This window comes from Labeo rohita, chromosome 8 (assembly GCF_022985175.1).
Source record: "Labeo rohita strain BAU-BD-2019 chromosome 8, IGBB_LRoh.1.0, whole genome shotgun sequence".
NCBI lineage: Eukaryota > Metazoa > Chordata > Actinopteri > Cypriniformes > Cyprinidae > Labeo > Labeo rohita.
Genome location: NC_066876.1, coordinates 13654479 through 13722593, shown reverse-complemented (window position 1 = coordinate 13722593; position 68115 = coordinate 13654479). Strand labels below are relative to the sequence as shown.

The 68115-nt window shown below is 36.1% G+C and overlaps 5 protein-coding genes and 2 pseudogenes across 7 annotated transcripts; all 7 read left to right on the top strand.

The window, feature by feature from the left end:
- Positions 1 to 9348: 9348 nt before the first annotated feature.
- LOC127169153 (gastrula zinc finger protein XlCGF26.1-like) lies at positions 9349 to 18034 on the top strand. 2 transcript variants are annotated; one of them, XR_007828212.1, is made up of 4 exons: positions 10011 to 10147; positions 10636 to 10702; positions 10807 to 10868; positions 11109 to 11500. XR_007828212.1 is itself a non-coding variant. In XM_051116319.1 (3 exons), the coding sequence occupies exons 2-3, from the start codon at positions 10063 to 10065 to the stop codon at positions 15326 to 15328; spliced, it is 1824 nt and encodes a 607-aa protein (XP_050972276.1). In that variant the 5' UTR covers positions 9349 to 9577; positions 10013 to 10062; the 3' UTR covers positions 15329 to 18034. The 2 variants fall into 2 exon arrangements, 1 of the variants encoding a protein (XP_050972276.1); XM_051116319.1 differs by lacking the exons at positions 10636 to 10702; positions 10807 to 10868; positions 11109 to 11500 and adding exons at positions 9349 to 9577; positions 13590 to 18034 and having other exon boundaries at positions 10013 to 10147.
- A 124-nt stretch (positions 18035 to 18158) lies between these two features.
- LOC127169158 (major histocompatibility complex class I-related gene protein-like) lies at positions 18159 to 20507 on the top strand (annotated as a pseudogene).
- A 698-nt stretch (positions 20508 to 21205) lies between these two features.
- On the top strand, positions 21206 to 30113 carry LOC127169154 (major histocompatibility complex class I-related gene protein-like). The gene is made up of 7 exons (XM_051116321.1): positions 21206 to 21518; positions 22203 to 22460; positions 22655 to 22933; positions 23135 to 23425; positions 24545 to 24667; positions 24786 to 24835; positions 29279 to 30113. Exons 1-6 carry the CDS (start codon positions 21260 to 21262, stop codon positions 24830 to 24832), a joined length of 1257 nt encoding a protein of 418 aa, XP_050972278.1. The 5' UTR covers positions 21206 to 21259; the 3' UTR covers positions 24833 to 24835; positions 29279 to 30113.
- Positions 30114 to 31642: 1529 nt separating this feature from the next.
- Positions 31643 to 33167, top strand: LOC127169162 (major histocompatibility complex class I-related gene protein-like). The gene is made up of 4 exons (XM_051116329.1): positions 31643 to 31925; positions 32270 to 32527; positions 32636 to 32911; positions 33001 to 33167. Exons 1-4 carry the CDS (start codon positions 31877 to 31879, stop codon positions 33081 to 33083), a joined length of 666 nt encoding a protein of 221 aa, XP_050972286.1. The 5' UTR covers positions 31643 to 31876; the 3' UTR covers positions 33084 to 33167.
- Positions 33168 to 35305: 2138 nt separating this feature from the next.
- On the top strand, positions 35306 to 41988 carry LOC127169156 (DLA class I histocompatibility antigen, A9/A9 alpha chain-like; annotated as a pseudogene).
- Positions 41989 to 49894: 7906 nt separating this feature from the next.
- On the top strand, positions 49895 to 58163 carry LOC127169161 (HLA class II histocompatibility antigen, DP alpha 1 chain-like). Its single transcript, XM_051116328.1, has 4 exons — positions 49895 to 49994; positions 51724 to 51975; positions 56147 to 56437; positions 56553 to 58163. Exons 1-4 carry the CDS (start codon positions 49910 to 49912, stop codon positions 56672 to 56674), a joined length of 750 nt encoding a protein of 249 aa, XP_050972285.1. The 5' UTR covers positions 49895 to 49909; the 3' UTR covers positions 56675 to 58163.
- Positions 58164 to 58781: 618 nt separating this feature from the next.
- LOC127169159 (rano class II histocompatibility antigen, A beta chain-like) lies at positions 58782 to 66012 on the top strand. 2 transcript variants are annotated; one of them, XM_051116327.1, is made up of 6 exons: positions 58782 to 58851; positions 59158 to 59424; positions 59791 to 60072; positions 60156 to 60269; positions 60374 to 60401; positions 65999 to 66012. In XM_051116327.1, the coding sequence occupies exons 1-5, from the start codon at positions 58782 to 58784 to the stop codon at positions 60394 to 60396; spliced, it is 756 nt and encodes a 251-aa protein (XP_050972284.1). In that variant the 3' UTR covers positions 60397 to 60401; positions 65999 to 66012. The 2 variants fall into 2 exon arrangements, with proteins under 2 accessions (XP_050972284.1, XP_050972283.1); XM_051116326.1 differs by lacking the exon at positions 65999 to 66012 and having other exon boundaries at positions 60374 to 60472.
- The last annotated feature ends 2103 nt before the right edge of the window (positions 66013 to 68115 follow it).

Below are 68115 nucleotides of genomic sequence, written 5' to 3'. Positions count from 1 at the left end.
TTACCCTAGACCAGGGTATGTTCCTAAGGTCCCCACCCACCCACCACAGCCGGTTGTGCTCCAGGCCTTTTGTCCTCCTCCCTTTCGGGAGCCTGACCAGCAGAAGCTTAATTGTATGTGCCCGGTACGTGCCCTAGATGCATATGTCCACAGAGCTGCCCTGTGGCGAAAATCAGAACAGTTGTTCGTCTGCTATGGCCCCCCTAAGAAGGGGTCTCCTGCCTCTAAAGAGACTTTAAGTAGATGGATTGTAGATGCTATATCTACGGCTTACGAGTCCTCTGACCTCCCCTCACCTTTGGGGGTCAAGGCTCATTCTACGCGCGCTTTGGGCGCCTCTAAGGCCTTCTCTGCAGGTGTCCCAATACAGGACATCTGTAATGCTGCGGGATGGTCCACGCCCCTCACCTTTGTAAGGTTCTACAGCCTTGATGTCCGAGCCACTCCTGGCTCTTCTGTCCTCCTGCCCTAGCTCTTTCACTGGCAGGGTTTTGGAAGTCTGGTGGCGTGGGCATCTCGTTCCCAAAGCGTTCTCTGGACGCAGCTCGAGTTCCTGAAGGGGAACGTCCCGGTTACGTATGTAACCTTGGTTCCCCGAGGGAACGAGACGCTGCGTCTCGGTCCATCCTTCCGGCATCCCTGCTGAGCGCTCGCTTCATTCACGAAGCTGACGCCGGCCGGCTTCGCACGTGCTTTTATGCTTCCTGGTTGATGACGTCACCCGCCTGTGACGTCCCGCTTTCTCATTGGTTCGGTTACACATTCTTTCAGAGCGTCGTCCGCCAAGGGCGTTCCCAAAGCGTTCTCTGGACGCAGCGTCTCGTTCCCTCGGGGAACCAAGGTTACATACGTAACCGGGACGTTATGCAGTATTGGTTTATAGTGCTGATAAACTGAATTATGTTGGCTTTGAATGTCTTGCTGTATTCTTTCAAGATTCTTACGTGAACAGAACATTTTCAGTCTTGATCTAGTCTCTTTTGCGGTCTCCTTCCAGGAGTTATAAACCTTATAGAATGCTTTCTCTTGCTTCTTGGCTTCCTGTTCACGCATCTCTAGACCCTTTTCTGTCCAGCTTCTCTCACGTGAGCTTGATCTGATCTGCTGCACAGGTGGGTTGCTTACTTCTACTGCTGGGAGTGACATCTCATTTACTTGTTCGACTATTTGCACAACAGTATCTTCCACAGCCTTCTCTGCATTCACAGATTCCATAATCAAGGAGGAACTTCAGCAGCAATTGATACCACTCTCATCAGACCTCTAGTATGTAAGCACCCAAGAGATATTAGCAAGCAGGATCAATGCAAATACAAACAGCAGTAAATGTATATAACATTCAAAGATTAGCTTGCAATAGAAATCACCAGAAAATGTCAGTTTTCACGACAGTGTAGTTAACATCAACACTGAATGTAACCCTTTGAATGCTCAATGGATTCAAGTTTCTTAAAGAAATGCTCAAATTTTACTCAAAAGAATGTATTTCAGTTTTTAAACTATGCAATAGATCTGTTGCATAGCATGAATTATTTTCTTCAACTTCAAGTCCTTTGCAACTTTGAACCTTCAAATGTCCATGAAATATTATTTTTTTCCTTTTGAGCATTGCATTGTTCAGGATAACTGGATGGGCTTACATAGAAATACGATCTCCTTAAACTCTCTTGCTACTCAAAGTCTCACTCTGCATCTGCAACGTATAACGACAGTACACCACCGCCTTCCGTCCTTGCTCTTTAAGCCTCTACGATGACGTCACGACCCCCAGCCGCTTGCTCGCGAAGAAATGGCCGTGCTGTAGCGTTGTGTTCTCACCAAGACGACGGCATCGATGTAGTAAATGCATGGTTCCTTTAAGCGGCGAGTTTCACTGTAGCTGCCCTTTGGTATCCATAAAAGAGACACATAGAGTTTCTGATGGGTGCTTCTTTCTTTATTTGTCTCGTGAAGAGCGCCATTGAGCTTTAGTTTGCGTAGCACCGTAAAACTCAACATCACATACCTCGCTCCGCTTTATTAAAGGGTACTAAGATGAAATTAAGCAGAATCGAGGCACTGTTCCCTGGAAAACTGTATATCTTCATGGACTGAGGAGGAACTTTTCGTTACTCCCCCTACTGCATAAAGCACGTAACATGCTCAGAACAAATTTAAAGTGACACAACCATATTGCATATTGCCATATACTTGACTATAAAAAAGGATTTGTTCCAGATTAAAATATTTAAATTGTTCCACAATATTTCCTACTGGTGAGAAAAGACATAATTGACATAACACAGGCATGAAAAATCCCTCACCTTTCGGCGAAATTCGCCGTTTTGATGCCAAAACAGGTGACCCACGTGAATCGTGTAGATCCGATGAGAAATTCTTTTTGAGGGGGTGGGGGGGAGGGGTCTTGGATGGTATTTATTGATTAATTAAAACTTAATATAAAGTGGATTTGAGCCATTTCAAATCGTGAAAGCTGACCGTCCCGCTTTCGTAGACCGTGCGCGCCATCCACTGACATCCAGGGCGCCATTTCTTCCTGCGGGACAATTCGCGTGGGAGAAGACGACAGGGGAGAGATCCACAATTTAATTTCGTGGTGTGTATGTGTCACCAAAGGCTTAGTCGCCGTTCACATGCAGCGCGTTTTGCGCGCGCAAGCTATTTATTTTCAATGGAGCCGCGCAGTTTAAAATCCAAAGCAGAAATGTTTTTGTAACTGACAGCGCCTTCATGGTTGCCTAGTAACAGCAGACGCTACAGAAGCGCGAGCGCCCAAGCGCTCTGAAATTGGTGGAGGAAGCGACGCGCCTCGCGTTTTCCACGCGTTTTTAGACGCTTCATGTGAACGTACCCTTAAGAGAGTAAGTTACATTTAATGCTAAAGTATCGTTAACACTAATACAAACATTATTTTTGCAGTATGAGTGTGTTAGGGCAGAACGATGCAGCTCTATTTCATATGTCTTTAGACAAATGTCAAAACTGTATTTTTTTTCAGAACCTGTGCTTGGCTTATTATTCCATTCAACTTATTTGGCTACTGTAAAATTGGCAAAGGGAAACTTTTATCAAACATGTTTTTTTCTGGCATGCTCTGTCTGCAGTAGCAAATAGCATTTGTGGTTGATGGTATGTTTTTCGATAATGGTAGAAAACACTTATTAAGTTGACTTCTTTGCCCAAAAAAACAAACAAACAAAAAACTTGGCTGTCAATCATGATGGAAGAATAAATAAGTTAAGTTACAGCATGTCCCCTAATGAGGCCGTAATATTTATTCTGTGGGAGTCCCCCCCACCTCCCGGCCTCATCAGAGGCCACATCACCCCTCGAGCACCCTTCTCACCTTTTTCACCCCTGACCCATTTTCATGCCTGATAACAACATAATACAATGTTGCAGCCTGGAATTAAACTGCTGGTTTCATCTGGCCAGAGGAGAACTGGCCCCCTTTCTCCCAAGGCTTTTTTTTTCTTCTACACTTCTGTCACTGATGGAGTTTTGGTACCTTTGGGACTTCAAGCCCATAAATGAGCATAGAACACACTCAGAGCAGACATCTACATGTGAAAGTAAAAACAACCAAGCCACCCTGTTGAAAAAACAGCATATGCTGGTTTTGATGCTGGGATGCTGGTTAGGCAGGTTTTGATGCTGGTTTAAGCTGCTCTTTTGCTGGTTTATGCTGATCTTTAGCTGGTTTATGCTGGTCCTTTGCTGCTTTATGCTGGTCCTTGACCAGCAACATGACCAGCTAAGGACCATCTTAAACCAGCAACAAAACATACCTACCAGCATATGTTGTTTTTTTTCCACCAGGGCAGAGCTAAAGAGTGAGCTAAACAATTCACTTCACTGTCTTCCCCATTGAGAATGTGCCAAATGAACTTTGAATGGCTGCTAAATAACAAGTAACAATAACGAACAGAAGTAGCTGTAACACAACCTGTTTTTCTGAAGACTGCAGGATTACTAATTATTTGGAGAATGTTTATGCTTGTGTATGTGCTGTCATGCTGGACAGTGGTCAGTGCAGGTAAACTTAAAAGATAATACATTGCGTAATGCGAGAAACTGTTTTTTTTTTACAGAAAATGTCACAAACTATTTGCAGACAGGAAGGGAAAAAGTAAGAACAGAAATTTGTGAAGATTAAGTTTTTGTGTGTAAAAAATATTAGTATGTTCTTTTACATTTTGAAAATTTTCTGTTGAAAAACATAATTGATGTTGTACGAAATTGTATTATCTAAGCACAAACTATAAAAAATGTGTCCCAATTTACCTGAAAAATCTGAAAAATAAAAAGGGACACTTAACATTTTTGAATCTCTGTATGTTTTATTATTTTATTTTATTTTATTAAAAAAAACAAAAAACAAACAAACAAAAAAAAAAAAAAAACATAAACACAGAGATACATGCGACTTGTGAGTAGTGTTGGTTGAATAGCTTTATTTGTATTTAATACATAAAGTGTCTCACTTTTGCTGACTTTACCCTAGATTTTATGTACATTTTGACAGTCTGTTTTCTCTGATATATCCATGTTATTTGGATTTAAAAATAGTTTATTATTCTTTTCTGAAAATAGACACAAAAGCAACAAAGTCCCTTAAATGTGAAGAGGAGAAAAGTCAAACTTTCCCTATATTGAACAGATAAGATAAGAGTAAATGGAGTCCGCGAGAGTCTCATTTGATTGGCTACAGAAACGTGGTGGACCCGCCCTCCCCCTCATGCTTGCAAAACTCAGTGAGTGAGAGAATCGTGCCAAAAGTGTAAGCGCGGATAAAAGAAAGACGGAGCTGTACGTATCGGATTATTTCGACAACTTTGTGCCCTACATACACAACAAGTCATTTAGACATTTGCAACAGTTTGTTTTTTACACATACAGATTGGTCCTACGCAGTCGATCTGTTTTGCAGTACTTTAAACTGTTGTTTTCGTGTGCAAATCACTGTTCACAGACTTGCAGTGCTTTTGACCGTATTTTGGCGAAAAGAACGTGCCAAAAGTGTAAGCGCGGAGAAATGGAAGTCGGAAGAATAAATTGTATTTACTTTGGGAAAGCATGAAGCTGCAGTTTCACATTACGTGAATTACACTTACGAGTAACAGTAAAATGCTGCAAATCTTTGTTTCTTACGCTTGAAACGCGATTTACACTTTTTTACACTTCTCTTGCGCATGCAAATTTAATTTACGCTTACAGTCTTATGTGCACTTGCACAACACATACTCTTCACATTCAAATCTTTATGGCATTATTTTATCTCCATAAGCGCCACTCTCTGTCGCGTCGACGCGCAGCGCGGGACAAGACTTGATGGGTGACTACAGGTGCGGGGCTGATTGCGGGACTCCCGCAAAGTAGAAATATCTAAACATGCACAAAATTGCACAAAAGCATCAAGAACAACTCATGTAAAACAAAAATGATTAACACGCGTAAGCATAGGCAGAGTTTCTATTTATAACATGTGTTTGCAGCGTAAAACAATTTCTGCAATGCAATGGAAAATCAGAGAATCCACTCACCGCTGGAAATGCCGTGCATTTTGCAACCACGCATGCAGCAGCCTGTTGCTTTTAGTAAAATAACAGTGGTTTGTGAATGTTGATGCTTTAATAAATATTTTATCGGGAGCGTTTATGCTGGATGTTAGGCAACACACAAACTAACTATTTCACGCAAATTTCGTGGATGTACATAAAAAAGTAATGTAACTAGTAATGTAACTAATTACTTTTGAAATAAAGTAATCGGAACAGTAATTTGTTTACTTTTAAAAGGAGTAATCAGTCATCAGTAATTTAATTACTTTTTTAGAGTAACTTGCCCAACACTGTTATACATACACACACACACACATATATATATATATATATATATATATATATATATATTGAACCAAGGGACAGGACTTTTATTTTGGCCGTACGTTAAGACGTCATAAGGCTGCGCCTTTCATCTGGCTCAACAGAGGTTTGTGTTTTTGAACGTTTATGTATTAAAGGTGTTTAAATCACCTTTTACAAGTAATATGAAATGAATCAATTCATTGTTTTGTTAAGTGCTTGTCCGTGTGCTGCTTCACAGTTAAGTTTTCAGACCATGTCAATACAAAGGCAAAAATGAAACCAAACTTTTTTTTTTAATTGCGATTTTCGTTTAGACTAAAAAATGAAATTATGTCGTCATTTACTCACAGTCGCGTCGTTACAAACATGTATGGCATTCTTTATTCTGTGAAACGTAACAGATGTTTTTGCATTTGTATTGATACAGTCTGAAAATTATACTATAAGTGTTACATGAACCCTGATGGTTTATCTCTTAAGATTCATGCGTGTTATTTGTATGCAATTGAATTGTTTGGATTTATATTCCTTTCTGTTAGTTGTTTTCCTCATACTAAACATGACACAATGTCCAAACATACAGAGAAAAAGCTGCCATCTGTCGTTAAGATGGCGTTTATTAAAGAAGAGAGTGAAGACAAGAGCATTTCAGAGCCATTTGGAGTGAAACTTGAAGATACTGACGAACAAACAAGTTGGCTCTCAAATGTGAATTTTCTTAAAATTTAAACAAATACGTTGTTCCAAAATGACAGTTTACAAGATTGTGTTGTCACAACACCAAATTTAAGTTGTTGCCAATACCAGTAAAACTGTTCTCATTAACAGTTTCAGTTCATAACAATAACTATTGGAATTCTTACACTGTATTTTTTAATATTATTAATAAATATAAAATGTAAATATTAATAAACATATTTATAATATAAATAAAAAATAGATATATTAATAATATTCATTATTTTAATAAAAATATTTTAATAAATAAAAGTAGTATTTTTAATGCTAATTTAAATGAATAAATAATACATTAAAACATTAGCATGTAGCCTTCAATTAAATAAGCATGAATGTCAAGTGAAAAGTCAATGATAACAATAGAACAAAAAACAAAAAACAAACAAACAAACAAAAAAAAACAGAATAATAGAACAGTTACTGTAATAGAACAAGTGCGCTCTAAAAAAAAATGCAGGGCTAAAAACAAGCATTTCTGGGTTATTGTAAATATTGGACAGAGCACATGCTGGGTTATTTTGAGCTTGTTTGGTTTTAAACCTTATTTGCTTTTTTTTTGGACATAGTGCTGGATCAGCCATTCTGACATTATAAATAATGAGAGAGTATATGAAAAAAAAACTATATATATATTGATATTGATATAAATTATATAAAAATAAGAGAGTTTAGTTCGGTTCGGTGGCGTTGTTTACATTTAGTGCTGCGAGTATGGCTGACTGATGCCATAAAAAAAACACTCTATTGTAGTCTGTGGAGCGGATGGAAACTTTGCTACATATAACAACAATGTGCCGTCATGTTTCAGCCCTGGGTGTGCATTCGTTTGGCGGAGGTGAAACTACCATGGTGTAAAGAGTTCCACACGAAGCAAGACCTTAATGGATCACATGAGGATTCACATTGGTGAAAGGGCATTCAATTGTGATCAGTGTGTAAGAGTTTCATACGTAAAGACGCCCTTAATTTACACGAGTATTCACTCAAGAGAAAACCATTTTATATGTCATCAATGTGGAAAAAGTTTCACGTCTTTAGACGACCTTAATAAGCATGTGATAATTTACTCCAAAGACAAGTCCTTCAAGTGTCACCAATGTGGAAAGGGGTTCCAGATAAATAAGCACCTCATGAGACACATGATAACTCATACTGAGAAGAAGCTTTTTAGGTGCCAGAAATGTGGAAAGTGTTTAAAATGTTTAGTATCCCTTAATTACCACATGAGTCTTCACACTGGAAAAAGCCTTTCACTTGCCCCCAGCATGGAAACGATTTCATACATAAAGGACACCTTAACGATCATGTGAAAATTCACATAAGAGAGAACAATCTGAAATGCTGTCAATGTGAAATCACAGACAAGAAACAACTTAAAATGCATGAAAATACTCACACCAAAGAGAGGCCTTTCACTTGCCCTCATTGTGGAAAAAGTTGCACACTGAAAAGAAACCTTAAGACTCACAGGAGATCTCACACTGGAGAGAAGCCGTTCACCTGTTCATACATAAAGGACACCTTAATAGTTCCATGAAAATTCACAAAAGAGACAATGATTTCAAATACCAACTGTGTGGAAACATTTTCACAGACAAGCAACTTCTAAATATAAATATTCACAAAGGAAAGAAGCCTTTCATGTACCATCACTGTGGAAGGATTTGTATATGCAAAGCAAACCTTAAGGTTCACATGCGACTTCACACTGGAGAAAAGCTGTTTCTTGCCCTTATTGTGAAAAAACATTGCACACTTAAAGGAAATCTTAAGACTCGTGTAAGAGTTCACACTGGAGATAGGCCTTCACTGTGAGAAGAGTTTCATGTATCCAGAACAGCTGAAAAATCATTTGCAAACTCATTCTGGAGAAAAACTGCAGTGTGGCAAGAAGTTTACAAAAAAGAGCAATTTTAAAAACCATTGCACATTCATTCTGGATTAAGGCTGTTTAATTGTGATCAATCTAATAAGACGTTTCTTTTTTGCCATCTCACTTAAAGATACACCAGAAAAGTCACACAGACAAGAGACAAGAGTGTTCTTTGTGTAGAAAGAAATTTAAATGGCTCTGCAATTTAAGATCGCACAAGAGATTTCATATCCTAGGAAACCTTTGACCAGATCAAGTTACTTGAAACAAAAGCTACAAATCCATACTGGAGAAAAACCTGCAAGGTTTCAACATGATGAAAAGTGACTTTTGTGAATGTCATGTGATGATTGTGTTAAACAAAGCTGCTGCTCTTTGTCTCTTGTCCCAAGTCACTGTGATAAATATTAAACTAAACTATTTTTCCAGGAAACTCTGTGCTTAAATTATTTGCTTTATTATTTACAGAAGAATATTTGGCTGCTATATTGTGTATGTGTGTGAGGCTGCTATTCATAATCTACATTTTTCAATGCGCTGCCTTTTCTTTGTCACGTTTCTTTGAGAGAGCTTACCAAAATAATGAAAACTGCATGTATGTGAACTTATCTGGCCAGTCAGAAACAGACCATAACTTTAAAATAAACAAGACTTAGAATTTATGTCCATGGGATAATAGTTAGGGGAAACTGCAATCACGGCACAATGTGACATAAAAATGTATTCTTTTCCCTTTAAGTTCCAAGTTCCAGACCAATCCTGAATCACAGCATGAAGAGAATTCATTGATAAAGTGTGTTTATATGGTTACTGAACCTAAATATCAATATTTTGCTTTTAGACAGAATCTTGAATTTCAGATATGGTACTCACTCTTTTACTGGTACTTTTTGTATTTTCAGCGCATTAGTGGATAACATGTTTCAAAATATGTATTTTACCAAGCACTTGCTAAAATACACACTTTGTATTTTTCTCTCTAAATTACTTTGACATATTTAATTTGTATTTTTTTTAATGCATGTATGTGAACGGGACTTTTATTTTGATCTGTCTGTGACATCACATGGCTGGACCGCTCTCCTCTGGCTCAACAAAGGTTTGAGTTTTATCACGCTTAAGTATTTGAGGTGTTGAAATCGATACGAATCGATCAGTCGATCTGTTGTCTTTACAAGTAATATGAAAGGAAGAGATTATGTGAGGTGTCCTGTAACGCTTTACAGTTACGTTTTCAGTTAATAGGCAAATGCCGTTTTCTCTCCTGCCATTCAATTATAATTTTCTAAATCTTGACATTATTTGATTACATTACATCCTTTTCATTTTTGTATTTTTGTGTCTGGAAACTGAACTATAAGGCGTTACACGATCCCTCATGGTTTGTCTCGTAAATGGCCCAACATTTATGAATGTTATTTGTTTAAATAAAGCGCATTCATTCATATGTAAATAACAGATTAGATTCGGATTTGTATTCTTTCTGTTAATTGTTTTCGAAATATTAAACAAGACAAAATGTCCAAACATACAGGAACAAGAAACTGAGAACATCTGAGATCCATGTGACATACTATTATCAAGATGGCATTTATTAAAGAGGAGAGTGAAGACGTGAGCATTTCAGAGTCATGCACAGTGAAAATTGAAGATGCTGAGGATGATACAGGTTGGTTTATTAGTCATTGGTTTATTTGTCATTAGTTTTTTAAAAAGCTGACCTATAAACAAATGAATAATAAATGTGAAAAATGTTGCAGTTTTTAAATAATAGTACAGTTTGATGGTACTTCAGCTTCATTTGTGTAGTGGCGTGACAAACCACTAAATAAGTTACTGATGTTACAGTTGTGTCTACTCTACACTGCTAACTCAACATTTGTTAGGCCAGTTTCTAACATAGGTGACAGGAAAATGAAAAAACTAGACAAACTTTTATTCCTATATCAATAGCATGTCATTAGCATATAATGTTTTATATTAATACTCCTAAAAAGATGGTTCTTTAAAGGTTGCTAACAATTAATAATAGTTCTATTATAAACAGTCTTGAAGAACCAATTTATGCTTGAAATGGTTCATTGTGTTTAGCGTTCTTTTTCCTCTCCTTAAATAATAATAATAATAATAATAATAATAAAAACTTTGAACTGTCAGAAAATTCTTTCAAAGTCACCCTCTTTTCGAGTTTCTGGAGTTGAGGCATCTAACTAGTCCAACACAGGTACTTTATATCCTTTTCAAAATTTCTTTAAATGTTAATTTTGAAATTGCAACTTATTTCATCATACTGTTCTTTTTTTCTTTCCTTTTTTCCTTTTTTAACAGCACATGTAAATGTAACAAGCTGTTCAGTTGATGACACTTGTCTCCTCTTTTTCTTTAAGCAAGTAAGTGACATACAGAATTGATGATCTATATTGTTTGTGAGTTTTCAGTTGTTACTTGGGTTTATAATTAAAAATGCTCAATTACAAAAACATTAAAGCTATCTAATGACTTTTAATAATTTTTCACATTTTTAAAGGACTCACAAACCGTCCATTCACATTGGCTTCATAAACATAATTTCTTTTACTTAAACAGCAGAGTGTGATTCTAAACTCAGTTGTGTATTTCTACCCGGACAGATGCTGTCACACCCCACAGCCTCATCATCTAACAGGACCAACTGCCACACCTTTTTACAAAAAAAACACATAATGATGGACGTAAAGACATCACACAAGATGTTTCAATGGAGCTTCGTCTTCTATTACATCAGTTCTATTACATCAATTTCATTTCTGTTTGTATTTCTATTTGTTCTATTATTTATTTCATTTATTTATGTATTTGTTTATTTTCCAATGTCAAGTGTCGTTTTTTATGCATTCAGCTAATGACTGTTGTCAGAGCACTTTCATTTTTGCTACAATTTCACGTCAATAAAAAAAAAAAAAATTGACAAAACTTGTTGTCTTTTGTTTTAACATAAGAGGTTGCAATTTATAAAACCAGGCAGGTAGAGGAGTAAAACAAATGAACAAACAAACAAAAAAAACAAATACACATAATATAAATAAATAAAAACTAGACCAGGCAGACTGAGGAGTAAAAAAACACAATCTTATATCAAGTGTTCTGATATGTTTTTGCAAGATGCAGAGCATTAATTTACCATTATTCTTAAGAATGCATAGCTTAGGTAATGTGTTGTCATACTGCACACATTGTGCAGATTTAACTATTATGCCTTGCAAGTTAAACTGGTTTGTCATCAACTAATTACAGCATTGAAGTTTTAATATTATTAACAGGAATAAGGAGGATTGTATCAGTCAACATATATATTGTGCAATATGGGGTTGCATACATGATGTTAAAGAGATATGTAAATTTATATGCTGTAAACCACTTTATAATAAAACATTTATTTAATTAGGTTATTACAGCATATTATACATACATGTAATATCAATTTATGTATAGTCCAAAAATCCTGTCATTGGTGATCTAAACGTACTGAAAAATAAATATGTTAAAATGTACTTAAAATACATTTATTTCATGCTGAGTATACTACAAATATGTTTATATATTATGTACTAAATAAAAATACCCTGCAATTGTACTTTTAGTATACTAAACTGCTATATTTAAAGTGTGCTAAATTGGAAAAAATAATTTTGTACTTAATGCATTTTAATTGTGTGGAAGTAGTGCTGAAGTCCTACTAAAGATATACTTAAGTATATTTTATTGTGCTAAAGTGGAACTATTTCAAGTATACTTTAGGTACACTTTAAATATTTTGCATTTAAAGACCGATATTATCGATAAGATCATACAGTACTCATCAATAGGGACATTAAAACGTACTTTAGGCTTAAAGGAGAAGTCCATTTCCAGAACAAAAATGTTCCAGATAATGTACTCACCCCCATGTCATCCAAGATGTTCATGTCTTTCTTTCTTCAGTTGTAAAGAAATGATGTTTTTAGAGGAAAACATTTGAGAATTTTTTTCCATATAATGGACTGATATGGTGTCACGAGTTTGAACTTGCAAAATGCAGTTTAAATGCGATCCCAAATGCGATCCCCTTCAAACGATCCCAAATGCAGTGGTAAACAATCCCAGCTGAGGAAGAAGGGTCTTATCTAGCGAAACTTGCTCTGCCTGAACTCTGTGTATTCTAGTTCAAGACAGTTAAGGAATGTTGAAAAGCTCCAATCATATTTTCTCCCTCAACTTCAAAAATCATTTTAAAATCATCCTACATTGCTGCAGAAGTACCGACCCAGTCTTTGCAAAGTAAACATGCAAACAAGATCAAACACACTTAACAAAAAAGGTAAAACAGCAATATAGGACGATTTTGAAGTTGAGGGAGAACATGAGATGGGAGTTTTTCGACATACCCTAACTGTCATGAACTGGAACAAAAAAACAGAGTTAAGGCAGAGTAAGACAAAACGAGCATTTGACATTAAAAAGTATAGAAATTCTATTATTTTTATGAAAATAACCAATCATTTCGCTAGATAAGACCCTTCTTCCTCGGCCGGGATCATTTACAACCGCATTTGCGATCATTTGAAGCCGCATTTAAACTGCATTTTGGAAGTTCAAACTCGGGGCAACATAGATGTCCACTATATGCAGAAAAATGCAGAAATGTTTTCCTCAGATAAACATAATTTATTTACGACTGAAGAAAGAAAGACATGAACATCTTGAATGACAAGGGGGTGAGTACATTATCTGTAAATTTTTGTTCTGGAAGTGGACTTCTCCTTTAATATTAAGAAATGTGCACTGTGCACAAGTAATACAACAAATACAGTTTATTTAGAATATTAAGTCTTAAGCAATATTTCAGTATGTAAATAACCTTGACCTATACTTAGTATAAAATAAATGCATTTTAAATCTATTACTTTTTTTACTAGGGAAATTATTATAAAATAGCTGTTGCATGTATTTAGACTTGCTTATTTGCTATTATTAAGATTATTATTGAGAATAATTATCCTTTGAGTACACTGAATAAAAATAGCAGTTTGATGTTGGTTACTTTGTGCCATTAAACTGGGTTAACTTGTATTTTTGCATTTTTTTAACCATAGACCTGGTGGTGATGAAAGTCGAGAGTCAAGAATTGTATGAATCAGAGGAGAAAGATCCATATGAGAAACGTCATGGAGAAAATCTTTGTGTGCAGACTGAAAAGGAGTCCTCTCAAAAAAGAGCTCGAAAGAAAAGTTTCAAAAACTGTTACGCCTGCCCTCAATGTGGCAGGAATTTCACTTACGAAAAAAGCCTTAAAAAACATGAGTTAATGCACAATGTACAGTGCCCTTTCACCTGCCAGCAGTGTGGGAACATTTTCACTACGAAAGGAAGCCTTAAAAACCACATGAGAATTCACACCGGAGAGAAGCCTTTCACGTGTGATCAATGCGGAAAGAGTTACACGCGAAGCAAGACCTTAAAAGATCACATGAGAATTCACACTGGAGAAAGACCTTTTAAGTGTGATCAGTGTGGAAAGAGTTACATACGAAGCAAGACCTTAAAGGATCACATGAGGATTCACACTGGAGAAAGACCTTTCAAATGTGACCAATGCGGAAAGAGTTTCATGCATAAAGTAACCCTTAATTTACACAAGAGAATTCACTTGCGAGAGAGCCATTTTATTTGTCATCAGTGTGGAAAAAGCTTCAAAGACATTGAACGCCTTAACAGGCATGTGATAATTCACTCCGGAGAGAAGCCCTTCAAGTGCCACCAGTGTGGAAAGGGGTTCCAAATAAAAAACAACCTAAAGGCACATATGAAATGTCACATTGAGGAAAAGCCATTCAAGTGCAATCAATGTGGAAAGTGTCTAAAACACGAAACATCCCTTAATTACCACATGAGACTTCACACTGGAGAAAGGCCTTTTACCTGCCTTCAATGTGGAAAAAGTTTCATTCTTGAAGGACAACTTAGTCGTCACATAAGATACATTCACACAGAGGAGAAGCCTTTCGTGTGCAATTACTGTGGAAGGATTTGTGAAAGCAAATCAAACCTTAAGATCCACATACAAGTTCACACAGGAGAAAAGCCTTTCTCCTGCCCTCAGTGTGGAAAGCGTTTCATACATAAAGGACTCCTGAATTATCACATGAGGCTTCACACTGGAGAAAAGCCCTTTAGTTGCCATCAGTGTGGCATGAGTTTCAGATACAAAGGTCTTCTTAATGGTCACATGAGAAGTGTTCACACCAACGAGAAGCCTTTTACGTGCCATCACTGTGGAAGGATTTGCGAAAGCAAATCTAAACTTCAGATTCACATGCGAATTCACACTGGAGAAAAGCCCTTCTCCTGTCCTTGTGGTAAAAGTTTCGCACTTAAAGGAAATCTTACAGCTCACATGAGGCTTCACACTGGAGACAGGCCTTACATGTGTGTTCAGTGTGAGAAGAGTTTCGCCTATCTACGACAGCTGAAAAGTCATTTACAAACTCATTTCGGAGAGAAATCGCAGTGTTCTGAATGTGGCAAGAAGTTCGCAAAGACAAGCAATTTTGAAAATCATCTGCGCATTCATTCTGGACTGAGGCCATTTAATTGCGATCGATGTAATAAAAAGTTTCATTTGCCATCACACTTAAAGATACACCTGAAAAGTCATGCAGACAAGACACCTTATATGTGTTCTTTGTGCAGAAAGAGATTTAAATGGCTCTGCAATTTAAGATCGCACAAGAGATTTCATAGCCGTGTGAAACCTATTTCCAAAACAAAACCTAGAGAAAAACCTGACACTGTAAAAAGTGACTTTAGTAGCGGTCACATGATGGCACCTTAGCTGTGTTATAGTTGCAGATCTTGATCATTTAGTGTCTTGTTTTGGAGCTACAAAGTGTCATAGACATTTCTGATACTGTATTGGGGTTATAACTGGGGTTGGAGGAGATACTGTATCACTGCTTTTTTATTTTAAAGTTTTACTCGTCTGTAGGGGCTGTTGGGGGAGCGCCCCACCAAAATATTAATCCACTTGATAACATAGACTTTTTATATAAACATTCAATTCTACATTTAACTCGTAAATTTCTTTCAGTAGCATTCTACAACCAATATATTTTGTACTTTCTAGACTATAGTCACATATAGGATATATGTGACCCTGGACCACAAAACCAGTCTTAAGGGTCATTTTTCTTTTTTTTTAAATTGAGGATAGGACGATATTTGGCTGTGATACAACTATTAGAAAATCTGGAATCTGAGGGTGCAAAAAAATTCAAAATATAAATCCCCTTTAAAGTTAAAGTTCCCGGCAATGCATATTACTAATCAAAAATCTAGTTTTAATATATTTAAGGTAGGAAATTAACAAAATATCTTAATGGAACATGATTTTTACTTAGTATCCTAATGATTTTTGGCATAAAAGAAAAATCGATAATTTTGACCCATACAATGTATTGTTCAAATGCAAAAGCCTTACGTACGTCTGACGTTTTTCTTTAAAATTAGCATTTCTTTTTGGCTACTATGTATAGGTTTCTTTGTATGTACTTCCACTTCTGAATGAGTTCAGTCTGGGATTTAGCACATTTGATATGAAAGTACTTGATGAACATATACCATGTGTGGAGAGCATTCACTCAGTATCGTTATCTCATTTTTGACCAAGATGGCTTTTAGAGGCTTTTGCATTGGAACTCTTCAAATATAACTGTGCTACTTACGTTTTTTTTGGTCCAGGGTCGCATATTAAAATCTCACATATGATTTAGTTTAGTTTGCATTAGTTTAGCAACTAGTAAGTCAGGTTGTGAACATGTCTGTTGCTCTTTAAAAGTGGGCAGGAGAATGTGCAGAGTAGCGTACCAAATTAATGACTAAATCCTTTTGTTTAAAATTCCTTGGGTGAATAGCCTGGACCCTGCTGAAAAAAATAATACATAGAGACCATCACAGGTTTCCACTACAAATACCATTACAGACCATCAACTATTAACCATAAAAACCATTATAAATGCTTTCCTGTAGTGTGTTTAAGGACATATTCTATTAGGACTTAGTAGTTTTAACAAGCCACCAATAGAAGGTGCCAAATTACCAGTAGAGACCCACAAGGCCTTTTACAGTTTCCATTAAAACCAACACAATTCCCCATTATAAACAGTAAAACCATTACAAATTCTGTGATTGTTTCTATTGTTTCTTTTTTCTTTTTTTTTTTTTTCAGCAGAGTAAACCATTCTGTTGTGTTTGTTTTGTATTTGTTGAGCCAACATGGCTTTATTTTCCTCTCCTGAATTTCTACAATTCAACATTCAAACACATATGCACATATGAACTTGGACAACAAAACCAGTCATAAAGGACAATCTGAGGGTGCAAAAAAAATCTAAATATTGAGATTACCTGCAAAGTTGACCAGATGAAGTTCTTAGCAATGCATATTACTTATCAAAAATTAAGTTTTGATATATTTACGGTAGGACATTTACAAAATATCTAAATGGAACATGATCTTTACTTAATATCTTAATGATTTTTTGGCATAAAAGAAAATTCAATAATTTTGACCCATATGTATTGTTGGCTATACATTGTTGGCTACTTAAGACTGGTGTTGTGTTCCAGGGTCACATATGACACTTTATGCATGGGTATATAGCTTGTCAAACAACATGACAGTGCCACCTTCAGGCTGAATTACATAAGGACACTTGACCTCTTCCAAAATTGTGTCTGTGAGTTCAGCGATTACAAAGTAAAAAGTGCAAGTGGTTAATCACAATTATCTATTAAACCTGTAGTATATGCTTTGCTACAACCCAGAATCTGCCCCACCTTGATTTATAGCTGCTATTGGTACTCATGAGTGAACTTCAAATACAGACGCTTAAAATGTGCATTTTTTTGTTTTGTTTTGTTAAAATGAAGAAAATTGAGCAAGTACATAAAAATAAATGTCCAAACTCATCTTCATGCCTTATCCCAACTCACTGTGGTGGTGAGCATATAATATTAATTCAAGTTGCACTGTCGAGTCAGATTTTGTGGAATATTCCTTTCCCACATTATTTTGGCATATTCTTGTCATCTTTGTAAACATTTGTCCTGTTATTATGTGTGTGATGCATGGTGCTACAACAAATAGTATTGAACTGAACTAGTCAGGTAACTCTATATGTGAATGATGAAAAAAAAAAAACTTTTTCATGCTTTTTCATTCAGTCTAAATGTTTTTCTACCATCAGAATTTTTCATGTACTGTTGTATTTTTTACTATTTATGCATATGTATACTATTCATATTGTACCTTTTTCAGTGTGCTGCCTTTTCTACCTTTCTTTCTGATATTTGATCAGAATAATCAAATCTGTATGTATGGACTCATCTGGCAAATCTGAAAATGTCAAGTTTAAAATAAAAAAGACTTGGAATTTCAGTCATAAACTTGCAAGACTTTAGAAACAATGGTTAAAAAATTAATAGACTATATAGGCTGTTGATTGGAATTGCAAACATGACACAAGTGAAAACAATAAAAACTGCCGTTAAAATTTAAATGAGGTTTGGCAATTGCAGTTTGCACTGAGTGTTAAATATTGTGAAACAAAAACATTGAGACCAATCCTAAATCTCAGCATGTGTAGAATTGCTGAGATCAGTACAACATGCCCTCAGTGGTCAAGAGGGAAAGTCCAGTCGGGCGTTACTGAAAAGTTTAGAAAAGGGGGTTTTGACGGTTCGAAGAGGCTCGAGAAAATATTACTGTACACAGACAATAATGCTCATTTATGTAAATCTACTGTTATATTTGTCAGCAGTCAGAGCAGGTAAGTCAAATTACAGATGTTCTTTGTGCTTTTACAGATGTCCTTTTAACCATTCGCAGTATGTGATGCAGAAAACACACCGTAGCTAATTGTAGCCTATGTAGTGTACCATTATTAAAAGTAGGAAGCGTTAAGAAGCATTTCATAACAATATAGTGCTACTTGGCAGCAAGATGTATTTAAAATGGTTTCTTCTCATTTTGCTGTTTAGTTAAACAACCTTTTTGAAAGTGAAACTACGAACAAGCGAAAGTGGCCTTCCTGAGTGCATTCTCGTGCTGAGAATGCAAAACGTTCTTTAATACAAAATGTCTCATATGACACCATAATATGTACTTTTATTACTACTTTACAAAGGTTCTCATTCATTGATGGCGTTTGCAACATATATTATCGGACAGACACCATTTCCTGAGTTCAGTGCTGTAGTGATGCTGGATGATCTTCAAGTGATGTACTGACTCGATCACACGGCAAGTTGTCCACCGCTCTCATGATGATTCAACACACTACGATGAAGAGAAAAGTGATTCTGGTGTTATATTTAGTGATATGTACAACGACATGAAAAATCGAGCATTTTATCTTAAGGAGCATCGAAATTACACAGAGACTGTAATGTAAACATTAGCATGCATGTCAATTTTGATAGCAATATAAGTCACGTTTACTAGTACGCTGTATTGGCATTTTATGTTTTTTAAAAAGCAAGTATATAATTTAATGAGTGTTGTGGGCGGTTTTCATTCTTTTAAAGGTCTACATGTTCACCGGAGACTTGCTGCATGTGAATTGTTGAACGATGATAAACCAGGACCACTTCAGACATGGGATGCTTTTGATCAACAACATAAAGAGGAGTTCATTTTCAATGAGGAGAAAAATCATTTCCACTGATCTTTATACACAGAGCTTTGGTTTGGCTTGGTGTGACAGTAACTGTATTGTTCTATTATCCTTCTCTTTAGTGAAACCCAGAGTCAGACTCCCAGACTCTCAAGGGCTTCAGATCAGCTGTCTGGCCACTGGTTTTTACCCTTGTCACTTTAACCTGAACCTGTTCAGAGATGGTCAGCCTGTGGATGATGATCAGACCACAGGAGGAGAGATTCTGCCCAATGGAGACAGAACTTACCAGATGAGAAAGAGTTTGATGATTAGTAAATACAACTGCACAATGCAGTCTGGAAAACAAACTGGACATTGCATTTGGTAAAGAAAAACTAACAAATTCCCCTAATAATGGAAGAGATATGATGATAGACATCTGGTTTGATAACCAAAATAATGGATCAGCAGTTTGCTCATTTCTTTGTTTTTCTTACTTTTTCAACTCATCCCAATTTCAGATGTGTATGAATCTGGCCCAGGATTCTTCAGTCTGTATGTACTTTTGTGTGTGCTGGTATTCATGGTTGTGGCTTCTCTCATCGTAACTGCACTTATCAAATGCTGGAAGAAATGTGCTGCTGGTAAGGAAATTGAGGAAAACAACCTGCTCCAAGATACTGTATCTGCATTCATGTTTATTGTTTAAGAAAACAAAATATTCCATGCGTTTGGTTTTAGTGTAGTTTAGAGATGCTCTGTATTTTATGGTAACTTTGCATATCTACAACATTCTCATTCTAAATAAAGGTTTGGAGTCCCATGCTTACCTTAATAACACAAACATTTAATAATGTAACATTTAACAAATTATTAAATGAATATTTTCAACAAATTATTAAATTAAGATTTAAAATGATTCTTTTCAGTTGTAGAGCAAAATATTTTTCTTTTTTTCAGCTTCAGTGCAAAATGCAAAATGATGAATGAGCCTGGATGATAGTTATTTTAGAGCAGTGTACAGTAAACGTCTCATCTGGTTAATCTTAAGTCTAATTTTAGCAATGTGAACACTCATCAAACTGTATTATATAATAGAGAATGAACCCTCTACAGGACACATCGCTGGACTACTGGATAAAAAATGGACAAAGTGGATAAGAATAGATAAACCACAATAACACTTTTTTTTCAGCTTGTACAGAAAAAGCTTAGATAATGCACAAATGTTCTAATGTTTGTCTGTCACATTCTTTTGTGTGTGTGTGTGTGTACTATGTGCATATGTTCACTTTACTATTGTACATTTTTAAAGTGTATTTATTTTCTACTCATATTCTTAGTGTACTTCCTAGTATTCCGGTTATTTCTATATTATTTTGTTACTGTTTTCCCTAGGTCTTTCCCTATAAGTTCACACAGTAAAAATGTGTTTTTAAATTGAATTTGTTTGCGTAATTATTTTACGAAATGTATTCACTAAAATGAAAGTTTAAAAGGGTTGGTTCACCCAAAAATGAAAATCCCATTATCACTCTCCAGGCATCCTAGGTGTATATGACTTCCTTCTTTCAGATGAATCTAATCAGAGTTATCTTAAAAATGATCCAGGCCCTTTCCAAGCTTTAGAATGGCACATCTTTTGACAAAGATATAAAACAGTTATGTGCCTCTGAAATGTGTTAGTTTCACTGTTCTTCTGAGGCAAAACAGGACAAATAAAAAAAAAGAAACAGTGTGGACAACAAGATGAAAAAGATTCATAAACTACAGTTTACAGTTCAGGAAGCTATCTGCTAATGCCTGCAACACTAATCAGTGACCCAAAGACATTCATTAATAAATCACATTATTTATAAATAAAGCAAGTGTTTAATAATATTAAAAACAATCAGTAAACAGAGAGACGTGTCTGTTGGCAATAAAATGATAGACAGTTCTTTCTAAAAATAAAGTAGCCTAAATCACCGTTAGAATGAACCGTTAGCCTATGCTTTTTTTGTTTTGGCTGTGAGGTGCTTCCAGTAGCTTTCTCATCGAAACTGAAAGTTAAATTCATCATGGCGGCACTCATCGTTTCTAAACGAAAATGTGGATAGTTTTAAATAATGCTGTCAAATATAGCCTATGTATATCCTGTCAAGGATCGACAGACGCAGCTTGTTCCTGCAAAAGTGAAAGAGAAAACCAGAACAAAAACCACCTCGTATCTAACACAAACGAAACAACACTTCACTGCATTCCCTGATGAGAATGCACAATGGACGATAAAAGACACCCGTTTTCTTTTTGTAGACCTGGATTCATTAATTGAGAGAATGTTCATGCTTGTGTATCTGCTGTCATGCTTGACAGTCGTCAGTTCAGGTAAGTTAATCTTTTCTATAGGCTGCCTTTACGAAGTGTCTATTTACACTATGTTAGATCATGCCTCCATGCCAGAAATGTCAGATACAGTCGCGGACGCCAGGTCCTGTTAGAAAATATCCGTTTTGTCTGGTAACAGAACAATAGCAAAATAGTCTAATTCCCAAACTCAAAGCCAGTGTTTGTCTGGTAACCAAAACTATATTAACGGTCATCTATCAGCCAAGAAATTGACTGAGAAAAGCCAGATAAGATAAGAAGCAAGAGACGTGACTAGCATTTAATTATACTTTTATTGTTAAGAAAAATTAAAACCGGTACTTGTTTTTTTTAGTCACTATCTTAGACTAAAAGTATCCTAAACTCAGTTTTTTCCCCCCAGAATGCTTACTCACAGTTTTTGAAACTATGGCTCCATTTCTCAAAACTCTACACACAAAACCACAACACACACACACAACATGCAAAACGTCACACACATCTTGCACTATTTGAAGTGTTCTAAAAATGGTAGTTTTGCATAGTAACTCTACACACAAACATAAAATAATACACGCCATCTAATGATCTAATGATCTACAGTATCTAATCTGTAGGTGTGTACGCTGTACAGAATTTTTTTTAATATAGGTCTATAATTTGACACTGTACTAATATTATATGCTTGCATTTGTGTATTCACAGGTTCTCACTCACTGATGGCTTTGGCAACATATATAGATGGACAAACACAATTTCCTGAGTTCAGTGTTGTGGTGATGTTGGATGATCTGCAAATAATGTATTATGACTCAGCCACATGGAAAGTTGCCTATCGCTCTCACAGTGAATCAAAATACTATGATGAAGAGAAAAGAGATGTTGGTTCTGTATTTGATGATATGTTTAGCAGCATGAGAAATCGAGCATTTTATCTTAAGAATCACCTAAATCGTACAGATGGTGAGAGCTATAGTCTGCATATCAGTATTAACACTCAAAACATGTAGATTTCATGTGTTTATTATTTCCTTAAAATATTTTGATGTAAGAAAGAGTAATCATAAAAGTCTAATATTCATTTCCAGTTCACTAGTTTAGGTTGTAGTATGTCAGTGAGGACAAATAAGTCTTTAAATTTATTTCTTCATTTGAAGGTGTGCATGTTCATCAAAGACTTGCTGGATGTGAATTGTTGAAAAATGATAAACCAGGTCTGCTGAAAACATGGGATGCCTTTGATGGGCAAAATATGGAGGGGTACACATTTGACGTGGAAAAAAAAGATATCCAGATAAAAAAGCCATGGATTACAGCATGGAACCAAGTGAAAAAACTTCGTGTAAAGTTTCTGTATGAAAATGTTTATCATCCTGTTTGCATTAGAACTTTGCAGCGGTACCTGAATATGGAAAAGAACAGTGTGATGACAAAAGGTGAGAGAGTCAGTAAATAAGATTAGAAAGGATCATAATTCACACACATGACCCAAACACCTGCACTAACCAAAAAAATAAATAAATAAATAAATAACACCCACAAAAACATCTGCATCTGAATGCTTTATGAATCATGAATTAATGACTGAACAAACCCAACACTTCACCAACATTAACACTTCTCATCTTTCTCTGTAGTGAAACCCAGAGTCAGACTAATGAGGAAGACGCTCCCAGACTCTCAGGGCTTTCAGATCAGTTGTCTGGCCACTGGTTTTTACCCTCGTCACATTAACCTGACCCTGTTCAGAGATGGTCAGCCTGTGGATGATGATCAGATCACAGGAGGAGAGATTCTGCCCAACGGAGATGGAACTTACCAGATGAGGAAGACTTTGGTGATCAGTGAAAAAGAGCTACATGAGAAACATAAATACAACTGCACAATGAAGCACCTCAATCTGGACAACAAACTGGATGTTACATTTGGTAAAGAAAAACAAAAAACAAAAAAACAAAACAAAACAATACTAGATTAAATTTCTTGGTTGATTAACTTTTATTGCAAATCCATTGTCACCATTCCAATATCTCTCTGCAGACCCAGGCAAAAAAAGTGCACTAAAATACACATTATTTCAGTACACTTAACTTCCATAATGTACTCAAAGTGCTCTATTTTCACACTCTAATTTTGTACTTAATATACTAAAAATTATTCTTTAGTACATCTTAAGATAATGTTAAGAACATCTAATTGTACTCAGCTGTACTCAATACATATGTGACCCTGGACCACAAAACCAGCCATAAGGGTCAATGTTAGGATAGGACAATATTTGGCCGAGATACAACTATTTGAATATATGGAATGTGAGGGTGCAAAAAAATCTAAATATTGAGAAAATCACCTTTAAAGTTGAAATGAAGTTCTTAACAATGCATATTACTTATAAAAAAAGTACGTTTTTATATATTTACAGTAGGAAATTTACAAAATATATTCATGGAACATGATCTTAATATCCTAATATCCTTAATATACTTAATATCCTGATGATTTTTGGCAGAAAATAAAAATCAATAATTTTGACCCACACAATGTATTTTTGGCTATTGCTACAAATATACCCCAGCGACTTAAGACTGGTTTTGTGGTCCAGGGTCACATATTCCTTTTATATGATATAGGCTTAACTATGTGTTAATGCTGTCTTTAAATAGTACAATCAAGTACACTATTAGTATGCCATTAGTAGCACTTTTTTCCACATTAAAAAATAGCAAAGTTTACTTACTGTTAAATTGTGAATTTTAGTACACATTTAACCTGCATGTTTGCCACCAAAAACGTTTAACACATTCTAAAATTATACCTACTGTGTAGTTGTGTACTGTAAATTAAACCTATAGATTGAAAGGATAATTACCCTATTACCACATAGATACAACAGTGCTGCACAGATATGGTATGTAATGTACAAACATATTTTAAAAATATTTAAAAAAATATTTTATTTTTACCTGGGGATAATAGATTTCTTTTCCTGTTGTTTATCTCACAGTTCTTTTTTGTTTGTTTGTTTTGTTTTTCCACAACATTTTCAGATGTGGGTGAATCTGGCCCAGGATCTTTCAGTCTGTCTGTAGTTGTCAGTGTGCTGGTGTTCATGTGTGTGGCTGTTCTCATCATAACTGCACTCATCATAAGGAGGAAGAGACGTGCTGCTGGTAAATGTTCTGTACAGTCCAGTTCATTACATCTAATGCTTGATTAGAAAAATACATCAGTTAGAGACTCTTAGAGATTCTCTCTTTACCCTGATTTAACTGTGTCATTCTTATTCAGGACAAGAATCTGGACAAGGATTCAGCCTCTTTCCAAATGAAACATGAAAAGTGAGTGAGTACATATCTGAATATTAGACATCTGGGGTTAGATGTCTGCCCACCAGAAGGCACAAAGTTGCTTATATATATATATATATATATATATCAGTGGCGGCTACTGGTCTGTCAAATAGGGAAAGCTCATTTTCGGCCTACATCATAAAATTGTCTATTTATTTATTCACAAGAATGTGCCTTATTGTCATAAGTAAGTCACAATGCAAACAATCGTAAAAAAAAAAGCTTTAGTTTTATTATGCAAAATATGGTGTATTTTTTCTTTTAGTCAGATGCTACTATATAGTATAAATATTTTGCAATTTAAATAAGGTTATTATGGAGATTTATTTATTTATTTATTTATAAAGTATTTTAATAGAAATATAAGGTTTCATTATGTTATGTTAAAATTTTTCAAGATTACTATATATATATATATATATATATATTTTTATATTAATTTATAGTCATCCTCCATGTTAATATGTAATGTAGTAATCTATATATATATATTGATTACTACATTAAATATTAACATGAATGAATGAACGTAATATAAATAATATAAAATTAATATAAAATATTAAACTCTGTAAAAGTGAAACAAGGAATGTGGTGTATAATTGTGTGAAATGTATGATGAAAATCAAGCAATTTCGCCAAGCAAATATAAAGAAATAGGTTGCAGCAGTTTTTATTTCGACTGAACTTGAGAAATCCGCGATGGGACTGAGCGCGAATAGCTTCAGCGATTCCGTATAGTACAAAATCGCTGTCAGTCAAAAGGAGATGCAATCTTTCGACAGACCCTCCAATCATCACGCAGAAGCTCGGAGTCCAGGCCAGCCCACTCCTCATTTGCTCCTCATTCACCCCCAGAGACGCTGAGCGTCCGTGGGCGGGACATAATCGCAGCGTTTATCCAATGACCGTCTAGTTTCAAAGCACTGAAAAAAAAACGTTCAAAGCAGCCGCATTGAAGTCAATGGACGCTGGGCTTCAACGGGGAAATGCACTGTGACGCTACGGGAATGTATGAGAAGAAAATCAAGTCAGCCGACCTGCTATATCTAACTGATTCTGAACGAACTCGTCTTTGAGATGAACGTTTTCTAACGCATTTTTAGTCAATAAAATGTTAATACAATAGTACATAATTTGACCATTAATTTTGTGACATTATAGGGGAAGCTGAGCTTCCCTTGCAGTCTTAAAGAAATCGCCACTGATATATATATATATATATATATATATATATATATATATATATATATATATATATATATATATATATATATATATATATATATATATATATATATATATATATATATATATATATATATATATACATACATACATACATACATACACACACACACACACACACACACACACACACACACACACACGTTTGTTTTTGTGAACTGTGGGGACTTTCCATAGACTTCTATAGATTTTATACTGACCAAACAATATTGTCTATCCCCTAACCCAACCCTAACCCTAAACCTAGCCCTCACAGAAAACATGTTTGCATCGTTACACTTTCAGATAAACATCATTTACTATTTTTAATCATTTTTTAACATTGTCAAAAATTTCAGGTTTTACTATCCTTGTGGGGACATTTGGTCCCCACAATGTAGCAAAAACAAGTACAGTGTTAGGTGTTAGTTTGTGTGTGTGGTGTGTGTGTGTGTTTATGTGTGTATACCTACTGTGTATACCAGTCCAATTTTTTTGCAAATGGGCTGGTTCTGATACCGATTACCTATTATTTTTTCTGTAGCCATAACCATTTCTTTTATGTGAACTAGGTGTTTATTTGCTCTACTACAGGCTGAACTGGCCGTACAAAAACAAATAAACAAACAAAAAACAACAACAACAAAAAATATCTGTAGCCATTTGAAATTAGAGGCAACTACTGCATTTTTATCACACTCCAAACAAAGATGAATGAGCAGTTTTTATTAAAATTAGACTGTAAGATGCACACGGGCTGCATGTATTTTGGATTTTAGTTAAACAGACCGGTTGTCAAACTTTTTTGAGTACCATATTTTTCTTGTTAATAACTGCATTTATTTAATTTATAAAAGTAAAATTCTGTCATCATTTATTCATCCTCATGTCGTTACACTACCACACATCGTTTTAAATATTTATTGTTTGAAATGTTTTAAACATGTTTTAAACATGAATTTTCGATCTGAATTTCTTTAACATATTTAATTTGGGTGTATATATTGTTACATCCTCCCCTTTTAATCCAGGGGTAAATCGGGAACGGCAGAGCACAGTAACTTCGAAATAGGGGTAAAAATCAAATTTGAGCTCACTATTTTTTAATGTAGATCATTTTTATTACTCAAACGTCTAATTGCCAAATTTCCAGTATCCTACCTATAATTAATCTGGCTGGACAAATAAAAAACTTAAAGTCATTTTTCTCATTTTCACACTCTAGCGAGTTAAGGTCTTTTGCCTTTGTAGGGCAGTATTGATACTGATGACTGTAGTGTCATCTGCAAACTTCAGAAGTCTGACAGAGGGGTCTTTAGAAGTGCAGTCATTTGTGTAGAGGGAGAAAAGCCAACACGTTCTCACTCCCAACTCCTTACATATTGACGCTTGGTCAGGATCATTTGGTGTCACTTTTTGATGCACAGGGTACGCCTTTAGTGACATTTTCGACGCACAAGGCCTTCATTGCTTTAAATAAGAAACCCTTGGTGTCATAATGCTGATGCAAAAGGCACTGAGAATTTTATCATCATGATTAAATTGTATATTGGTTAATAATATTGCCATTGTTGCATATATGTTGGGGTGTGATTTTTCAATGTAAACAGTCACAAGTTTTATTTACATTTCATTGTTTACACATTTACGAGCACATAACCTAACCCCTAAAACCCTAAACCTACCATTTGTCAATAAAACACAAGATATGACTGGCAGATACAGCTACAGTCATAATTTATTCAAAAAAAGTATTAATATTCCAAGTCTTCAGAGGCAAAACAATTGATTTGTTAGAGGAATAGTGTCATGATCTGGTCGGTGAGCTGCGGACCGCTCACCACCAGACGTCGCTCTTGCGTTTTGTCACGCACGGACTGCCACACCACACCCCGGACTACACTCCCCATCAGCCATTGCACTTCCCCCCCCATCCAATCAGAGACTGTATAAATACCCCGGTCTTCCTGTCACTCCTGGCCGAGTATTGTATTGTATTTTCCATTGCATTCGTACTAAGCGTATCTCCTAGTTTCCCCCCCGTGTCTAGTTTTCCCGTTGTCTCGTTTTGAACCCTCGCTCGTCTGACCACTCTTCTGCCTAGCCCCTGTCGGATAACGTTCGCCGCTGGACTGACCCCCGCCTGTTTTAGTCTTACTCTTCTTCTTGCTGTCTGTGTTCCTGTCTGCTGTTGCCCGACCCTGCCTGCCTTTGACCATGTCTATGTCTCGTCCTTATAATAAAGGTTTGCGTATGGATCCGCACGTCTCTCGTTTCCCTCCCTACGTTACAAATAGACGTGATTTATCTCCCACCGCCATAAAGCTCAGTCTGTTCGTGCGTAAATAAATTTTAAAAATGCTGCCCACCAAAAGAAGTGTTATGTCAGCCTTGGTTGTGAAATGCCATTGGCTCTTGTGTGTCTCGTGAGCGATTGTGTCATGCTAATGTTCAGGAGTATCTTTTTGAATGAGATGTGAGTGCAACACAACTTGTTTATAGTGCTTTCATACTGCTTGTTTATGGTCAGTTCCTGCAATAAATACCTGTGACTGTACTTATATTTGCCTGTTATGTTTTATATTGTTCAGAAGTGGGTAAGTTTAGGGTAAGGGTGGGTTTAGGGCCTCCATGAAAGTATAAATTTATATAAAAATTATTTACATTTTTTACAAATGCATGCAAACCATTAAATTAAGGCAAACAACTAAAATCAATGGAGGACCCTGCACATCCAAAAGTGACGCTTAAAGGGGTACCTTGAGCATCAAAAAGTGACGCCAAAGGGTCCTGACCAAGCGTCAATATGTGAGGAGTTGGGAGTGAGAACGAGTTTGAAGAGCAGTATGGGGAGAACGCAGCCTTGAGCAGCTCCAATGCTAGTGGTACAGTTGCCGGATGTGAGTTTTCTCAGCCTCACTAGCTGAAGTTATATGTTGTTTTGTTTCTTTTCTTTTATGTATAGGTAAGTTAATATTTATTTCTCCTTTAGGTAGAGGTTTTTTTTTTATACTTATAATCCAAAAAAGTCTAAAGTCTAAATGATTATAAAATAGCTGTTGCAGTTATCTAGATTTGCTTATTTGCAATTAATATTATAATAGAATAATTAACCTTTAGTACACTGAATAAAAATAACAGTTTGATCTCTATTACTTTGTGCCATTAAAATGGGTTAACTTTTGGTATCTTTTTTAACTATAGACCCGGTGGTGATTAAAGTCGAGAGTCAAGAATTGTATGAGCCAGAGGAGGAAGATCCATATGAAAAAACATGGAGAAATTCTTTGCTCACAGACTGAAAAAAGAGTCCTCTCAAAAAAGAGCTCGAAAGAAGTTTTAAAAGCCATTATGTCTGCCCACGATATGGCAGCAATTTCACTTATGAAAAAAGCTTTAAAAACATGAATTAATGCACGAGGTACAATGCCCTTTTTGTGGTAACATTTTCACTACGAAAGGAAGCCTTAAAAACCACATGAGAATTCACACCGGAGAGAAGCCTTTCATGTGTGATCAATGCGGAAAGAGTTACACGTGAAGCAAGACCATAAAGGATCACATGAGGATTCACACTGGAGAAAGACCTTTTAAGTGTGATCAGTGTGGAAAGTGGTACATACAAAGCAAGACCTTAAAGGATCACATGAGGATTCACACTAGAGAAAGGCCCTTCAAATGTGATCAATGCGGAAAGAGTTTCATGCATAAAAAACAAAACAAAACAAAAATATAGAAACCATCACAGAAATTGTAATGGTTTCCACTACAAATACCATTACAAACCATCAACTGTTAACCATAAAGACTATTAAAAATGGTTTCCTGTAGTGTGTGTGACATATTCTATTAGGACTTTGTAGTTTTAACAAGCCACCAATAGAAGGTGCCAAATTACCAGTAGAGACCCACAAGGCCTTTTACAGTTTCCATTAAAACCAACGCAATTACCCATTATAAAGAGTAAAACCATTACAAATTCTGTGATTGTTTCTATTATTTGTTGTTGTTGTTTTTTTTTTTTTTTTTTTTTTTTCCAGCAGAACAAACCGTTCTGTTGTGTTTGTTTTGTATTTGTTGAGCATGGTTTCATTTTCCTCTCCTGAATTTCTACAATTCAACATTCAAACACATATGTGAACCTGGACCAGGTGAAGTTCTTAGCAATGCATGTTACTAATCAAAAATTAAGTTTACATTTACAGTAGGACGTTTACAAAATATCTTAATGGAACATGATCTTTACTATATATCCTAATGATTTTTGGCATAAAAGAAAAATAGATCATTTTGACCCATACAATGTATTTTTGGTTATTGCTACAAATGCATCTGTGCTACTTAAGACTGGTTTTGTGTTCCAGGGTCACATATAACATTTTATGCATGCTACATAGTTTGTCAAACAACATTACAGTGCCACCTTCAGGCTGAATTACACAAGGACACTAAACCTATTTTAAAAGTGTGTCTTTGTGTGTTCCGCGATTAAAATGTAAAACGTCCAAGCGGTTAATCACAGTTATCTATTAAATATGTCGTATATGCTGTGCTACAACCCAAATTTGCCCCACCTCAATTTATAGCTGCTATTGGTACTCATGAGTGAACTTCAAATACAGATGTGTGATGCATGGTGCTACAATAAATAGTATTGAACTGAACTAGTCAGTTAACTCTATATGTGAAAGATGAAAAATATTTTTCATGCCTTTCATCCCGTCTAAATGTTTTTCTACCATCGGAATTCTTCATGTACTGTTGTATTTTTTACTATTTATGCATATGTATACTACTATTCATATTGTACCTTTTTTCAGTGTGCTGCCTTTTCTACCTTTCTTTCTGATATTTGATCAGAATGATCAAATCTGTAGTGAGAAGATTGTGAGACAATTGCTATTGTGTTAAATATTGTGACATAAAAATTAGGGCTGTCAGTCGATTACGTTTTTTAATCTAATTAATTATGATGTGACAAATAATTTATCTAATTAATTGCAAAATAAATCTGACTGTGAAAATACCCACAAAAGATTATTTAAAGCTATTTTTGTGTTAAATGAGAAGGTATTAAGTAGACATTATAAATTGTAGCTTTAGAAATAAATATTTTATTTGAATGAACAGAATTTATTACACATAAACATTTAGGCTGCAACGGCATAATGTAAACTATAGAACATAAAAGAAGATAATTTGAGAAATATCTCAGTATTTTAAAGTCATCGGTAACCAAAATAGCTTTGTAACCAACAGTCTTCAAATACCTTCGTTCATGTTCCACAAAAGAGGTATGAAACGACATAAGGGTAAGTAAATGATGACAGAATATATTTTATTTTATTTTATTTATTTATTTATTTTTGGTGAACTATCCCTTTAATGTTTTTTTTTTTTTTTTTTTTTTTTTTTTTTTTTAGTTAAATGATACTCTACATAAGAAACTAAATCTGCCAGCAGGTGGCTGAAAATGTCTTTAGGAGTCACTGAATGGGCTTTTGGTTCTTACGATTTGGTTCACACGATTTGGTGGCCAGTGCGTTAACTGTCTTAAAATATTTTAATAGCGTTTTCATAACTAATCAACAACGCGTTAAACTGACAGCCCTAATTAAAATACATTGAGATCAGTCCTAAATCTCAGCATGTGTACAGCTGCTGATTTTCTGAAACAGTAGACTATGTGCCCCCAGTGGTCAAGGGAAAGTCTAGTCAGGCGTTACTGAAGACCGCAGCTCAGAAAAGCAGGTCTTGGCGGTTCAAAGAGGCTCGAGAAAATATTACTGTACACAGACAATAATGCTCGTTTATGTCTATCTACTGTCATATTTGTCAGAAGTCAGAGCAGGTAAGTCAGATTTCTTTCTCACAATTGTTCATTGTGCTTTTACAGGTGTCCTTTTAAACATTCGCAGTATGTGATGCCGAAAACACCGTAGCTAATTGCAGCCTATAATGTGGCATTATTAAGTAGGAAACGTTCAGAAGCATTTCATAACAATATAATGCTACTTGGTCGTAAGATGTGTTTAAAATGATCTCTTCTCATTTTGCCGTTTTGTTTTGCTAAACAACCTTTCAAACGCGAAACTATGTACAAAGGAAAGTGGCCTTGCTGAGCACCAGAATGCAAAACGTTTTTTAATACAAAATGTCTCATATGACACATACTTTTATTACTACTTTACAAAGGTTCTCACTCGCTGATGGCGTTTGCAACATATATAATCGGACAGACACCATTTCCTGAGTTCAGTGCTGTAGTGATGCTGGATGATCTTCAAGTGATGTACTATGACTCGATCACATGGCAAGTTGTCCACCGTTCTTATAATGTTTCAACACTCTACCATGAAGAGAAAAGTGATGCTGGTGTTATATTTCGTGATATGTACAACGACATGAGAATTCGAGCATTTTATCTTAAGGAGCATCTAAATCAAACAGACGGTATGTGAACATTAGCATGCATATCAATTTTGATAACAATGTAAGTCACGTTTACTAATACCAGTACACTGTATTTAAGTGTTGTGGGCTGTTTTAATCCTTTTAAAGGTGTACATGTTCACCAGAGACTTGCTGGATGTGAATTGTTGAACGATGATAAACCAGGTCCACTTCAGACATGGGATGCTTTTGATCAACAACGTAAAGAGGAGTTCATTTTCAACAAGGAGAAAAATCATTTCCAGATTGAATTACCATGGATAATGTGGGACAATTTACAGTTCATTCATATGAAATTTTTATATAAGAATGTATATTATCCTGTTTGCATTAAAGCTTTGCAGGGTTACCTGCAAGTGAAAAAGAACAATGTAATGAGAAAAGGTAGGAGACGGAAACTGATCTTTATACACAAAGCTTTGGTTTGGCTTGGTGTGACAGGACCTGTATTGTTCTGTCATCCTTCTCTGTAGTGAAACCCAGAGTCAGACTCATGAGGAAGATGCTCCCAGACTTTCAAGGGCTTCAGATCAGCTGTCTGGCCACTGGTTTTTAACCAATCAACCAATTTGACACAGGTGTGTTAGAGCACAGGGTCCACACAATATGATCTATAGTGAATGATTTAGTGTTTATGAACAATTCCCCCTGGTAGTGACACCCATATACATGAGCAACCATTATCCTGAAGGGATGTCAAATATTGATATTCCAAAATACACAGACAGCAGTCCTTAAAGTGGCTCAGAAGAAATAATCTTCTGCATTTCTTGCATGTGTTTGACTTGACTTGATTCTGAACATACATGATTAAATGATCAAGTAGTTTATAAGATACATTTATGTTTTGGATGGACTTTTCCTTTAAGTAACTGCTTAACAGAGCTGAGTAAACTGCAAACCGGTAAATCAGGTTCAGCTCAAGTTGTTCTTTGGCTTGCTTCAGGACGCTGAAACAATGAGATCTGCAAGAAAAGAAAATACGCAATACTTGTATTCTGAATCATAGGGATCTTTTCATAGAGAGCAAAGTTCTTTCTTGTGTATGTATGGTCATGCTTAGCAGTCGCCACAGCAGGTATGAACTGCTTAATGGTATTTCAGAAATGTAGGCAGCAGTTGTGTAAACACATGGCAAATGCTCAGATATTTAATATTGAAAAGCAGTGACATTTTGTATGTTATTATTTAGATCCAATTTATCAAATTGTCTTTCTGAAATAAGAAATGGGTAAGATTTTTTGAAAGGCAAACAGAATGAATTTTCATACAGTGTTCGAATCCCGACTCGAGGACTTTTCCTGATACCACCCCTCTCTTTCTCTCCCACATCGCTTCCTGTCAATTCTGACCTGTCCTGTCACAATAAAGGCCAAAAAAAAAAAAAAAAAAAAAAAGAAGAGAAAAAGAAACTACATTAAAAAATGTAAACAAAAACATACATTTACATTTAAACTTACCACCAAATGGAACTTTCTGATGCCATACCTTCCTACTTCCATATTCTGCCTGCAGAGGCAACATATTTTAGCTAACCTACTCTGAAACTTTGATTGTCTTACTTTGTGCATATTAATTTAGTACATGTACATTCATTGTTATCCCAGATGAGTCTGTGTTCCTTCACTACCGAAACATCTTAAAAAGTTTTTTTTTTTTTGTTTCTTAAAAAAATAAAAAAAATAAAAAAAAAACAAACAAATTAATTAATACTTTACTTCTTCTTAATTCTTCCCTATGTATGCCCTTTGTGTGCAGGAATGCATTGTCATACTGTATGTAATGGTCTGATTTGATGGCATACTAATATATGCTTCTGTTTATCCACAGGTTCTCACTCACTGATGGCTTTTGTGACATATATAGTTGGACAAACACCATTTCCTGAGTTTAGTGTTGTGGTGATGTTGGATGATGTGCAAATAGGATATTATGACTCAATCACATGGGGTGTTTTACATCACAGTCTGAGAGATGTAAAAGAGAAAACTGATGCTGTTCATGTACTTTGTGTTATGTATAACAGCATGAAAGACTGAGCAGATTATCTTAAGGCACACCTAAATCACACAGATGGTGAGAACTATAGCCTACTTATCAGTATTAACAAAAGAACATTTAATAACATAGCTTTTATGTTTGTGTTTGCATTTATCTAAAGCTTTTGATGTAGAAGCATGTACTAGAGACAGTAATCATCCCATATTTTACTAAGTCAGTGAATAAGTCAGTCATTATTTATTTCATTTTTTTGTAATTCATTTGAAGGTATACATGATCAACAGAGACTTGCCGGATGTGACCTGCTGAACAATGGCAAACCAGGTCTGTTTCATTTCTGGGATGCTTTAAATGGACAAAACATGGAGGAGTTCACCTCTGACATGGAAAAAAAAAAAAGATATCCAGATGAAAATGTCATGGATGGTAACATGGGACCAAGTAAAACGGCTAAAAGTAAAATTTATGTATGAAAATGTTTACCACAATATTTGCATTAAAGTTTTGTGGAGGTACCTGAATATGGAGAAGAAGAGTGTGATGAGAAAAGGTGGAAGAATCTGATTAACTTCAGTAAAAAAATGTTATGAACCACGATTAGCAGGCATAAATTAATGAATGATGCAATGAACCAAACAGTTTAATAACAGTAACACTTTTCATCATTCTCTGTAGTAAAACCCAGAGTCAGACTCATGAGGAAGATGCTCCCAGACTCTCAAGAGCTTCAGATCAGCTGTCTGGCCACTGGTTTTTACCCCCCGTCACATTAACCTGACCCTGTTCAGAGATGGTCGGCCTGTGGATGATGATCAGATCACAGGAGGAGAAATTCTGCCCAGTGGAGATGGAACTTACCAGATGAGGAAGAGTTTGGTGATCAGTGAAGAAGAGCTACGTGAGGGACATAAATACAACTGCACAATGAAGTGCCTCAATCTGGACAACAAACTGGACATTACATTTGGAGAGGGAAAGATGGTAGACTTAGAGAATGGGGCACAGCCAGCTGATGGCATGTATGTAGCGAGCTCCAGACAGTAAGCAGCCACCACCCAAATCAGGGCCAGCGTCAAGCTGACATAAAGTCAACACACATAATCATCATCATAAGAGCATGCTTTAAAATTGATCTAGTCATATCTTGACCAACATGTTCATTAGCTCTTATGAAGAGCTCACACCACATCAATCACTACAATCACTTTTACACAAAACTTCACACAAACCACATCTAACCAAAACGGGGCACTCCAGCACAGGAAAGACCATATATGAACATACTAGCTTCCTTAAACACATCCTTAATATATCCTAACCTAACTAACTGGATCGCATATCAAAAGTTGTCTACAACCTGTGGTGATCACTTAACTCCACCCCTATCCCACACCTTAATTTTATCTCACTCCTAGTGTGAAAAAAAATGACAGACAATAAAACATTTTACAGTCTCTTCCGTGTTGAGAATGTGACAAATGCACTTTGAAAGACAAACCATACAAGGACGCTGTAGAAAAGACACCTGCACTGTTTTCTGAAGCACCTAAATTATTTGTCTGAGGAAATGCTAATTTTTGTGTATATGTTGTTAGTTTGGACAGTCGTTAATGCAGGTAAGTTAGCCTACTTCTTGCCTATATTGTTTGAACTACACACAGTAAAAAATCTGTAGCTTTGAATGTCTATTTGAGAATTTGTTTGTCTATTTGTGTGTGCCTTGTAAACCCTGCTGGAAAAGATCAGCTAAGTTTTTGTTGGTTTTCTTGGTTTTAAGAGCACCAACCAGTGAAGTTTTAAAAAAATCCAGTCTTTTTTTATGAAAATATTGGAATATTTTTCCAGCAGAATGGGTTTCAGTTGTGCAAGCAATTACGGAAAATAACATATCCTACTGAAAAATGCCAACTAAATTGAAATTATACCTAGTCATCTACAATATATATATATATATCTATATATATATAAAAGGTAAAAAAAAAAAAAAAAAAATGGAATCCAGTTGTGACAAGTCATACTGTCTCTCACTGTTATGCTACCAACACTACAATGAGGTTATTGTTATGATTTAGGGCTTTTTAGCATTGCGTAATCAGCTCTATTATTGTCGACCAATAAAAACTTTAGAATCTATACTGGAGTATGAAGAATTTATGGCTTTGTATAGTCTTTCTTTGGCAGCTACATCTTTAAGTTCTGTCATCAAAAGTTTGTCTCCAAGTTATGTTATTTTATTTTTATTTATCCATTTACTTAAAACATACCTTTGCTTTAATGAGAGGAAAACAATTATGCCCAAACTTTTATTGGATGGAGTTTGCCTTTTGGTAAAAAATATAACAGATACATAAAGTGAATGTTACATTATTCGGTAACGCTTTAGATTACAACCCGCAAAGAACTACGTAAGTAAACTGAATTTACGGTGTACGTTTCTGTAATTATAGTGTACCTATAAAGAACGTACATGTAGGTATAAGGGAACAATATGTTACGTTTTGGTAATAGAGAGTAACAACCAGATACACAACCTGCAAAGAACTGCGTAAGTAAACTAAAGTTACGGTGAATGTTTCGTATTTATATTGTACCTACGTGTAAGTATAAGGGAGCAATAGGTTACGTTTGGGTAATAAGGGGGTAGCAAACAGATATCCTACAAATAATTTATAATGGATTAATTAAAAAAAACTTAACAGGTACCTGTTCTATTAAATCGTACGTTTGGTGTATCTATACGTAAGCTTTTTAAAATTACTGGGAAAATATACTCTTGTTCCATGTAATTACAGGGTAAGTGTGCCCTCTGCGGGCTGTAAATTAAAGTGGCGACTGTTCCCCTCCTGTTCAAGGAAGTTACAGGGTTGGTACATACAACAACGCGACGTAAAATGTGGTTCTACAAAATGTACATTTATTTACATTTTTACAAACATTAAATGTACAATACTGACATATTTACATCATCTAAACATTTAACGTTTACTTCATATGAAATTATAACATTTCATTCTGTTCTGTGTGATTTCTGTTGCCAGCTCGTTTCCAAGAATAGGTCTACATAATGTTATCATGACTACACGTTAAAGACTTTAAATAAATAATATTTCTGCAATCGTTTAATCATTCATGTAATATTAACTTCGTTTGCCGTGGTGGAACACAAAGGCGTTTTCTCTAACATGCTGTGACTAACAATAGAACCATAAAATACACCGAACACGCATCATAATTACAAATTGAACAATTTTATTTGTGTGCTGTAACCCAGATCTTCAGAATCCATACGATTTGCGAGGACCAGAACCAAATTCAAGGCTTTGTCCGGCGATCTTCAGCAGCAACAGCCATAAACCCGTGCTAAAGTGCATTTTGCGACAGGAAAATCGGACGTTCATTGGCTCTCGCCTGCATTCGTCACAGATTACGACATGCCGTGTTTCTGGTGAGATGTGTTGGAATGACGCGCGGGCGCCTTCGAGGAGTGGATCAAGACAATAATCTGGATAATATTTTCAGCGATTAACAATTTAAATTCTGCTCTCATCCTACTGCACCTCAAACCTACTGTATTCCCCAGAGAGGACTGCGGCTGCAAACGCATCGTTATTTGGATTACTTTTTTGTATGGCTGTTGACATTTTTGCAATAAATAAATGATTGTGATTGCACTTTCCTGTTTTTTTATATTTTTATTACTGTTCAGTCATAGTTAACGTTAGGTTTAGAGGTAGAAGTGGGATTAGCGACTATAAAAAATATTTTTAGATATATTTTCAGATTGTGTGTTTATGTATTGTACCTACCCTGTAACTTCCTTGAACAAGAGGGGAACAATCGCCACTTTAATTTACAGCCCGCAGAGGGCACATTTACCCTGTAACTACATGGAACAAGAGTATATTTTCCCAGTAATTTTAAAAAGCTTACGTATAGATACACCAAACTTACGATTTAATAGAACAGGTACCTGTTAAGTTTTTAAGTAATTCCATTATAAATTATTTGTATATCTGTTTGCTACCCCGTTATTACCCAAACGTAACATATTGCTCCCTTATACTTACACGTAGGTACAATATAAATACGAAACATTCACCGTAACTTCAGTTTACTTGCGCAGTTCTTTGCAGGTTGTATATCTGGTTGTTACCCCCCGAAATACCAAAACGTAACATAGCCTATTGTTCTCTTATACCTACACATACGTACTAATAGGTACACTATAATTACAGAAACGTACACCGTAAATTCAGTATACTTATGTAGTTCTTTGCAGGTTAAATATCTGGTTTGTTATCCCCTTATTACCCAAATATAACATATTGTTCCCGTATACCTACATGTACGTTCTTTATAGGTACACTATAATTACAGAAACATACACCGTAAATTCAGTTTACTTACGTAGTTCTTTGCGGGTTGTAATCTAAAGCGTTACCCATTATTCAGTATATACGGTATACCCCCTAGATGCAAATTTTTCTGGACCAGTTTTTTTGACTGTATTCATTAGAAGAAAGCATGGTTACACCCTGAACAATTTCCTCAATATGTTACCTAGATTTGATGTCTGTCTTGCAGATATTTAGCTTATTGTTAAACTCATTGATATCAATAAGAATAACAAGTTTCTTAAGGCTTGTGACAATATTTTTCTTACTAATTGAGCTGTCATTGTTTTTTGTTTATTTTCCCCTTCCTTTTTCTTTTCCTTTATGTTATTGTATTTCATTGCAGTGCTGTTTGTTGTTGTTGTTGTTTTTGTCTTGCAATAAAAATAAATAAAAACTTTAGAATCGGTTGGGGAGTAGCCATACAAATAAAACTATTTGTGGTATTTCTTTCTGACCTTTCTGTAGTTGTATACTGGAATATATAATCTTATGCAATGGTATAGTTTATGACCACTCTAATATTGCATGCTTATCCAGGTGTATCCACAGGTTCTCATTCACTAATGGCCTTTGCAACATATATAGATGGACAAACACCATTTCCTGATTTCAGTGTTGTGGTGATGTTGGATGATGTGCAAATAGTGTATTATGACTCAACCACATGGAAAGTTGTCTATCGCACTCACAGTGATTCACAATACTATGATGAAGAACAAAGTGATGGTGGTGTTATATTTCAGTATATATATAACAACCTGAAACAGCAAGCATCTTATCTTAAGGATCACCTAAATCACACATACCACACAGGTTAGTTCATGCAACAAACTGATAATACTACACAATACATATAGGAATCACAAACTGTTTATGTGTTTATGCACACCACATGTAGAATATCGAAGAAGGTTTTGTGCTAGAGACAGTGATGATATAACAAATATTCATTTTCAGTGAAGACTAATAGGTCTTTTCTTTTCCATTATTCTACAGGTGTACATGTTCACCAGAGACTTGTTGGGTGTGAATTGTTGAATAATGATAAACCAGGTCTACTTAAGTCATGGGATGCTTTTAATCAACTAAATACAGAGGAGTTTGCCTTTAATGCAGAAAAAAGTGACATGCAAGTGAAAAAGCCATGGATGTTGTGGAGCCAACAAGAATGGAATAATAAAAAGTTTTTGCATGAATAAATTTATCAACCTATTTGCATTAAAACATTAAGGAGGTACCTAAATATGGAAAAGAACAATGTGATGAGAAAAGGTGAATCGATCTGATTAAGTTCAGTATAATTAAGATTTTCGAATGCTTTATGAATCACAAATTAATGACTTAAGCAATGAACACAACAGTTTAACAACAGTTCCATGTCTCATCCTTCTCTGTAGTGAAACCCAGAGTCAGACTCATGAGGAAGATGCTCCCAGACTCTCAAGGGCTTCAGATCAGCTGTCTGGCCACTGGTTTTTACCCTCGTCACATTAACCTGACCCTGTTCAGAGATGGTCAGCCTGTGGATGATGATCAGATCACAGGAGGAGAGATTCTGCCCAACGGAGATGGAACTTACCAGATGAGGAAGAGTTTGGTGATCAGTGAAGAAGAGCTACGTGAAGGACAAAAATACAACTGCACAATGAAACACCTCAGTCTGGACAACAAACTGGACATTACATTTGGTAAAGAAAACTAACAAACATACAAAGCACCTTTCGAGTACATTAACACCAAATCACACAGTAAATTTAGTAATAAAAAAAGAAGGATGAAAACAGGTTTATCTGTTTTTTGAATAAAGTAAAAATCCTTCATTTTATTCACCAGTTTCATTCATCTTACCTTAATTTCAGATGTGGCTGAATCTGACTCAGGATCATCTACTCAGTCTGTAGTTGTCAGTGTGCTGGTGTTGATGTGTGTGGCTGTTCTCATCATAACTGCACTCATCATATGGAGGAAGAGACGTGCTGCTGGTAAATGTTCTGTACAGTCCAGTTCATTACATCTAATGCTCTTTAAATGCTGTTCACATACACAGTTTTGTGTTTCTGTAGTGTTTACTTAAACTGTCATTCTTGTTCAGGGCGAGGATCTGAGACATCACAGAGTAATTACTCTCTTACTCCATGTGAGTACACTGTGTTTTAAAATTTTGAAAAATTTACAACTACAAATAATAGGCATTTAGCAACATATTCAATTTAATTTGAGAATCTTGAAACTAAAGGATTTTCTTTTTTTCAGCTTCTGCCTCTGATGAAAAGTGAACCTATGTTAGGTAACAAATTAAGGTCAAAACAATACATGCAAAACCTAAAATATCTTAGCATTTGCTTAATGGATGCCATTTGGGTTACGTTATGATGATGACGAGTAAAAAGATGGAAAATGAAGGAATAGGTACACAACAATAACACATTGTTGCAGCTGTATTTCTTGCTGGTACAAGGTAATTATTTTTGTTTTGATTGAAAAATGGCACTGAATTTTGTTTGTTTGTTTAGCACCAAATTGCATTTGATAATAAGCCACTGGAAATTGGCCACTGGAAATCCCGGAAAATGTAACTTGAATGTAATGTATATTTCACAATGTGCCCTACTATAGAAGAATCTAAGGATGCTCAAAGCAAACTGAGTGTGTTGCTTCAAGAGAGCAACTATACATTTGTGTTGTGTTTTACTTTCTTTCTTTCTTTTTTCTTTCTTTCTTTCTTTTATTTTCATTCATTCATTTATAATCATTTATCATTTAATCATTTTATGATTCCATTTAATCATATAATCATTTATAATAATCATTTTAACCATGTATATACTAATTTAATTTATTCTTTAATTGATTAGTGATTTATATTACATTATATTCTTGTTGTTTTTTATATTATTTTTCCATTGTTGTTTAGTCTCACGACTGTGTGTTTCAAGGCTGTTTGTGTTCATGAATAAGAGATAAGAGGGAATGTTAATTGAAATTCAAGGTCAGACAAAGTCTGAGCATTGAGACATACGCAACTAAGATTATTCAATAAACGCTGCTTCTTTTTTACCATCATCAATTCGTCTCCTGCTTCTGCTCTTCACTGCCTTTATTCAGTCAACTTCTTGGCTGATAGAAGACTTTTAATGGAGTTTCAGGTATTTTGGGTACCAGACAAGACTTGCTGTTAACAGGTTTTCGGTATTAGGAAATTTAGCTGAATAGTTGTTCTGTTATCAGACAAAACAGATATTTTCTGACAGGATCTGGTGTCTGGGGCTGGATATTAATTATCTGGCATGGAGGCATGATCTAACACTGTGAAGAAGCTAAGTGTTCTTAATAACAACCTATGTGTGTATGGTTTCAAGGGATCAAAACATTTTATTGTGTGCTTTGTTTTCGTCACAAGTTAGAAATAAAACAAAAGTCTGGATCTCTAGGTTTTTAATGTCATAGGATTAAGTTGCGAAGCAGTGATTTTCCATAGCCCTTGCTTTGGTATAGGCTAATAATAATAATATAATGTCGTCAGACAAATTAAGAATGAATATTAAGAAAGACACCTATTATTTTATAAATTCTCATGACTTAATCTCCTGCTTCCTACCTTTGTTTACTCTTGGGCTTATAAAAAAGTTTATGAAAATGGTTTTGGAAAATGCAGTGTCTGAATACAAAATCTACCTATGATAATTGTATTAGCTCCACAAAAAAAAGGCAAACCATCTGTATTAAAATGAAATAGAAGAGGAGAAGAACATAAAAGGGCCCTAGTCCACCAGTTTAGGAAAAATTACATAAAAATGCCTCTGGCCCTATGTACTCTCTCACCCTAACGACGCCCCTGACTGTTGTTGTGAAACTGTTATCGTAGACTGAAGACATAACACTACACGCACACCGACAGGTGGCAGTAACTGGTTGGTTACACGAAAAGACTGAGAAGGACAACAACAGCAAACTGTTAATAACAGACAACCACAAAAGGAATATTTAAAAATACACCTTGGGCCAGTTGCATTAAATTAGCCTCTGTGTTAAGACAGCATCTTAAGACCTAGTTTGACAAACTAGCAGTTAAGCAAGGGGGAAAAAAGGGAAAAATAGATGACTAACTTTTAAGACTAGTCTAAAACTTTTATGCAACCGGCCCCTGATCTGCACTGTTTTCTGAGCTGCTGGTGTTAATTATTTGAGAAAATGCTCATTCTTGTGTGCATGTTGTCATTTTGGCTTGTCGTTAACACAGGTAAGTTAGTACTGCAGCTATCCTGTATATTTTAACCACAACGTTTACTAAAACTGTGGACGTACTTTTGACTCTTGAATCTGGCAAAGCTTCCCGTTTTAAGTGTCAGTTGACAGCGTTTCATTTTTAACCAAATGTGCACGCTGCTTTTCTGATTTTCAGTGTCTTTTTCCCGTGTCACGTTAAATATATCCGTTTTGATTCGTTGTTACTAAAGGTGAAGCACGTTAAGAAAAAAATGAACGATCAGTTGTGGGACTATTTTGTCATAAATCGCATACTATTCATTCCTGAACTTTACTGTCCGTTACTGGCAATGAAATTAGGCTACTGGTTGATATGTCCCGGTAGAGCCCTGCATTGCAGCCCGAGCCCGACGGGCCCCGACTTTTTTACGCCCCGGGCTTCGGGCCAATTTTCACGTTAAGACTCGGGACGGGCTTCGGGCCTGTTTTAGGCTTCTTATTTTTATATTTTAGACATCCACCAAATATGACTTCACTTTTGCTTTCACTTTCGAGACCGGCTCGGAAGGCGTGTAGTGTCTCCGTCAGCAGCAGCTAGCGCGCATTCAGCTCAGCTGGAACAGTTCTGCGTTTAAGCGCGCACAATAGGCTAAAGCTTGCAGCAAAGCACCGGCATAAGTTATTACCATGAATGTGTCGGGGGGGAAACAGTAAGGAGATTTTTAAATTATTCATTAATAAACTAGTGTTTTCTGAGTCAGTGTGGCAAGGATGAAGTTGCCGATCCTGACTCACCATCTCCTCTTTGGATGCGCCTTTAGAGAGAAATTCATCCTTAAAGATTACATAATGAAATAGTTTTTGTTTTCGATTTGCTTCATTTCGTTAAGTTATAATTTAAAGCTTTCTATAGATATATGTATCATGTCTGTGAGGTGTGTATTCGCAGAGTTTCGGTTCATTTTTGTGAAGCGCTCCTGTTGAGACCACAGACAGCGCATCATGTTTGTTTTCTTTATGTTAGAAGCACTATTTGCAACGTTTTGTAGATATTGTGAGTGCACGCAAATAAAAGTAGACCCTTTACAGTTTGGAATGATGTATTATTCTTATTTTTATCAGCAAAATTGACGGAATATTTAAATTGGTTTCCACTGAAAAAAAAAAAAACAAGTGATCGCGCTGGCGCCTCCATGTCCTGCAAAGCGGCTTTAGCTTCCACACAAATGATTGGATATGCGCCTAATAGCACACATTTATCTAGGTTTAACGTTTAAACTAACATTGATTTATACTTGAACTGTTTTATTTTATTTTAGGCAAGTCGTGATGATTTGAGAAGGCAAAATTGATCAAACAGACTATGATCAGTCTTCCGCTGGCCGCTTTGTCGTTACTTTAAAAAACAAAAAAAAATTATATTTAACGAACAAAAAAATGCTTTAAAACGTTTAAATTAACTTGATAAAAAAACGAAATATAATCACTTTGCCATTGCATACAAAACTTGACTATTTTAATAGCTGAAACAGTAGTATAAGCTGTTTTGGGAGAAGAGGGAAAAAAGACGGGCTCGGGTCGGACTCGGGACAAGAATTCTGATAGGCTGTCGGACAAGGGCCGGGCGAAGAACGAATCCAGTATAAATATGCAAACATTGTAGGACGTATCATACAAATTCTGAACGGATTATAGCCTAGAAAGTGCGCAAAGCTCGCTCACTTTATTATCATGAATAAAAGCGTCACTCATCTCAGTTTATCGCGATCTCACAAGTTCTGTAGTCAGTGAAGCTCTCTAAACTACACAATGAGTCTGGCTATTTTGCCAGATCTTCAGTTGCTTTTGCTTTCGTTTGAGGGTATTTAGCACCGTCTAGTACCTCCGTACAACCGGGCCTGGGAATGGCAAACCACTCCAATTGCAGTGTGGCTGACAACGGGATGACTAACCATCTGGGGGGGCAACTGCCCCCCTGCCCCCTCTTTTTTTCCTCATTAATGTACACACAGCACCCTATATTGACAGAAAAACACAGAATTGTTGACATTTTTGCAGATTTATTAAAAAAGAAAAACTGAAATACCACATGGTCCTAAGTATTCAGACCCTTTGCTGTGACACTCATATATTTAACTCAGGTGCTGTCCATTTCCTCTGATCATCCTTGAGATGGTTCTACACCTTCATTTGAGTCCAGCTGTGTTTGATTATACTGATTGGACTTGATTAGAAAAGCCACACACCTGTCTATATAAGACCTTACAGCTCACAGTGCATGTCAGAGCAAATGAGAATCATGAGGTCAAAGGAACTGCCTGAAGAGCTCAGAGACAGAATTGTGGCAAGGCACAGATCTGGCCAAGGTTACAAAAAATGTCTGCTGCACTTAAGGTTCCTAAGAGCACAGTGGCCTCCATAATCCTTAAATGGAAGACGTTTGGGACGACCAGAACCCTTCCTAGAGCTGGTCGTCCGGCCAAACTGAGCTATCGGGGGAGAAGAGCCTTGGTGAGAGAGGTAAAGAAGAACCCAAAGATCACTGTGGCTGAGCTCCAGAGATGCAGTCGGGAGATGGGAGAAAGTTGTAGAAAGTCAACCATCACTGCAGCCCTCCACCGGTTGGGGCTTTATGGCAGAGTGGCCCGACGGAAGCCTCTCCTCAGTGCAAGACACATGAAAGCCCCCATGGAGTTTGCTAAAAAACACCTAAAGGACTCCAAGATGGTGAGAAATAAGATTCTCTGGTCTGATGAGACCAAGATAGAACTTTTTGGCCTTAATTCTAAGCGGTATGTGTGGAGAAAACCAGGCACTGCTCATCACCTGTCCAATACAGTCCCAACAGTGAAGCATGGTGGTGGCAGCATCATGCTGTGGGGGTGTTTTTCAGCTGCAGGGACAGGACGAGGGAATCGAGGGAAAGATGAATGCGGCCAAGTACAGGGATATCCTGGACGAAAACCTTCTCCAGAGTGCTCAGGACCTCAGACTGGGCCGAAGGTTTACCTTCCAACAAGACAATGATCCTAAGCACACAGCTAAAATAACGAAGGAGTGGCTTCGCAACAACTCCGTGACTGTTCTTGAATGGCCCAGCCAGAGCCCTGACTTAAACCCAATTGAACAAAATGGCTGCCCACCAACGTTTACCATCCAACATGACAGAACTGGAGAGGATCTGCAAGGAGGAATGGCAGAGGATCCCCAAATCCAGGTGTGAAAAACTTGTTGCATCTTTCCCAAAAAGACTCATGGCTGTATTAGATCAAAAGGGTGCTTCTACTAAACACTGAGCAAAGGGTCTGAATACTTAGGAGCATGTGATATTTCAGTTTTTGTTTTTTAATAAATCTGCAAAAATGTCAACAATTCTGTGTTTTTCTGTCAATATGGGGTGCTGTGTGTACATTAATGAGGAAAAAAAAAAATGAACTAATGATTTTAGCAAATGGCTGCAATATAACAAAGAGTGAAAAATTTAAGGGGGTCTGAATACTTTCCGTACCCACTGTATGGTTACACGAACCAATGTAATTGTTAATAATAATAATAATAATAATAATAATAATAATAATAGCACTTTGAGAATAAAAGCAGTGCGGTTGTATTGCGTGCACAGGCGTCCAATCACAGCTGACTTCCGGAAAAGAGGAGGTAACCAATGGCGTTTGAGATTACAATTAAAACAGCAAGTCCCGCCCCACGACTGACAAAAATAAAAGTGTCCGCACAAGCGGGTGAGAGAGGATTGAGCGCAAGGATGTGGGATGATGATCACGCGTGCGAGGGCTTGTATTGCGCGCAGATGACAAGTCACGTGCGCGAAGGTTTGACAGGAGCTCGCGGTTCCCGTTTCCTCGCGTGTAGATCTATTTTCCTCTCGCGGACGTGATTTACCACGCACGCCAGCATCAGTGGTGCGCTCGGTTATTAATGGCATAGATTTGCCGTCATACACTGTGTTGAGAACCACGGCAGTAAAGCACACTGCATGACCTTTTCACCCAGTGCAAGTTGCTTTGTAAACTAGAGGAGACACATAACAATGTGTGTCACATAACAAAATGAAATAATTTAAATTTAAGACATTCTGAAGAAATTTGGCACGCTTAAATTTAGGGAAGAAGCTGTAAGTTTCATCCTATAGAAGGAGCTGTTATTTTTTCTTATTGAAGCTTATTGTTACACTGAGCACTCATTAGAGTGCTAAAACTGTTGCTAGTCAACAAATTTGTTTTCCCTTTTGGCAAGGTATTAAAGGTGCAATGTGTAATATTTAGGAGGATCTATAGACAGAATTGCAAAATAATATACATAAGTATGTTTTCAGACACAAAATGTGCAGAGTGGTGGGTCCTCAGGACCAGGATTGAAAACCACTGCTCTAAAGGGAGGGGTGAGAGCAGTGGACTGAGCTGTTAGTTGTAACTCGCAACCTCACCACTAGATGCCACTAAAATCTACACACTACACCTTCATGCGCTCTGTGTCTTTGAGTTGCTCCACTCGCCATTCAGGTTATTTAGTTCCATTATTTTACTGTTATGGTGTCAGTTAGGAGGTATGTTATTTGTAGGAGATCATGGGTTATTTTTGCGTGTCAGAGTATTAAAAATGTTTTACTTTATTTATTTTTATTATAATAGTTTATATAACTAACTATAAAAGATACCCTTTAAAAACGTTTAAATTTCCTATCCATCCATTTCAGTTGTGTGACATTTTCTGCTTATTCACCAAATTTATGACATTTAGTTGGGCAATGCAATAGATTTTAGACAGTGTATATATAAAATGTAAGAAATGTTACATTTGCTCTAAATAACCAGTTTTATCTGATCTGTTTTTTTGCTATAACAAATGTGCCTTAGAAACAGACAGTTCCAGCAACCAGAGAAAACCTGAATTTATAAAATCAAGGATCAAGAGCCCAACTAAAGCAAAGTCTGTGAAATTACAATATGCAAACAAAATGAAACGTAATTAATACAATTTAAATATGTAATGTAAAAGAATTCCAGTCATAGTTAGAGACACACAGACATCAAGAACCAGCATATGAATCTCAACAATGGTGACAATCAACAAAATAATTTGTGCTGCAATGCATGCTGGGTAAAACCATAATAAAAACTCCCGTCAATGCACAGTATTAAATACACACACACACACACACACACACACACACACACATATATATATATATATATATATATATATATATATAGTCACCACTGTTGACTGTTGAGGATCATGTGGTAAGTGTTTATGTCTGAAAGCCTCAACCAGTGCAAGTTTTTTTTTTTTTTGTGTGTGTGTGTGTGTGTGTGTGTGTGTGTGTGTGTGTGTGCTTTTGGTTTATATATCCTGGTGGGGACTTAAACCTGAATACACACATACTAATGGGGACTCGTGTCACGATGGGGACCTAAATTGAGGTCCCCATGGGTACAAAAGCTTATAAATCATACAGAATAAGATTTTTTGAGAAAGTAAAAATGCAGAAAGTTTTCTGTAAGGGTTAGGTTTAGGGGTAGGGTTAGGGTAAGGGAATAGAAAATACAGTGTGGACAGTATACAAACCATTGCGCCTATGGAGAGTCCCCACAAAGATAATAAACCAGACGTGTGTGTGTGTGTGTATGTGTTAAAGCATTAAAATCAGACTTCTTTTGCAGTTCAGTGATCACTGAATGCCATGTCCTTAAACCAAAAACAGACCACTTCATGATGATCATTTATGCTTAGCTCCATCAAAAAGTTTGAACAACTTTTCTGCTACTTTAAAATGCACAAACACCTGTTGCTTATATTTGATCATATTTGATTAAATACTGATCTCCCTGATGGTGGCATAATTTTAACAAATAAACACCAACATCTCATCCTCTGTAATTCTCAATAACAGCAGATGTTCATCATTAATGCACAATCATCATTTACTTAGACACTTAATTATCTTATTAATTTATCTTTTTGAAAGTCCCACCTCTGCTCAATTGTTTATAAACTAGGACCCTCATTGGACTCGACACTGGACTCTGACACAACGCTACATGAGAGTAATGGATCTCTGTGTTTCAAAACTGGTTTAACGTGATTGTTGTGCAGGTTATTTTACAGGAGTCCTAAAGCTTGTGATTATGAGGAAGTTTTGGTGAAACTATGGGGAAGTTTTGATTAAAAAAACAAAACAAAAAACAAACAAAAAATCCCTTTGATAACAAACTTGCCAGTACACACAAAAGTTCATTTAACATGTAAATGAAGGTATGAATATGTATGTAAATGCATGAAATGTATGACAACTTTCATATTTGAAGAGATGCACACCGAGAAGTCACTCTATGCAGCAGTTTTTCTGTACAAAAATGTGAATTACTGTAATTTGTCATTAATGTCATAATACTTAAAATAACAGCCAAGTTTTTAATTTAGATATAGTTTTACAGAGTTTTGACTGCAATTCAAAAATAAAAGAAAACAACCGGAAAAAATCACAGTTATTAATTATTAATTAATTAATGATTATTTTTTTATTATTATTTTTTTTACAGTGTAGTTTGTTACTGCAGTTTTATGTTTTTTTTTTATATGTTTGCTGACTCAAAGTATCCTATGTTAGATAAGGTTAGCCAGCTGCATGTCAGATGAAAGAGGAAAACCTTTTATTCTTCTTAGATACAGCAATGTCATTGTGTGTGACAAACTCTGAGTGGATGACGCAAAAACTTAAATAACACCTGCTTTTTCACCTTTGTTAAATTTTTCCCTGATGACTGTTCGACTCTCATCTATCAAGATGGAGCTGTACATAACCATTCTCACCCTAACCACTGTTCTCTCAACTAGTGCTAAATGTAAGTTGAAGTTTTTAAATTGCTTAGGTACTATTTTCATAAATGACAAAATAGCAAATTTGTATTTAATCACTTGTAATACCTAGTAATTTCAAAAGCTGCAACCTTATGGTTGAATGTTTCATTAAATGTTTCTGTTACAGCTATTGTTTAAAAACAAGGTTAACTGAAGATTTGGTTTATTTAAAAAAAAAAATGCTTTGGTATTATCGACAAGTAGTGATGTTAAAAACTCAAATAGCAATGTAATGGGAACATTTGCTGAATATAATAAAAATCAGTAAAAAATGTAGGTGATTTGCAAACCACTCTCAGCAACATTGTTTTTTTTTTTCCTTTGTTGCAGTCGTTCCTACATTTTTTTTTATTGAATGAGATACACACACACACACACACACACAAAGTTGATTACATAACATTGTTTGTATTGCAAGACTGTATTTATTGAGCCATTATTAGTAATTTATGCAATATGTGAGGCACCGAAATGTCACACAGTGTCACACAGCACATGACCTTCTGTAATGGCTACATAACACTTTTGAAATGTAAACAAAGATGTTGTCCAAATAGACATTTAAATTACAGGTGTTGGGTTTTAAGAACTGTCCCATCCGATTTTGGACAATGACTTTGATTGGTTCATGGCTAAGTATAAGAGATCCTATAGTCTATCCTTGGTATTTTGAGCTCTGAATGTACCCCTTTAATGTGTTTTTCATTGGTGTTTTAAAAAAAAAGTTTAAAGGTTTAATAAAATGTAATATAAGGAGAGATGGACGTTTGCCTCAAACGTCCATCTCTCGTCTGCAAATTGTGCAAAATGCTGCAGCAAGGCTTCTAACGGGAATTAAGAAGAGGGATCACATCACTCCAGTTTTAGCTTCGCTACATTGGCTGCCTGTACAGTTCAGAATTGATTTTAAAATAGCTGTTTTTGTGTATAAGGCTTTATCTGGACTTGCACCAAAATATATTTCTGACCTTCTCACTCCTTATACAACTCAAAGAGCACTCAGGTCTAGTAGTCAGCTTCTCTTAACTGTCCCACGTTGTCGCTGCAAAACTAAGGGTGGCCGGGCTTTTTCAGTTGCAGCCCCTAAACTTTGGAACAGTTTGCCCGAAAAAGTGAGATTTGCTCCTTCGCTAGCTAGTTTCAAATCGATTCTTAAATCTTATCTTTTTTCATTAGCTTATAATTAATGTTATTGTAAGGTTTTCGGGGATTTGTTTTTCTTTTTTTGTTGTCAAATCTGTATTCTGTTGTACAGCACTTTGGTGCAACACTGTTGCTTTTAAATGTGCTTTAGAAATAAATGTTGACTTGACTTGACTTGAAGGGGCAAAATCCTTAATCATAATACAAGTAATTGTATTTGACAATATTATAAATAAATAGTATAAAAAGGTTGATACCAAGATTTAGACTGGCCTAGTGAAATTTAAAAATTTTCGACACCAGTTTCAATAAATATTTAAGTACATAAATAAATAAATAAATAAATAAATAAATAAAGCAAGCAAGTAAAATGGATAAATCTTCTCTAACTTGTCAATAACATCATGTTATTGTAGTAATCCAGCCCTGAACGCTGTGAGGATATTTACAATTTTGATTATATACAAAATCTTTTTATTGTATCATATTTTCTCAGCTATCCAAAGTAACTGAATTGTCTACCTCAAAAATTAAGCTTAATGTATTTGTTTTATGTTCAATGTGTTTCAGTTGAACATGATGATTTGCTATATGCTGCATGCTCTGATGTGGAAGAAGAGTTTTACATTGGATATGATGAAGAGGAATTGGGGCATGTCGACTTTAAACAGAAGAGAGCAGTAGAGACACTACCTGATTTTGTGGGACCAAATAACATATCATTTCCCAGATTTTATGAAATCGGTGCTGATGCAATAGTAGGATGCAAACGTGACTTACCAATATTTATTCAAACATTCAAGAGTCTACCACTAGAAATGGGTAAGACATAAGAATGTGCTATGAACCGTTACATGTTTACAGTATTAAACATGAGCCTTTAATGTTCACTTTCTTAAGGGTTTATAATGTTTTCATTAAGTAAGCAATATCACATAAACAACAGTGTGTTATTGCTATATATCAGCAGTGTCCAAAACATATCACAAAATTATTATTCACAAAATGTTGTGAAACTGCATTCTTACACCACAGGGTCAGTATCTTTTATTGCCATTAAAAAATAAATAAATAAAATAAATATAAATAAATAAATAAAAAAGTGCCCAAACCTCTGTCACTAATTTGACAACATAATGATAGGACCACTAAAGAATAGATTAGGTTATTTCTGAGAAGTAAAAGAAAGCAGAATGTGTGTATGTTGCATCACATTTATAAAAATTGAATACAACAGAACCATTCATTCATACATGAAACACTGTGATACGATGACCTAGTTTAGTTGAAAATTTGTGGACAAACTAAGTAGTGCAAAAACAAGTGCATGTGGGAGCTGTGCATACATTGTATGCATATACCTCATTCAACACTGAACAGCAGGAACACATTTACCACACAAAGAAAATACAGTATGAGAACCAACAAGGAGCAAATAAAACACAGAGCTATATACACAAGAAGCAAACAAAGGCAACTAAAGACACAGATGAAACTAATTAACTAAGGCAATTGACAAAGAGGCCCAGAAGAAGGACAAAACTGGAAGTAGAGAGGACACAGGAGTAGCTGAAGGGAAGAAGGAGCCCAATGGAGCTGAAGGGGTAGAGGGCTAAGTCACAGCCAGAGGCCCAGAAGTCTCCAGCAGAACCAGGATGACAAGAAACAAGGGAGTGTAAAGCCATGGTGGAGGCAGCAGGCTGACAGGCCAAGGTGGTTTCATGGGCCCAGAGACTTGTGGGAATCCACCTTACAAGGCTGAGCTACTGAAGGAGAAGACTGAGGTAGAGCCGAAGAGCTAAAGAAGCGAAGCACAGAGAATGAAGCCAAGGAGATGAGCAGCACCAGCAGAGCAAAATATGTATAACTGCAGACCGGAGATCTCCAAAATGGGGTATGAACTCCAAAAGTGGGCAGAACCTCCAAAATGGGGTGGGGTCCCATCGCGCAAACATTTTAACCATTGGCTCTGGCTTCAGCTAATTGTTATTGACTTACATTTCAAAATAAAACTTTATAAATTAAACATCAAAGGTCATTACTGAAAGGGGTGGCTGTTTACAGAGTGCTGTATCAAAGCATATTAAATGCAGTGTTGACTGGAAGGAAGAAATTGGGTAGGCAAAGGTGCACAAGCAACAGGGATGACAGCAAGCTTGAGAATACTGTCAAGTAAAGCCAATTCAAACACTTGGGAGAACTTCACAAAGAGTAGAACGAAGTAGAGGGCTGCATTGGGATTGGGACCCAACGCATATCTCGCGGGAGCGGGCGGTTTGAACTTTGCTGCGGGCGGGAATGGGCAGCTAAAAAAAAAACACTGCGGGATCAGGAGGTAGCCTAGCGACATGATGGAGATGTCATGGCTTTGGTTAATAATTGCAAAACTGCTGTTTTCATATAGTTTATCATTGTATTTTTTTGCAAAGCAGTCTATTTTTATGTGCTGTGTGATGGTGCAACGTTTTTGATAAAAACGAAATTATATTCGAATGTATTGTGTGTTTTGTCTTTCTGTGTTCTCATAGGCTAGCTGCTTTCAGACATGCTTTCAGCACATTTACACCAGGACCAATCAAGCCTACGAAATACTTCAATAGCCAAAATCAAAGTATTTGAAGTCTAAAGAAACACACGGTAGCCTAAGCGTTTTAGATGTCCCCGATAGCCCAGGCTACTATTCATCTTCCCTACCAGTGCGTCAGAATACATGCAGGCCAGGGAAAGAAACAAACATGAATCTCTTTAATAATAGCAATACAAATACGTTTTTTTTTTTCCTGCGGGACGGGAGAAGACACAAAATCAATGCATCTCTATTATCGTGCAGGAATAAATTCTCAGAGTTTTGCGGGTGCGGGCGGGAGTGGACATACATATTGCGGGAGCGGGCGGGAGTGTAACACACGTTGTGGGAGCGGGCAGTAATGGTCAGAAATTCGGCGTGCGGGCGGGAGCGGGATGAAGAAAACAGTCCCGCGCAGGGCTCTAGAACGAAGCTGAAGTTAGCGCATCAAGAGCCACCACGCTCAGACGTCTTCAGGAAAAGGGCTACCAAGCCACTTCGGAAACAGAAGCAACATCAGAAGCATCTTACCTGGGCTAAGGAGAAAATGAACTGGATTGTTGCTCAGTGGTCGAAAGCTCTCTTTTCAGATAAAAGTAAATCTTGCATTTCATGTTGAAATCATGATCCCAGAGTCAGGAGAAAGACTGGAGAGGCACAGAATCCAAGCTGCTTAAAGTCCAGTGTGAAGTTTCTGAAGTCAGTATTGATTTGGGGTCAATACTGTGACGGCACTGTGCCGGTCCACTGTGTTTTATCAAGTGCAAAGTCAATGCAGCCATCTACCAGGAGATTTTGGAGCACTTTAGGCTTCCATGTGCTGATAAGCTTTATGGAGATGCTGATTTCCTTTTCCAACAGGACCTTAGCACCTGCCCACAGTGCAAAAAACACTTCCAAGTGGTTTGCTGTCCAGATATTACTGTGCTTGATTGGCCAGCCAACATGCCTGACCTGAACCCCACTAAGAATCTATAAGATATTTTCAAGAGGAAGATGAGAAACTTCTCCAACAATATACAGACGATGTAAAGGCTCAATAGTGCCTCAGCAGTGCCACAGGCTGATCACTTCAATGCCACACTTCACTGATGCTGTAATTTGTACTAGGAGCAAGTAATTTGCTGTAATATGTGCTGCCAACCAAGTATTGAGTGCATAAATGAACATACTTAAAAAAAAAAAGTTTTCTTTTTTTGCAAATTTGTTTTTTGATTGATCTTAGGAAATATTGTAATATTCTGAGATACTGGATTTTTGACTTTCATGAGCTGTAAGCTCTAATCATCAAAATTAAAACAAAAAAAAAACTTTAGAAATATTTTACTTTACATGTAATGAATCTAGAATATATGAAGGATTCAGTTTTTAAAATAAGTTACAATAAAAAATGAACTTTTTCATGGTATTCTGATTTTCTGAGATGCACCTGTATGCTCAGTGAGAGCAGAGCCCAAAGCTTGTGGCCAGTGGAGTTCGGACTGGAGTTTGAAAGTCTGCTTAGTGATGCAAACGGTAATCACCCACAAGCTCTCCCGCGAGCCGTCCCAGCGCCGATCAGGCGAAAGTTATTACCCTATCACTTTGTGTTAAGCAACGGAGGCATCCTGGGGCATGAAATTCGTGGGGTAGGAGGGGGTAGTGATGCTGGGTGTAACTAAAAGGTCCCACTGTCCAGTGAGCTTTGGTTGGGGAGTTATGAAGCGGCCCGCAATCTTGTATCTTACAATCTTATTAACGGTTTATCTACCACACTATTCAGCGCCAATCCCGCTGTGCAGTCAATTTCACTGGTTGAGGTTAGGGTCAGGTGTGGGGTAGATTGAGGTGTTAGCATTTTTGTAGTATAGTGTAGGAAATCAACACTGTGACTGACAACCAATAATACCTTTAGATTCAGCTGTGGGGTGGTGTTTGCACTAAAGTGGATTGGGGGAAAAAGTTGCACATGCGTGTCATGTGCCTGTCTGTCAATGGGAGGAAGCCACGCCCTATTTTGGAGTTCCTGCCCCCATTTGGAGATCTCCGGGCTGCAGTTATACCCTTCTCAGCAGAGCAGGTGGATCCAGGGATCTGGCAGGAAGGACAAAGGGGTGTGTTTTCAAAAAGCATTGTCACAAGTCGTCACAAGTTCTGTCATTGTCAACATTTTTTGTTACCCAAAACCACAGTTCCAACAAACATTTGTGAACTGCATCGCAAACGTTAATTGTGATTGCGAATCAAGTAGTTAAGACAAGCTATTGCAAATCCACTTGCGTGTCGCATAATTAATGACAGTATTGTTGCAGGTTTGACTGGCTTTGGAACACATTCATAACATTCATATAACATTTAATGCCTCAAACATTTATATAATGCATATTAAGACATCTTTACTTACTTGACTGAAATAAAGAATGAATGAATAAAGTTTTCTGTGTTTAGATCTAGATGCACCCCAGACATCCATCTATCCAAAGGATGATGTAGAGCTGGGTGTTCAGAACACCCTCATCTGTCATGTGACTGGCTTCTACCCTCCATCTGTCAACATCTCTTGGACTAAGAACAATGTTATTGTGACAGAGGGCATAAGTATAAGCCAGTACCGTCCAAGGACAGATGATACCTTTAACATCTTCTCCACTCTTAAGTTCACACCTGATGAAGGAGACATTTACAGCTGTACTGTGAGCCACAAAGCCCTCCAAGGTCAACCTCAGACCAAAATATGGGGTGAGTGTGATTTTTAAATAGAATAGACAATATTACAGGTTTTTGTTGTTGTTGTTGTTGTTGTTACAGAAACAAATTACTTGTTAATCATTTATCCCATGGATTTAATTTCCAGATGTAAATGTTGCTCTTCCAAGTGTTGGTCCAGCAGTGTTTTGTGGAGTAGGTCTGTCTCTTGGTCTGATGGGAGTCATTCTGGGAACGTTCTTCCTCATGAAAGGACACAACTGTCACTGACTAATAAAGCCATGGAAGCAAACATTGAAAATATCTATTAATTGTTTTATAACTGAGCACTTTAAAACAATAATAAAAAAAGATATGTGTCATTCTACATAACAAGTGACAACTGATGTTAAGGTATAGCGTTGGATTTTATTGCTTCTCGAATACTTTGAAATCATAATAAACTTTGCTTACTGTGTAACACTAAACATGAAAATTACAAAGCTCAAAAAGCCTGATTTTCTTTTCATCTTACAAATGGCATTCTCAATTTATAAGAAGTAATCTATACTCACATCACATGATCAAAAATTATTTTGATAACACTGATTAAAAACACTTTCTCAATAACATATAGACATTTGAAAATGAGATGTAAATGAGTTTTAAATCAAATTAGTGTAATTACTGCGATTCATATATATTCAGAAGTTAGTGTTTTCTTCTTTGACAAAAAGACATTTTAAATATGAACACAAAAAGATTGTTATAAGTGTTATAATGAGTAATCTGGGTTTGTTTTCTGTTTTGGTGGGTTTTGAATCATATTTATGTTCTGTGTCATGGTTTTCAAACATTTTCCTGTGTTTTAGTTTCCTCAGTGATTCATGGTTTGATTATCTGTTGCACCTGTTAAATAGTTTCTCTGAGTATTTAAGCACTGTGTTTCTTCTGTTCTTGATGTGACCTTGTCATTATTATGTTAGTTGTGCCAAAGAACTAATTGTATTTAAAAATAACTATTATGGGGTTCAGATGTTGGTTGCTTATTGGTTGGGTGCTGCATAAATAATAACCAGCTTTGGATATAGAAGATATATATATATATGAGATTACTTACAAAGTCTGGTGTGTTCTGAAGTGCAGACAAAGAATACTTTACACATAAGGAAAGGATTTGTAAATGGTGACTAACTGAAGCATCTTACTGTGGTTCACATGATAATATCAACATGGTTGACACAATATTATACAGATTGCATTTGGGCTACACACATTTACAGCGCAAACTGCGTAGGCCCCCCACATGAGTGAAGGCAGGGCCCCTTACAGTATCAAGTCAGTGCGCAAGTGCCATGCCATTTGCTATAGTTTATTTTGTGTCAAAACTATTTTCTGCTATCTGTATATAATGATTAGTTATATATAACTCATGACAATATTTTACATTCCACCCTTAAAACTTAATGAAACATGTTAGTGAAACATGTTCTTAAAAAGGATCTAGTGAAGGAATGCAATACATTTTTACGTTTTTTATTATTATTATTTATTTATCTGTTTATTTATTTATTTATTTATTTTCAAGCTAAACTTTTGCTGCATGGATTAAAAAAAAATCTAATATACACATATCAGTCAAAATTGAAAAAAAGGAGTTGTCAGCAAATCATTTACATTTTACTTTTTATTCAGAACAGAGCAAAATAAAATCATAATAGCAGCTATAATATTACACTACGAATGTATATATACAATTATAAAATAAAACAGAATATATTATATAAATTATAGATAGATAGAGAGAGAGAGATAGGAAGGCCCCCACCACTGCACATAGGCCTGTTTTTCAATGGTCACATACCTAGCCAGAGTCAGACAGTGTGCAATTTTGAATGCATCCTTTTTTTTAGATAACCTTTCCTGTTCTTTCAGAGCACTACAAATGTAAGTCACTGTTTGCGGATACCATTGAAATGAATGTTTCTTCTTTTCTTCTCAGTGTAATGCCATATTACAGCTCCTTATAATTTGTAATAAATAAATAAATAAATAAATAAATAAAAAAGAGTAATTGATTGATTTTTTAATTGATTTAAAAAGTCACTGTATACTACATTAGTGTGTTAATCATTAACATTAACAGTATTTGTAAATAAAGTTACCAAGGTGTCTTCAGTAGAGTAAAAAATCCGCACCACAGTTTTATTTAAATTAGGCATTTGTTATCCAGATTGATAACTGGATGGTGCTTGTGATGATAAATGAAAGCAGGATACTACCTAGTAACGTTTGATATTTATATCTGGAGTAACTGGTTGGACAGTCACCTTAAACATCCACCTGACATGAACATAAAGCACTGGCGGCATGTCGCTGGGATTCAGTGCGAGTGAAAATGTCACTGCTACAGTATTTGAGTTGTCATCTCATTTTGACACTGTCTGTATTGACTGGAGCAAAAAGTGGTAAGATGAGAAAAATACAATTGAATATCAACAATAACTGGATTAGTAGTAGTAGTAGTAGATGTAAATGATTTAAATGATATACTTCAGCATGTTTTAAGAAGGGTGATTTGATTGTCTTCTAAGGATGAATTCTCTGTCATATTTTACTTAAACTGTTTGTGGACAGCGTAATTTGACATACGACATTTACTCCACAGATTAATTTCTCTTTGAATATTACTAATAAACTTATAAAAGAACCTCTCTTTTTTGTTGATGTCATATTTATCTGATAAATCTATGATTGTTCTGCCTCTTTTTCAGCTGATGACTACTACATAAGACAGTCGAGATGCATCTACAGCTCTCCTGATCTCAGTGACATGGTGTATATTGACAGCTTTTATTTAAATAAATTTCTATTCACACAGTTCAACAGTACTTTGAGGAAGTTTGTGGGGTTTAGTGAGATCGGAATGAGAGCTGCAGAGGGATGGAATAATAGCCCCTTTTTGCTAACAGAGAGAGCTGGTGCTGATGTATGCAAATTTATCATTAAAAGCAAGGACACGCCGGACCTTATTAAAGTAGGTAAGTGGCTCAAAACTCCTCAAAGAACTTTACTATCACTCATGGAATTCCTTTTTTGTTTGTTCATTTGTTTTTAACATTTGTGTTTTGTGTTTTAACATCAAACATTGTTTCCATTAATAATTATTTTCCAGTTAGTATATATGAGCATATACTAACTGGAAAATAATTATTAATGGAAAAATGTTTGATTAAAAATGAGTGATCCACTCTAACATCTATTAATTAAAATAAATAATTCATATTTATCTGCTTTGTTCAAATGCCATTTCTTATGTTAAACACCCCAACGTTCAATATATGCACACATACATATGAGAAATGCATTGGACTGCATATTTAATAATGTTGCTCTCTTTGATTCAGTGCAACCAAAGGTTAAGCTCAGTTCCGTGACGAGGGCTGGTGGCAGACATCCAGCTGTGTTAATGTGCAGCGCATATGAATTTTATCCTCCGCACATCAAAGTGTCCTGGCTGAGAGATGGTAAACCAGTGACCTCTGAAGTGACCTCCACTATGGAGATGGCTGATGGGGACTGGTACTACCAGATTCACTCTGAGCTGGAGTACAGCCCCAAATCTGGAGAGAAGATCTCCTGTATGGTTGAGCATGCTAGCTTCAATAAACCCATGATCTATGACTGGGGTAAGATAAGACACCTACTGTCATATTATAACTGTGTTTGTGGTAAGCATAATTTGACCTATGATATTTGACATACTCCACAGATCCATCTCTGCTTGAGTCTGAGAGGAATAAAATTGCTATTGGAGCCTCTGGTCTGGTGCTGGGAATCATCATCACAGCTACTGGAATCATTTACTTCAAGAAGAAATCAACAGGTATGTGGAGATCAGAATAATTCAGAATGATATTAATCTGTGTACACCATCCTTGTACATGCATGTAACTTGTCAATTTTTTTTTTTTTTTTTTTTTTTGACAGGAAGGATCCTACTACCTCAGTAATGATGGTAGATTGCTTATTCAACTTTTAAACTCACTGTTTTCAATGTGCTGTAATCACCTGTGGTTTTCAATCCTGGTCTCAGGGACCCACCGGTCAGCACATTTTCTGTCTCTGATCTGATGCACTCAGGATATATTTGTGCTTTTTTTTTTATTTATTTATTTTTTTTTTTAAGTTGTGTGTATAGAAAACAATGTTACCAAAACAATCCCTGTTTACACGGATCCTGCTTTATTATGCATGCTAGACCAGTAGTTGCCAATGTCACTTTGTAAAAAAACACAACATGTCTGCACACATACACATTCTTCTACAGAGCACTGAATGCACAGTCAAGATACATGCATATGACATCACTGTTTTTACAAATTCATGTTTTTGTAGTTTACACAGAGATATGCATATAACATTTTCTGATTTTAGTTAAAAATGTTGTTGCATAAACTCATGACTAGTTCATGGCGCTCTCTCAGAATAAGCTGATAAACTGAATCAGGGAGACATGCAAAATGTGCAGATCCATGGGTCCCCAAAACCAGGACTAAAAACAACTGACCTAGTTTATTAAACGCCACATAAAATTTCACAAGAAGATTTAAAGTTCACAAGAAGATTTAAAGAGCCAAACATTTTTAAGACAGGAGAACACATATTCTAATTACTGTTGTGTACAGAATTTTTTAAACTCTAAAATAACATTTTACTTCAACTAAAACAGATCTGAAAAAGTAGTGGCGGGTAAAGATTATTTAAAGGGGCCTGTTATGCTCTTTAACAGAGTCTTAAAAACGTCTTGATTATTTTTATATAATTTACGTTATTACAATACATTTCTCCTAGTCTGGCAAAAAAAAAATGGCTTGATTAGTTCTGGGTTCCGCCTTCCGAAAAACGAAATATGTTATGATTGGTTAGCTGTCCCACTGCGTTGCAATTGGTAAACAGCTTAGACGGTGTTTCAGTACTGCCACGCCCCTTGTCAAAAGAAGCAAGTTCCGTGTACAACTGTTAGCGCAAGTTAAATTAAAGTGATTCTTACGTTTTAAATATGGATATTTTTGTTACAAAAACACATCGATTCGCTAGAGGGGGCCTTTATTAACTCCCCAGAGCCGTGTGAGGCAAATTTGAATATAACTCCGACTGCATTCGTCTGAAAAAAGGAAGTCATATACAACTAGGATGCATGGAGGGTGAGTAAATAATACGCTACAGTAGTGTTGGGTCCTATCATCAGCCTGCGAGATCGCCAATACATGATATTATCGTGTATGTATTTAATTATTTACATACTTAACTAACTACTAATTTGTGACACACATAAAGTGCAATAAACGGTAAAACAATTGCTCTACAAATTACTGTTTATTAGTACATTAATAAATGTAAGTTTATTTGAATACAAATGTTAGTTTATAACATTCAGCAGAACAATTAACTGTTTTGCACAGTTAAATAGGCTAAACGGAGATTGCTGACACGCCTCAAACATTTAAAAAAAAAGATGGAACGATTAAAAATGAATAGTTTTTGTTTTATGCTTAAATCAGATCTCCTCTAGATGGCGCTGTCACAAAAAATAGGGCTCTAGAAACGCGGCCTCCGGCTGTGCAGGAACATACTGTTGCGGGTTAAATGGTTAACGGTAAAATACTGTATAATTTACAGAGAATAACCGTAAACTGACATTCCCAGAATTCTGTTACTTTTTTTTTTTTTAATTTGATGTTTTTTTGGTTTAAATAACTCTTTCTTCATTTTTTCTTTCTGCATTATTTGTTTCATGTGTGTTACCATGACGGTGTTTAGTGTTTGTGTGAATGACAGTGTGCACCTTCTATATATGTTAATGTTCAAAGCTGTTTGTGATGACATTTGGTTTGTCATGTGACTTTCTGATTTCAGCACTTCAGCAGGTTGGTACATTATATCAGTTAATGAAATTAGGGCATTTACCTGTGAATTTAAGTGAAAACCACTTAACCTTGTGTGTATATATTGATTTACTATTACACTATTTAAAGATATCATTGATATATAAATATTTATATGGTGACATGTAAATATTTCTCTCCCCTCCCTGGTGTTGCAGAAACAGTAGGAAATTCTTTAAACTCGTTTGTGGCAGCAGTTTCTTATGCCACCAATGAAACCAAAACACATGTAAAAACCTTTTGGATAAGAAGACGGAAAAAAACAACTTCTTAATCTAATTTTAAGGTGTGATGATCGTACTTGTACTACAGTAAGGTGAAATTTGTTCTCAGTTGTTGAATCTTTTTTTGTGTTTGTCAAATATGTCTCAAAGAGACATTTTACAAGAGACAAGACATCTGCTGGTGGAAAAACATTGAAAGATATTCACATGATTGTAACTTATTTCTTATGAGGAAGCAACACAAACTCAAAAATCCAGTGCATGTTTGTCTGTGTTCATGAAAGTCACAGACATCTGGAGTTTCAAAACCAGTTTAACATGATTGTTGTAAATGTACAGCTTTTAAAGCTTGCAATCTTGGGGAATTTCTGGGGAGAACTATGGGGAAGTTTTGATCACATCCCAAACTTCCCCATAGTTTCATCAGTCAGTAATCTGGTGATAGATGTTGGTGTAATACTGTTACCTAGAGGTTATAGTTACAAACGACAGGCCTTTGTCTTTAATAAAGCACAAACTCTTCTGACAATTCTGAATTTGGGAGTTTTACAAGTCCTGAAGTTTGGGCAGGCATGCACCAATTATTCTTTTCCAGAAAACAAAAAGCACAGAACCGACTCAATAAAAGCTGAGTAAAACTGTGTCATCTGTGCCTGTGGCAGGTTGAACTTTTTCAGTTAACGAAGGAAGTACAACTTCTGCTGGGCCTTTTTCACAATGGTGTTGATGTCTGTCAGGAAGCTGGTGATCCACTGACAGATGGAGATGGGTACAGAGAGCTGTGCCAGTTTATTCAGAAGGGTATCTGGGATGATGGTGTTGAAATTCGAGCTGACGTCCACAAACAGGATCCTTGCATAAGTCCCTGGTTTGTCCTGATGTAGTGCAATCTCATATTGACTGCATCATTTGTTCATTAAGCAAACTGCAGGGGGTCCAGCAAGTCCTGTAATGACCTTCAAGTAGGCCAACACAAGTCTCTCAAATGACTTCATGACCACAGACGTTAAAGCAACAAGTCTGTAGTTCTGTGTCCTTTAATTTTTGGTTTCTTGGGTACAGGAATAATGGTGGAGCATTTGAAGCAGGAGGGGAGTTCACACAGTTCCAGTGATCTGTTGAAGACGAATGTGAAGATGGATGATAGCTGGACAGGACAGGCATCAAGTCATTACAGTTTTTCTCTGTGGCTAAAACACTATAACCAGTCTTTTGAACTAAAATTTCAAAACCATAATGCCATTTTTCAAAAAACACACCCATTTCCTTGAACTATAAACACTATTCCCCTGCTTTAACACAAGAGTCAGATTTCGTGAACTGTTACTGCAAAAATCTACACACAAATCTCTACATTTCTCAGTGCTTACACCATGTGGTCATTTAGAAAGCACTCAATATTGCATTCAATATTGTTCACTCACGTCTGCAAAGTTTGAGCTCAATTAGCAAACAATTACCCAAGTGGAAACTCTAGGAGTCGAAATTTATCACACACCAATCAGAAACTTCGATGGAGATAAAAGGGCCAAAGTCAACTTACAGTTTGGTGCATTTCTCAGATGAGAAATTAAAATTTCAAAACTACTTGTTCAACCTCCACATCATCTAATCACTTGTGCACATCATAAAATGTTTCAATTTTTTGAACAAGTTGCACTTGCTTTGGCACGTTCATGCAACTGATTTGTCTGCGGTTTCCTATATTATCAGCTCTATTGGAAAGGAAAGTAGTGAATAAACACACACACAGCCATATTGCTATTGCTGCAGCACCGGGGGAGCAGTTGGGGGGGATCGGTGCCTTGCTCAAGGCACCGATTGTTACATTGTTCAGATGTCAAATTTTGGTTGAAAGTGAAAACCCAACCTTGTTTGATGTCAAGCTGCAGTGCCATTAAATAACTCCAAGAGCAGCATTACCAGCTTAGTTGGGCAGAAAATGAACGGGACTCCCAGCTAGGTTTGTAATAAGTGAAGCTGGTAATGCTGTTTTTGGAGTTATTTAATGAAGTTTGAGCTTCATCAAACAAAAGCTGAGTTTTTACTTTCAACCAAAATTTGACATCTGAGCAACATTCCACATCCAACGTCCAATGAGTAGCTTCCCGATTAAATCTTTATTAGAATGTTAGAGGATAATGTTCTAACAGTGTTATCAATAAACATTTGTAGAATGTTTTTAGAGAATGTTATCCTACTTTCTAGGAGAATATTCTGGAAACTAAAATAAAACTTGCTACTGAAAACATTACCAGAGCATGTTCTCAGAACATTTGTAGAACAAAACTTGTTAGCTGGGCTGTTGCTCAGTGGTTTGCTGACCATGATATTACTGTGCTTTATTGGCCATTCAACATGCCTGACCTGAACCCCATAGAGAATCTATGGGATATTTTCAAAAGAAAGACGAGAAACAGTCGATCCAACAATATACACACAATCTGAAGGCTCAAAAGTGCCTCAGCAGTGCCACAGGCTGATCGCTTAAATGTCACACTTTACTGATGCTGTAATTTGTGCTAGGAGTAAGGGATTTGCTGTATGTGCTGCCAACCAAGTTAATGAACATACTTTAAAGAACTTTTCTGTTTTGCAAATCCGTTTTTTGATTGATCTTAGGAAATATTCTAATCTTTTGAGATACTGGATTTTTGACTTTCATGAGCTGTAAGCTCTAATTATCAAAAAAAAAAAAAAAAAAAAAAAAAAACTTTAGAAATGTTTTACTTTACATGTATTGAATCTAGAATATATGAAAGTTTCAGTTTTTGTATATAAACTGAAACTTTCATATATTCTAGATTCAATACATGTAAATTTTTTTTTTTTTTTTTTTGATAATTAGAGCTTACAGCTAATGAAAGTCAATATATATATATATATATATATATACACACAGGTGCTGGTCATATACTTAGAATATCTTCAAAAAGTTGATTTATTTCACTAATTCCATTCAGGAAGTGAAACTTGTATAATGTATACATTCATTCCACACAGACTGATATATTTCAAGTGTTTATTTCTTTTAATTTTGATGATTATAACTGACAACTAATGAAAACCCCAAATTCAGTATCTCAGAAAATTAGAATATTACTTAAGACCAATACAAAGAAAGGATTTTTAGAAATCTTGGCCAACTGAAAAGTATGAACATGAAAAGTATGAGCATGTATAGCACTCAATACTTAGTTGGGTCTCCTTTTGCCTGAATTACTGCAGCAATGCGGCGTGGCATGGAGTCAATCAGTCTGTGGCACTGCTTAGGTGTTATGAGAGCCCAGGTTGCTCTGATAGTGGCCTTCAGCTCTTCTGCATCGTTGGGTCTGGCATATCGCATTTTCCTCTTCACAATACCTCATAGATTTTCTATGGGGTTAAGGTTAGGCGAGTTTGCTGGCCAATTAAGAATTGGGATATCATGGTCCTTAAACCAGGTACTGGTAGCTTTGGCACTGTGTGCAGGTGCCAAGTCCTGTTGGAAAATGAAATCTGCATCTCCATAAAGTTGGTCAGCAACAGGAAGCCTGAAGTGCTCGAAAACGTCCTGGTATACAGCTGCGTTGACCTTGGACCTCAGAAAACACAGTGGACCAACACCAGCAGATGACATGGCACCCCAAACCATCACTGACTGTGGAAACTTTACACTGGACCTCAAGCAACGTGGATTCTGTGCCTCTCCTCTCTTCCTCCAGACTCTGGGACCCTGATTTCCAAAGGAAATGCAAAATTTACTTTCATCAGAGAACATAACTTTGGACCACTCAGCAGCAGTCCAGTCCTTTTTGTCTTTAGCCCAGGCGAGGCGCTTCTGACGCCGTCTGTTGTTCAAGAGTGGCTTGACACAAGGAATGCGACAGCTGAAACCCATGTCTTGCATACGTCTGTGCGTAGTGTTTCTTGAAGCACTGACTCCAGCTGCAGTCCACTCTTTGTGAATCTCCCCCACATTTTTGAATGGGTTTTGTTTCACAATTCTCCCCAGGGTGTGGTTATCCCTATTGCTTGTACACTTTTTTTTACTGCATCTTTTCCTTCCCTTTGCCTCTCTATTAATGTGCTTGGACACAGAGCTGTATGAACAGCCAGCCTCTTTTGCAATGACCTTTTGTGCAAGGTGTCAATGGTCGTCTTTTGGACAACTGTCAAATCAGCAGTCTTCCCCATGATTGTGTAGCCTACAGAACTAGACTGAGAGACCATTTAAAGGCCTTTGCAGGTGTTTTGAGTTAATTAGCTGATTAGAGTGTGGCACCAGGTGTCTTCAATACTGAACCTTTTCACAATATTCTAATTTTCTGAGATACTGAATTTGGGGTTTTCATTAGTTGTCAGTTATAATCATCAAAATTAAAAGAAATAAACACTTGAAATATATCAGTCTGTGTGGAATGAATGTATACATTATACAAGTTTCACTTCTTGAATGGAATTAGTGAAATAAATCAACTTTTTGAAGATATTCTAATCATATGACCAGCACCTATAAATGCAACTGTACAATTACACACCTTAATCTGGACAACAAACTGGACCTTACATTTGGTAAAGCAAAACTATAAGTAAAATGACCCTATAGAAATCAAATTTGACATTAGATTTAACAACAACAACAACAACAACAACAACCCAACAATCTATCTGTAGCTTACTGATTTCTTTTTTTTATTTGCTTCACCCCAATTTCAGATGTGGCTGAATATGAGCCAGGATCCTTCAGTCTGTCAGTAGTTGTTAGTGTGCTGGTGTTTGTGTGTGTGGCTGTTTTCATCATAACTGCACTCATCATATGGAGGAAGAGACATGCTGCTGGTAAATGTTCTGTAAACTCAATTTTAAAAAAAAGAAGAGACTCTTTTAGAGTTTAGTGTGTGCAGTTTCATGTTCCTGTAGTGTTACTGTTTATTCATCCTGGATTAATTGTGTCATTCTTATTTAGGACAAGGATCTGAGATGTCAAAGAGTCATCGTGCATGCATGAGTTATCTACTTTGCGTCTTTTATGTTATGAACAGTGTCATGGAAGATTCTGGCCTACATGAACAGGACACCTGACACATCTAATGCTATATGACACTGCTTAGGACTCAATATTCTTGAAGTTTATTGTTTTCACTTTCCTGTTGAGATGGCACACACCTAGCATGGAAAAGTTATTAGAAAGAAAATAATAAAGATCTTTGTCTTGTAAATGAGAAATATATGAAGATGGTCATTAAACAGACAACAGGTCAAAAGGGGAGCTGACTACAAGGGACCAAAACTGTAGTGTAGATACTTTGTTAGTGTGACACTTTAATCCAGGCACTTAAACTTAGTGTACTCAATGTAGTGTAGTAGTTTACTCTTACTTTATGGCATCATACAGGTGTTAATGGAACAAGATTGTGGAAGAGCATCCACAATCTTAAAAGAATGCCAAGTAGTGTTATAATAGGCTTATATTGAATTAATCAACATTTCTATCAGACTTATAAGCTCAATAGCAGAAAATAAAATAGCAGACAACTAAACAGTCCTAAAATAGAAGGTTGTAATATATATGAAATCC

Excerpts from the sequence above, each read along its gene's own strand:
- LOC127169159 (XM_051116327.1), top strand. The coding sequence starts at position 58,782 with ATGTCACTGCTACAGTATTTGAGTTGTCATCTCATTTTGACACTGTCT. Across the intron at positions 58,852-59,157 it reads ATTGACTGGAGCAAAAAGTG|CTGATGACTACTACATAAGA; the intron begins GTAAGATGAGAA and ends CCTCTTTTTCAG. Across the intron at positions 59,425-59,790 it reads GCCGGACCTTATTAAAGTAG|TGCAACCAAAGGTTAAGCTC; the intron begins GTAAGTGGCTCA and ends TCTTTGATTCAG.
- LOC127169154 (XM_051116321.1), top strand. The coding sequence starts at position 21,260 with ATGCTGTCAAATATAGCCTATGTATATCCTGTCAAGGATCGACAGACG. Across the intron at positions 21,519-22,202 it reads CTTGACAGTCGTCAGTTCAG|GTTCTCACTCACTGATGGCT; the intron begins GTAAGTTAATCT and ends GTGTATTCACAG. Across the intron at positions 24,668-24,785 it reads GAGGAAGAGACGTGCTGCTG|GACAAGAATCTGGACAAGGA; the intron begins GTAAATGTTCTG and ends ATTCTTATTCAG.
- LOC127169162 (XM_051116329.1), top strand. The coding sequence starts at position 31,877 with ATGCTCGTTTATGTCTATCTACTGTCATATTTGTCAGAAGTCAGAGCA. Across the intron at positions 31,926-32,269 it reads TTTGTCAGAAGTCAGAGCAG|GTTCTCACTCGCTGATGGCG; the intron begins GTAAGTCAGATT and ends TACTTTACAAAG. Across the intron at positions 32,528-32,635 it reads GCATCTAAATCAAACAGACG|GTGTACATGTTCACCAGAGA; the intron begins GTATGTGAACAT and ends ATCCTTTTAAAG.
- LOC127169161 (XM_051116328.1), top strand. The coding sequence starts at position 49,910 with ATGACTGTTCGACTCTCATCTATCAAGATGGAGCTGTACATAACCATT. Across the intron at positions 51,976-56,146 it reads GAGTCTACCACTAGAAATGG|ATCTAGATGCACCCCAGACA; the intron begins GTAAGACATAAG and ends TTCTGTGTTTAG. Across the intron at positions 56,438-56,552 it reads ACCTCAGACCAAAATATGGG|ATGTAAATGTTGCTCTTCCA; the intron begins GTGAGTGTGATT and ends TTTAATTTCCAG.
- LOC127169153 (XM_051116319.1), top strand. The coding sequence starts at position 10,063 with ATGGCATTTATTAAAGAGGAGAGTGAAGACGTGAGCATTTCAGAGTCA. Across the intron at positions 10,148-13,589 it reads AGATGCTGAGGATGATACAG|ACCTGGTGGTGATGAAAGTC; the intron begins GTTGGTTTATTA and ends TTTTAACCATAG.